This window comes from Lontra canadensis, unplaced genomic scaffold (genome assembly GCF_010015895.1).
Source record: "Lontra canadensis isolate GAN:19392208 unplaced genomic scaffold, GSC_riverotter_1.0 scaffold63, whole genome shotgun sequence".
NCBI lineage: Eukaryota > Metazoa > Chordata > Mammalia > Carnivora > Mustelidae > Lontra > Lontra canadensis.
Window position 1 is genome coordinate 8,629,004 of NW_022631057.1, and position 69,407 is coordinate 8,698,410.

At 47.0% G+C, this 69,407-nt stretch overlaps 3 protein-coding genes and 1 long non-coding RNA gene across 5 annotated transcripts; 3 read left to right on the top strand and 1 right to left on the bottom strand.

Moving 5' to 3' along the window:
- The first annotated feature begins 637 nt into the window (after positions 1-637).
- On the top strand, positions 638-13,587 carry TIMM17A (translocase of inner mitochondrial membrane 17A). 2 transcript variants are annotated; one of them, XM_032878251.1, is made up of 6 exons: positions 638-722; positions 4,709-4,808; positions 4,935-4,998; positions 9,251-9,379; positions 10,190-10,300; positions 12,835-13,587. In XM_032878251.1, the coding sequence occupies exons 1-6, from the start codon at positions 697-699 to the stop codon at positions 12,918-12,920; spliced, it is 516 nt and encodes a 171-aa protein (XP_032734142.1). In that variant the 5' UTR covers positions 638-696; the 3' UTR covers positions 12,921-13,587. The 2 variants fall into 2 exon arrangements, with proteins under 2 accessions (XP_032734142.1, XP_032734143.1); XM_032878252.1 differs by lacking the exons at positions 9,251-9,379; positions 10,190-10,300.
- A 4,525-nt stretch (positions 13,588-18,112) lies between these two features.
- LOC116879792 lies at positions 18,113-31,279 on the bottom strand. Its single transcript, XR_004385105.1, has 3 exons — positions 31,167-31,279; positions 30,898-31,053; positions 18,113-18,267 (listed from the first exon to the last, which is right to left on the bottom strand). It is a non-coding gene; the product is annotated as an uncharacterized LOC116879792 (long non-coding RNA).
- Positions 31,280-31,410: 131 nt separating this feature from the next.
- Positions 31,411-49,174, top strand: RNPEP (arginyl aminopeptidase). Its single transcript, XM_032878253.1, has 11 exons — positions 31,411-31,912; positions 35,831-35,971; positions 36,285-36,433; positions 40,560-40,676; positions 41,324-41,559; positions 44,014-44,127; positions 45,009-45,121; positions 45,242-45,350; positions 46,560-46,784; positions 47,569-47,711; positions 48,668-49,174. Exons 1-11 carry the CDS (start codon positions 31,466-31,468, stop codon positions 48,824-48,826), a joined length of 1,953 nt encoding a protein of 650 aa, XP_032734144.1. The 5' UTR covers positions 31,411-31,465; the 3' UTR covers positions 48,827-49,174.
- A 3,547-nt stretch (positions 49,175-52,721) lies between these two features.
- ELF3 (E74 like ETS transcription factor 3) lies at positions 52,722-57,877 on the top strand. Its single transcript, XM_032878254.1, has 9 exons — positions 52,722-52,914; positions 53,363-53,533; positions 53,889-54,110; positions 54,343-54,429; positions 54,625-54,744; positions 54,939-55,028; positions 55,206-55,322; positions 56,222-56,417; positions 57,063-57,877. Exons 2-9 carry the CDS (start codon positions 53,371-53,373, stop codon positions 57,175-57,177), a joined length of 1,110 nt encoding a protein of 369 aa, XP_032734145.1. The 5' UTR covers positions 52,722-52,914; positions 53,363-53,370; the 3' UTR covers positions 57,178-57,877.
- The last annotated feature ends 11,530 nt before the right edge of the window (positions 57,878-69,407 follow it).

Genomic DNA, 69,407 nt, shown 5'->3' on the forward strand with positions numbered 1-69,407 from the left:
TTTGTTGACTGTAAGCTAAAAGAGGTCAATAGGTTCCCATCCTTTTGGTCTCCTCTTTTTTGAGCTAAACACCCCTCACATCTGGTGATCTTTTGGAGGGTGGTTCTGTTGTCCCTTCATTTGAGGGCCCCAAATTGGTCACAACACTCAAGATGGCCCAGGTAAGTTCACTTCAAAAGCATTTATGGAACATCTATCACATTCCAAGCGCTGTAATTATAAGGACTATGACACTGTCGGTCCTAACCCTGCTCCTGCTCCTTACAGTTGGTTGAGTTTCACAAACCATCGCGATTTAGCTAACATTGATTCCCAAGTAGCAGCCAAGGTACTTAAAAACAAACAAACAAAGAAATGTATTTAGGAAATTTGGTGAACCCTAGCGGAATAAGACCAGGTTTATCTCGTCCACGGAACCTTCAGTAACGGTGTAACTTGAACTCCTCGCGATTGAGAAGCTACCAGTCCACGCAGCCCAGACTTGCAGCCTTCGAGGACCTGGGCGGGGCCACGGCTGCTACGCAGCGCCTCTGCCCCGCCCCCACGCTGCCCTGAAGTCCAGGCTCCCATTGGTTGTGGGAGGAAAAGGTGAACCAATCCACATAGACCTTAACGCCCTCCTCTCGAGATCACTTCCGCCTCTAGGGTCAGGCTCCACCCAAGTTGCCCGGCATCACTCGCGCAGGTGGAGTCAAGATGGAGGAGTACGCGCGAGAACCTTGGTGAGCTTTACCGCTGTTACTGCTTTCCTCCTGCCCCTCTGCCCACGGTCCTCGTCCCTCTCTTGTCCAGTGCCCGGAGGTGCAAATTGAACTCAGTCGCGGGCTTGTTGACCTGGGTTTGATCAACGTAGGCAGCGCCGTCTAGAGCAGCCAGCCGGCTTCTCAGCCCTGTACTCCCCCGGCCGCGTGTGGCAGCCTCGCCTGCAACAACCCGGCACCCGGATGACCTTGCATTGGATGAGGAGGCCCACGCTTAGGCTTGACGGAGCCTCGGAACCAGCTCCCAACCCGGGGTGTAGTCGATCTTGGGCGGGGTCCGTAATAAATCCCCTCTGTCTGCTGAGGTGACCTTGGACGCGTCCCCATGTCTCGCTTTGCTCAGTTCCTGTGTTGAGGAATGGGCAGGAGGCCGCTGAAAGGGATGCCATTCTTAAGGCATTATTTGTATCGTGACCTGTGTCCGCAGGGCGAAGCATTTTCAAGTGTATGGAACAGAGATTTTTACCTAAAGGGCCTGGGTAAGCTCCTGTAGACAGGAGCCTCGTTTTCACCCTTTGAATTTTGCCTTAAGGGACAAGGGAGACAGGGATTATCTGGAAAATAGAGATAGTAGCATGTGTTCTTTGAGAAACCATGAACAGAAATTCATGTATTCAGTATTTGAGTGAGGTCTCTGTGCGCACCACTACAGGTTCAGAGAGTAAAGCATGAATAAATCAGGCACATACATAGTTATAAAACAGGTTAATTGCTGTCAGGTCTCAGATTGCCTAAATTTAAGGCTTCTGGGGGTGTTAAGAGGGAAATCAGATCTCGTTACTGCGTTAATCACCTGTTTATTGGGTTAGAACAAAAGCCAGTGTCCTCCTCAACTTGTGAAAATGCCTACGATTTTATATTTTTACCTTGCCAGCAGTAGCCATGTTACCTGCTTTGTGCCCTTTTTTTTTTTTTTTTTTTTTTAAGGTCACTCAAATGGGATACGGGGCATGTTTCAGGACCTCCCAGCTCTTTAAAATTATCAAATGTAATTATCCCCCTTTCTAAAGTGTGCAGAATTCAGCACATTGTAGACTGTTAATCAGCTGCTGTTGGGTGTAGTATAATGACACAGGCTGGCAGGAGGGTAATTTTTTTTAACTTTGTTGAATTAAAGATATAAGAATAATGAGTTTTTATCTACTACTTGATGAGGTGGTCCCTTTGTTTTCTCTTAGTGCATATGTCCTGAAGCAATACAATCAGTTGTCTAGTTGGTTTTGTAGTCAGACCTGCTTTTGATCTTCAGTATTACCCTGTTTGGTAAGAGCATTTTCTCAAATCCTCCAACCTCAAACTATAAGAATCTTCTTCCTCCCTCCACACCACCCCACCTCCAAACATATACACCATATGCTGTCTGAATTCTTTCATAACTCTGCCTTTCCATGCCTATTATCATAATCTTATGTGGCATCCTTAACGCCTTTTGCAACAGCTTCTTAATTGCCCTCATTAATACATCCCATTAATACAATCCCATTAATACAGCCCACTTTAACACATCATATGAACTTAATTATCCTAAATCCTTCATTTTACCATATGTTTCTTTTCGAAAACCTATAGTCCCTGTGATATAATGGAAAGGATTCGGAGCTTTGGAGTCCTAGCTTTTGTATTTGAATTGTACTGGTTACAACCTATATGTTCTTGGGCAGATTACTTAATCTCTGTCTGAGCCCCCATTCACCATAAAATGGAGAGGAGACAGGAATACTCTTCTTCACGAAGTTAAAAGCTTAGAAATTCTATTGGAGAATAACCTTTCTTGAAAATCATAGGTCTTATTTGCATCGAAGACATCTAAAACATAGTTGATACTTAGCAAATGATAACTTAATCATGTTATGTTACTTTTTCTCTGTCCCCTGCATTTGTCTAGTATTTCCATTATTTTAGAGTCTGGCTTCAACTTTCCTTCTGTGTAGCCCATCACTTCTCTGTAGGAATATTTTGATTTAGCCAGAGTTCAGAAACTATTTCCATCTTGCCTTTGTTTTATATATCTCTCCTGGAATACTCTGGCTGCTCTCTGATCTGAACCCTGCTGTTCTTTACTGATTTTTTTAATCCTCAACTAATATGATCATTTGGACTAGTTCTTTTTAAAGTTACTGGCGTACCACTCTGAGGGAGCCACTAATTCATTCTCCTTTGTCTTTTCTCTATACTTCCTATTAGTCTTTCTACCATTTTAACACAATCTCCTAATCCTTTTTAGTTTGAAGCACTGCTTTCTTAAACTATTAAAGTGAAACCAGGTCAACTGGGATCATGTTGAACTGTAGACTCTGATTCAGTAGGTCCTGAGTAAAGTTTTGAGAGTCTGCACATCTGACAAACTCCCAGGTGTTGCTGATTTTGCTTTTTTTTTTTTTTTAAAGATTTTATTTATTTATTTGACAGACAGAGATCACAAGTAGGCAGAGAGGCAGGCAGAGAGAGAGAGAGGGAGAAGCAGGCTTCCTGCTGAGCAGAGAGCCCGATGCAGGGCTCGATCCCAGGACCCTGGGATCATGACCTGAGCCGAAGGCAGAGGCTTTAACCCACTGAGCCACCCAGGCGCCCCGCTGATTTTGCTTTTAGGATCACAAAAGCAAGCCTTGGTTAGCAAGGCCGGAAGCATCCTGCTGACAGTTGGAGTATGTCCTGCATGAGAGTCATTCTGTACAAGGTCCTGATTTGTATTATACTTGAAAAAGAATATGATGTTTTGACTGCAAGGTTTTGTATTCCACCAAAGGCATAAATTACTCATTCAAATTCTCCGGGAGCAACTACTCTCAATTCACAAGTTTACTTGAGCAAAGGCGATTGCCCATAGGTTCATTATGTAGCATTTGACCCTTAAGACTAGATCAAAGAAATTGCTTTTATTTACAGTGAGTCTAAAATGAAATTTTTTTTTAAAGTTTTATTTATTTGACAGATCACAAGTAGGCAGAGAGGCAGGCAGAGAGAGAGGAGGAAGCAGGCTCCCCGCTGAGCAGAGAGCCTGATGTGGGGCTCGACCCCAGGACCGTGGGATCACGACCTGAGCCAAAGGCAGAGGCTTTAACCCTCTGAGCCACCCAGGTGCCCCTAAAATGAATTTAACCAGGGACATCTGAGTGGCTCAGTTGGTTAAGCATCTGCCTTTGGCTCAGATCACCTCAGGTCAAGTTCCACAGCGGGCTCCTTGCTCAGCTGGGAGCCTGCTTCTCCCTCTGTCTGCTGCTCTTCCTGCTTGTTCTTTCCTTCCCTCTGACAAATAAATAAAATTTTTTTTTTAAAACTGAATTTAACCATTCACAGACATTTTTATAAGCCAGATCCCTAGAATAGTAGTTCTGATTACATTATTCAGGTTTCATCGTGTTGCATAAGTTAGGTCACTGCATTTGGAAACTGGGTTTACAAATATAACCTCTAAATACTGGAGATGAGAGTATTCTGGTTTGTTAAGTGGACGTAATACAGGCCAAAGTTCCAAGTGCTAATGCGACTCAGTGAACCCAGAAAGAATTTCAAACTTTAAAAACTGTTTAAATTGGTTTCCCTCTGCCCCTGTTGAATATTCATTTTGGGGGGTCTCAACTCTAACTTCTACTGCAGCTGGAGAGCTTACTTCGATCCCTCAGAGATTGGATCAGCATTGAATATGATGTAATTTCTACATAGTTGTTGAGTCACTGTTGCTCAGTGCCCAGCTGTTCATAGATGTGCTGATTATTAAACGAGAATGAAGCACTGCTAACAGGGGGTTAAAGCCGGTACCATTCCCTATGGCTTGGAGCTGAATAGATGCAGATATGTTCAGCATTCTTTTGTCTAAATGTTTATTTTACTGGTTGTGGTGGGCCCTGCATTGGAATCTGTTGCATCCCTTACTGTGTTAGGAAAGAAAGCTTTTACGGTTTATGAAGGAGAAATACAATCATCTTTTTTTTTCCCCCTGTTCTTAGCCCTTGGCGAATTGTCGATGATTGCGGTGGGGCCTTTACGATGGGTACCATAGGCGGTGGTGTCTTTCAGGCAATAAAAGGTTTTCGAAATTCTCCAGTGGTAAGTAGGTGATTGGTCTTATTTTATCATCACTTAAAATCTGGATTTGCTAATATCACTGGTGGCCCTGTCGGTGGGCTCGAAATGTATTGTACTTCTGCTGTATTTTTGGTTGCTTCTTTATAGGGCGTAAACCACAGACTACGAGGGAGTTTGACGGCTATTAAAACCAGGGCTCCGCAGTTGGGAGGTAAGCAGAATTTTCCATTTGTACTTCACAGTATCTTTTCTTGTTCGGTTGAAGATGAAGCTTAGTTCAGCCTTACAGCTTATTAGGAATTACTGTCTCTGTAAGTTCTTCTGGATTTACGGTTTATTCAGAAAATTAACTGGAATTGCTGCATCCATTCATTGGAAAATTTTGTCTCTGTCCTTCGAATGATCAGTGGTATTTTAGTTTTGGTATTTTTGGTTTTTTTCCTCTTATCCAAAAGGAAGACTATGTGTGTAAAGCTTAGGTTTGTGAGTCAGGAGTGATAGCTTCTGGAGTAATAGAAAGCAGAAGAGAATGTGATCGGAATGATTGGGTGTCATGAGAGAGAGAGGGATGATGCTGCTCCGGCTCCTCTCCAAGGTTAGGTTTTGGATGTCATGCAGAGGTCAATGCAGAATGTGAAAATAATTCATTACCCTTTTTAAACTTGGTTATTCAGAAGTTGGGAGAAGAGAGATGATAAAAAAGCTGGAGCGGGGCACTTGGGTGGCTCAGTCAGTGAAGCATCTGCCTTCATCTCAGGTCATGATCCTGGAGTCCCAGGAATGAGCCCCACATCCCGCTCCCTGCTGAGGGGGAAGTCTCCTTCTCCCTCAGAGCCTTCCCCATCTCATGCTCTCTCTCTCTCTCTCTCTCTCTCTCTCTAATAAATAAATAAATAAAAGCTTGGAGGCTGTATTCATTTACAAAGATAGAGTCAGGTTGAGGAGACCATGTGGAACACGTGAAAAAGACTTAAATACTTTTAGTCATTCCTAAGTAATTTTGTGTGACAGAAGAAATAGTCCTGTCTTTGTTTTTAGCATATTTTTCTTTGGAAAGACTGGCTAAGAGCTGCCATTTATCGGGTGCTTGCTGTGTGCTAAGCACTCTCCTACGGGTTTTATAGCATTATTTTAATCCTCACAACACCACAAGAGGTAAGTATAATTATCCCCATTTTCCAGATGAGGAAATTGAGGCTGAAGTGATGATATATCTTTTTCCTTTTCTTTTCTCTGTAAAATGATACCCTCTGGAAAGTAAATAGTGACTGATTTTCCTTTGCTTTAATGGTTACTTATGTTGTCAAGAAGGGTAAGTAGTATTAAAGCACACACCAACCCTGAACTCCCAATATATGCAGAAGTCATACAGGTTTTGTTTTAAGAGGCTGCTTTTATCATATTATGCTTTTTCAATGGATAAAAAAACAATCAGGTAAGGTTACAGCCAAGAGGGAACTTAAGGAGGCATGACCACTAAATGTAATGTGGGATCCTGGAACAGAAGGACATAAAAAATAAAGAAATCTGAGTTAAATGTGGACTTAACATTGTGTTGATATTGGGTCATTAATTGTGCAGATGCACCATGGAAATGTAAGATGTTAGAAATTGGGGAAACTGAATGTGGGATATATGGGAGTTCTGTGCTGTTTTCACAACTTTTCTGTGACTCTAAAACTTTTTAAAATTTAACAGTGAAATAGAAAAAGACTAAGTTGTGGTATGAGTGAATTGGGATTGTTTATTTCAGATCCCCGAGATTGGCTTTTTTTTTTTTTTTTTTAAGGAAACTATTGAGAAATCTTTATGGTGTTTTGCTTTTTAAAAATGCTGGGATGACATGGGCGCTTGGGTGGCTCAGTGGGTTAAGCCTCTGCCTTCAGCTCAAGTCATGATCTCAGGGGATCGAGCCTCGCATAGGCTCTCTGTTTAGTAGGGAGCCTGCTCCCTGCCCCTGCCCTGCCTCCCTGCCTCTCTGCCTACTTGTGATCACTCTCTGTAAAATAAATAAAATCTTAAAAAAAAAAAAAATGCTGGGGTGACATTTTCAATTTAATTCAGTGAGCATTTACTGAGTTTTTCTTTTCTTTTTTTTTTTTTTCCAAGATTTTATTTATTTATTTGACAGAGAGAGCTCACAAGTAGGCAGAGAGGCAGGCAGAGAGAGAAGAGTAGCAGGTTCCCCGCCGAGCAGAGAGACCAACTTGGGGCTCGATCCCAGGACCCCGAGATCATGACCTGAGCCAAAGGCAGAGGCTCAACCCACTGAGCCACCCAGGTGCTCTACTGAATTTTTCTAGTCAAAATCCAGGGGACAAGCAACATGGAAAAATCACAGTTGTGTCCTGAAGAGACTTATATTTTCTTTTTCTTTTTTTTAAATATTTTATTTATGTATTTGACACAAGTAGGCAGAGAGGCAGGCAGAGAGAGGAGGAAGTAGGCTCTACTGAGCAGAGAGCCCGATGCGGGGCTCGATCCCAGGACTCTGGGATCATGACCTGAGCTGAAAGCAGAGGCTTTAACCCACTGAGCCACCCAGGCGCCCCAAGACTTATATTTTCATAGAGGAAATTTCATGGGGGCTTTTGACACATCCTGTTACTCGTCAAGAATCTTTTACATTTTGGAACAAGATACCCCAGGCTTGTCTTGTATTTTCCCTCCCCTAGCCATAGAGTCAGCCATTCCGCCACAAAGCTCGGGTTCCTTTTAGTTGAGGATGGTGTTTAGAAGCCAAAATCTGGGTACGAAGTGTATCATTGCTTATTGGGGGGTTGCTGTTCCCAGGCTTCTTTGTAATAGAACTTGGGAGTGTATATGTATATATGTAAACACACACAGCACAAATATATATACCCAATATATATCTGCATTTGTACATACATGTTGAAAGTCATGACTTGACACCAGGACCTCAGTTCCAATCCAGCCGCATAAGGTTTATTCTACTTTCTCCCTTTTTATATGAATACCTCCATCTTTGTCCTGCCGGGGCGGTGGCACCCCACACCAGGCCGCCCTTCCACATGGATACATGCAACTCCATGCCAGGCTGAGGACCCTACCTTTTTCTGCTTTGGCTCTGGCTCCTCACACTGGGCCAGCCTTCTGGTAGACAGCCTTTTCACCCTGCTTGCACTCAGTCTTATTCTCATCAGTTAACCATAGCTTATTCTAGCAATTATTTTTGGAGGATGGGCAGGTTTCAGACTCTTGTGAGGGATTGGGAGAGCCTTGTTTGAGGAATTTAGTGAGGTAATTCTAATATACCGAGGCATCAGATCTCTCCCAGGACGTAGAATTACTGAGTAAGAGGAAAGAACTAGTTTATTAGTTTATTTTTATGTAGTATGTGGTATCTAGTATTGGACCAGAAATGAGGGCTTATGTAAACTGAAACTGGTTATCTACTAGATTTAATGGATAATGTGAAAACCGAAAAAGGATTTTGGTGACGATATGGTTCTGACATTTGGAGGAACCCAGTGTGTTGCCCTTACTAACATATCCCTACTATTTTGAGATTTCAGAGGGTGAAAAATAAATTGACTAGGTCCCTTTTGGGCAGTTTTTCTTCTTTAATCATAATAAATATAACCACTCTTTATACAGTGCAAGTCATGTGCACTCATGATAGAGAATTAGGATGTTGGGCAGGCATGAAGAAATGAAGTCATGTGTCACGTCACCCAGAGATGCTGACAGTTAAAATCTTTGTGTTGTCTAAAGTTTTTTGTGTACTTGTATATGTGTATGTGTGGGTATTTGTTTTTTATTTGACAAAATTGTTAACTGCGTTTAGGAAGAGTTTAAGTGCCAAGTAATTTGATTTGGTGTGGTTTTTAGTTTCATGCTCGAGGAATAAAGGATAGAAAGGAGAGAGGATAGGTAATTTCTCTCCCCTTGATGTTCCATAATTCTAACTATTTGTATCATCCATTAGCCACTTTAGCATGTATTGGCCTACACCTCTAATACATTCCAGGATAGCTGGAGTTCTTTTGTATCTCTGTTGGTGATTTTTTTTTATAGAGTATTATATATGCTCAGTGATACTTACTGAAGAAAAGAAAAAATAGAGGTAAGATAGAGCTATAAAAGGAGAAAGAAGGAAGAAGCAGGGTGGCTTTGTTGTGTTTATTGCTTTTTAAACAGAGATACTTGGTTCTGAAAGGAAAATTTGAATGTGTTTAGCCTGACTCTTCTAGGCTTGGCTTATTTCTTTTAGGCTTTGGGCCACTGCTAATTTTCAAGCTGATACCATACAACCCACGCTTTGTTGAAAAGATAAGTACTGGGACTGTTGGTTCAGTGCTTAGCCAAGCTTGTGTTTGCATATTTGTTTGGAGTGTGAGAATTTTTAAGAATATAGTGTTGTTATTTAAAGTTATTTTCGACTGTAATATTTTAAATATAAGATTAAAAAATGAAATTTCTTTTGTTTTTAAATAAAACAGGTAGCTTTGCAGTTTGGGGAGGTTTATTTTCCATGATTGACTGCAGTATGGTTCAAGTCAGGGGGAAAGAAGATCCCTGGAACTCCATCACAAGCGGTGCCTTAACAGGAGCCATACTGGCAGCAAGAAGTAAGCAATCATTATCTAAAAAAGAAGGAAAAGTAAGCCGTCATTACAGACACACTCGTAAAAGCCAGACTTTTTGGAAAACCTTATCTGTCTTAATTTAGTGATCTCTAATAAATCAAAAAGCATTGCTTAACTTAGCATAGCATGAATGTATATGGCAATTTGGGGGAAGAAAATTAAGAGTATTTATTTGGAACATTTAAGAATAAGAGCATGGGGTTCTAACCTATGCAGTGGTTAAGAGCAGTTCAAGTTCCAGTTCTGCCATTTAGTAACGTGTGACTGGGCATTTTGCCAAACTTTTTGTGACAACCATAGTTTCCTCATTGGTATTCTGGAGTTAATAATCATACCTGCCACATAGTATTGTTATGAATGAGGAGCTTAGAACCATCTTCTGGATCTTTGGGTCAGAAAGCAAATACAGAATTTGGGGGTGGGGGTGTAGTGGTTTAGGCAAGGATCAGTAAACTTTTTCTGTAAAGAGCCAGATGGTAAATATTTTAGACTTTGTAGGGCTGTGAGGTCTTTGCCAACAGATGCTTAGCTCTATGATAATAACATGAAAACAGCCATGGATGATATATAAATCAATGAGCATGACTGTGCCAATAAAACTTTATGTAAACAGGCAATGAACTGGATTTGACCTATGGGACCTTAGTTTGTTGACACCTGGTTTTTAGCCAGTGAGAAAGGAGGGTTGGGAATGAGGGTAGCATGAACTCTACGGACAGCTCTTTCCTTTACTGAGTCTTATATTAAACTAGTTTTCTATTAAAGTAATCTCTTTGTTATTAATGTATCCAGATGGACCAGTGGCCATGGTTGGGTCAGCAGCAATGGGTGGCATTCTCCTAGCTTTAATTGAAGGAGCTGGTATCTTGTTGACAAGATTTGCCTCTGCCCAGTTTCCCAATGGTGAGTCTTCTTCCTGCTTACTACCATAGCTCAGATGCTGGAATGGCCTCTTGATACTTAGAGCGAACCTGTCTTCTAAAATATGGTAGTTTGTGATTTCTACATTTGCCATTGTTCATGAGGATTATGATAATAGGCCTTGGTTCTATTTGAAATGGTAGATGTGGCTGTGGTTATTGTGTTTAACCACAGTAACCAAAATGCTTTGGTTAGATGGTTTGCTGTTGATCCTTCTTATAGTTCTCAGGTTTTGTCAGTGCTTGTGTACATATTTCTAAGAAATTGCCAGTCATTTTAGAGGTGTTTGAAGAAAGGTCCTTGCAGATGTGTGACAGTAATGGTAGTCCATCTACAACCTCTTACTGTACATGTATGTATGTGCCAGGCACTGTTCTAGATGCTGGGATGTAGTGGGAACCAAGCACTTACATTCAGGTGGGAGGAGACCAGCCAACATGTTAACAGATAAATGAGACTTGATTGTTCTGCTTGCTTTGAAGAGGATGAAATAGAGCGGTAGAAATTAGCTGTGTTTGGGAGGGTCACTTAACGGTTGGCAGGGGAAATTTTTTTGAGAGATTGGGAAAATAATTTGATGCTGATTGTTCATTTTATCTGATATATAGGGAAAAGTTAAATCATGGGCTGAGTGATCATTACATGGTCACTTGGTATTTGCTCAGCTGTTAAATTGTGTACCTTCTGATAACCGCAGAAAACTTCAGTTGTCTGTAAAGGGCCAATGTTCCTTGACACTGGAAGGAAGAATAAAGATAATCATGAGGGTTTTAGTAGGAAAAATTTGACCTGGCATTTGGGGAAGGAAATATACAGAATAGTGACACATGTTGAAAATTATTTTTGGAGCCTGGAAAAGATTCAGCATAGAGTTAGGAATAGATCATAGTTCCCAGTTTGATTTGATTTCCCTGAGGTGCCTAGCAAGGGATTCAGTGTCTCTTCGGCACCGTTGGTAAACACTGCTCAGTAGATGCCAGGGATGTTCTAGGGACCTCCTAGATCCTCTTACCTCCTGTTCCTGCTTTTTAATCATTACTTCTGAGTTAATCTGTTATGATGGACACATTCAAATTTTGCTTCTTAGTTTGTTTTTTATCACTCTGGTGTGAAAGGCTTCACATAAAACATCAGAAAAGTTTACTTTTTTTCAGAAATTCAGAAACATGTAACAAAAACGTCAGTTATGTTGTCTTTCTTTTTTGTTTTTTAAGTAGGTTCTTCACCCTGGGGGCTCAAACTCATGACTCAGATCAAGAGTCTCATGCTCTACTGACTGAGCCAGCCAGGCGTCCCAAGTTACATTGTGTTATAAAAATTAGTCTAGGTTACTTTGCTTTAGCCTTTTTTCCTCAGAGGAAATCCTTAAAAGAGCTGTATTTTATTTGAGATAGGAGATGCGTTTCTGAAAAGCTGTGTTGGGAAATCTTTGAAGAGTTAATCATATTTTTCGAATTAACTGATATGAAAAAGTTTTAAAAACAGTGGGAAAAAATGAAGTAAAACTATAAGTAATAATGGTTATCTTTGGTTTATCTGTTTCTCTAGTTTTCTGAAATGAACAGATAATGCTTTTATAGTGGGGAAAAAATGTATCATTGGATTGAAGCATTGGAAAGCTTCAGGGAATTTTACCACTGCCCTCTTTCTCTCTTCTGTACAGTTATGTTTTAGTCTGCTTTAGTTTCCCTGAGGAAAATAATTGTGATTATGCCCGTAAAAGTCTTTTTTTTTTTAGAACCGCGTTTTTTGGGGGGTGTATTGGGTGGCTCATCCTGTTAAGCATCTGACTTTGGTTTTGGCTCTGGTCTTGATCTCAGGGTTGTAATATTGAGCCTTGTCCATCTGCGTGCCCAGCTCAGGCTTACATTTCTCTCTCCCTCTCCCTTTGCCTCTTCCGCCCCCCACCTCCCCAACTCACACCCTTCACGCTTGCTCTTTCTTTCTCAAATAAATCTTAAAGAAAACAAAACAGTTTTTGCCCTCAGTTCACAGGCCCTCCCATCCTTTGAAAACTAAATATTGCAAGACTTTGTTCTACAGAAGACTAGGGGATGTCTTCCCATTTCGGAACTCATTCTCTAACTGGTTGTATAAACCGCGTTACTGATTGCGCTTAAAACATGACTAAGGTACTTAAACTTTGTGAAAATAATTTTAAATAGCTACTGAAAAATATGTCAAGACGTGTGAGATTTTTGCCATCTTTATAGCAGTCTGTCACAGCAATTGCTTTAAAAACTTGAATTCACTTCTTGCTATAATTAACCCATCGGACTTTCCTGGCGTACCCGTTGAGAGCTGTTCATTCTGGAGCATAAGGGAAGCCAGGCTGTTGTGTTTTACCACATTTGGAGGCACTCTCATGAAAATTAGGCAGTAGAAATTCAGAGGACAGCTCTAAGGTAGCATGTTATTTTTACTGAGTTGATTGATTTGCTCTCTACAGAGACTTGTTCTTTTTAATTGTGTAATAGTCAGGTGGTTTTTCAGATTCTTTTCTTTCTTAACTGCAGGTCCTCAGTTTGCTGAAGACCCTTCTCAGCTGCCTTCAGCCCAGTTACCATCCTCACCTTTTGGAGACTATCGGCAATATCAGTAGGACTTCTTTCCCAGGATTTCTTTAACAGAATGAGCTGTAGTTCAAGAAGGAATTTCAGAAGATAAGTTAGAGTCTGTTTTTAAAACCACAGGTGGGACAGCTACGGCCAAATAGGCTTTGAAGAGACATTCAGCTCTTTTTTCTATTTAAGGGAACATTGCAGGGGTGGGGCGCAGACATTAAAAGATAATCCATTTATTTATTCACAGTTGGATTGCATTTGTGATCAAAATAAATGTCTAATATCTTTAAAAGAAAATATAATAAATGCTTAGAAGATGAAGGACCACGGAGCAAACAACAGTGAGACGTGACCATCATTTCTTTGGGGGTTTCTCTGCCTGGTTTTGTGTGTTCTGTCAGTCAAACGATAAAAAACTCCTGGAATTCGCTCTTTCTTTTAAGACAAGTTGTAGAGTTCTACTTTTCAACCTCGAATACTTCAGATAATGCAAATTGTGTTGAAAATTGCATGTTTTATAGTTAGGCTCTCATCTCACTTGAAGTAAATTATGTATGAGAAGAATTATGCAGAATTAACACGGATCGTCTCACAGTAGATACTGTGTGGATTGAAGGCTGAGATAAAATATCCTTTACTTTGAAAGTAAAATATGCGATTTTTTGGTTTTGAAGATGTCAGATGTAAAACTTTCTTTACCTTTGAGGCTCCTGTGTCTTGATTGTTGTTTTTTTTTATATAAAGATTTTTATTTATTTAGAGCGGGGTTGGGGGGATGGGGTGAGGAGCAGAAGGAGAGAGAGAATCCCAAGTCGAATCCACGCTGAACATGAAGCCCGACTTGGAGCTCGATCCCAGGACCCTGAGATCATGGCCCAAGCTGATATCAAGAGACGCTCAACTGACTGAGTCACCCAGGTGCCCCTCCTGTGTCTTGATTCTTGATAATCAGCAGCCTCACCAAAAAACAACTTCCTTCCAATTCTACCTAATTCTATACAAGAAGAATTCATGTAGGGTATAGTAGCCCTGGAAAAGTTCGGTGTTTACTGTGTGCTTGAAAATAAAATGTATGCTGGTTTTAATGTGTTCCAAGTCCCCTGAAGCTAATCTTCATAAAGGGTGTATTTTGGGGTCTGATTGAGCCTGGAAAATGGATTAGCATTTCAGAATAGGCCATTTTACTGTTAATATTGGAAATGACATGTGGCCTTACAGAAGGCATGATGCTGTTACTCATTTTCCTACATCTGTGCGAGATGGAGAACAAAGCCGTGTGGCTATGGCGAACACATAGTTTTCTTTTGGCCCAATGCCATACACATAGTAAGCATTTAATTACGAATTGTGGTTTCATCTTTTTTCTGCTTGGTAGGATATATATAAAATAACTGTTTATCATTTTAACCATTTTTTTTAAATTAATTTATTTATTTGACAGACAGAGATCACAAGTAGGCAGAGAGGCAGGCAGAGAGAGAGGAGGAAGCAGGCTTCCGGCTGAGCAGAAAGTCCGATGCGGGGCTTGATCCCAGGACCCTGGGATCTTGACCTGAGCTGAAGGCAGAGGCTTTAACCCACTGAGCCACCCAGGCGCCCCCATTTTAACCATTTGTAAGTGTAGAGTTCACTGGCATTTAAATATAGTCCAGTATTGCATAATCATCACAATTATGTATATCCAAAACTTCTCATTATCACCAACATCAGTTCTGTACCCATTGAACAATAACTTCCCATCCCTGTGCCTCCCCCTGTCCCCGTAACCACAGTGCTACTTCCTGTCTCTGAACAAGCCTATGAGGTACCTCTATAAGTGGAATCATACAGTGTTTGTCCTTTGTCTTATTTCATTTAGCATAGTGTTTGAAGGTCCATCTGGTTTTTCTTTTTGAAGATTTTATTTATTTATTTGAGAGAACGAGTGGGAGGAGGGGCAGAAGGAGAAGAAGCAGACTCCCCGCAGAGCTGGGAGCCCAGCACAGGACTTCATCCCAGGACCCTGGGAGTGTGACCCGAGCGGAAGGCAGATCCTTAACTGACTGAGCCACCCAGGCGTCCCGAGGCTCCATCTATTTTGTCACATATACCAAAATTTCATTTCTTTTAATAGCTGATTAAATATTCCACTGTATGTATATACCACATTTTATTTATACATTCATCCACTGACGGATACTTGGGTCACTTTCACCTTTTGACTATTGTGAAGAATGCTGCTGTGAGCGTGGGTTAGTCCCTGCTTGCATCCCTGCTTACTCTTCTTTAGGATACGTACCTGGGAGCAGATACTGGGGCTTGTGGTAGTTCTATGTTTAACTTCATGAGGAACCGCCAAATTTCTCCACAGCAGCTGCACCATTTTATGCTCCCCCAGCAGTGCACAAGGGCTCCAATTTCTCCACATCCTCCCTTACCCCAATTATTTTCCTTTTCAAAAAAAATTATAGTCATTCTAGTAAGTGTAAGGTGTTATCTCATGGGTTTGATTTACATTCTAGTGACGGGGGCATCTGGGTGGCTCAGTGGGTTAAAGCCTCTGCCTTCGGCTCAGGTCATGATCCCAGAGTCCTGGGATCAAGCCCCATATTGGGCTCTGCTCAATGGGGAGCCTGCTTCCTCCTCTCTGCCAGCCTCTCTGCCTACTTGTGACCTCTGTCTGTCAAATAAAAAAAAAATAAAAATAATTCTCCTAATGACAAATGATACTGTGCTTATTGGCCATTTGTGTGTCATCTTTGGAGATTTGTTCTTAAGTCTAGAACTCTAACTTTCAGCCACAAACACAAGGCTGCTCTTCTATTGGAAGAGCAGTTCAAAGCTGAGAAAATGTTTAATTGCATACAGTTCTCAAGATCTGAATTTCTTCTCTTAAATGGTATATCAGTTTGGAAAGTAAGTTCCTTTCTTATGAGTTCTGATTCTTTAAAGATTGGGTATTATGATGTTGGCATGTTTTTGCCATTTTACTTTTTTTATTTTTAAAAAATATTTTTTTTAATTCTATTTATTTATGAGAGAGAGAGAGAGAGAGCACAAGCACAGGCAGACAGAATGGCAGAGGGAGAAGCAGGCTCCCTGCAGAGCAAGGAGCCCGATGTGGGACTTGATCCCAGGACGCTGGGATCATGACCTGAGCCGAAGGCAGCTGCTTAACCAACTGAGCCACCCAGGCGTCCCTAAAAAATATTTTTTTTATTTATCTGACAGAGATCACAAGTAGGCAGGCAGAGAGGGAGAGGAGGAAGCGGGCTCCCCGCTGAGCAGAGAGCCTGATACAGGGCTTGATCCCAGGACCCTGGGATCATGACCTGAGCCGAAGGCAGAGGTTTTAGCCCACTGAGCCACTCAGGCCCCCGGTGTTTTTGCCATTTTATTGGTTAACTCTGGTATCTTAAACTCAGCATATCTGAAGCAATCCTTGGTTACAGATGAGATTTCTGGAATTAGGAGTAGAGTAGAAGAGAAAAAGCTTGAAAAAGATGGAAAACCAGTTCTTTTTTAATGGTATTTGAATTACTATTTTTAGAATGGGGAGGGGCAGAGGGAGAATCTTAAGCTGGTTCCACACCCAACACAGAGCTCAATGCAGGGCCTGATCTCACGACCTGGAGATCGTGACCTGAGCAGAAATCAGGGGTTGGACACTTAACTGACTGAGCTATCCAGGCGCCCCAAAGAGAATTTTAAATTTCCACCATATGCAGGACACTTGATAGAATGAAACCTTGCGGGGTGCCTGGGTGGCTCAGTGGGTTAAGCCTCTGCCTTCGGCTCAGGTTATGATCTCAGCATCCTGGGATGGAGCCCGGAGTCGGGCTCTCTGCTCAGTGGGGAGCCTGCGTCCCTCTCTCTCTCTGCCTGCCTCTCTGCCTGCTTGTGATCTCCCTGTCAAATAAATAAAATCTTTAAAAAAAAAAAAAAAAAACCACCTTGCCAGCATGTTTCCCAGGCTTCCTGCCTCTCCTACTCGGTTGATGTTCTCCGTACGGTTTACATCCTGCAGTTAGGAGAGGCTTCGCTCTTTTTTTTTTTTTTTTTCCCTTCAAGATTTTATGTATTTGACAGAGAGAGATAGATCACAAGTAGGAAGAGAGGCAGGCGGAGAGAGGGGGAAGCAGACTCCCTACTGAGCAGAGAGCTTGATGCCAGGACCCTGAGATCATGACCTGAGCTGAAGGCAGAGGCTAACACTGAGCCGCCCAGGTGAGGCTTTGCTCTTACGGAAGGGCTTTCTACCTTTAATGCTAGAGCCAGCTTGCAGGCGGTGGTTCAGACTTACCTAGAGATGGGAGCTAGAGGAAGAAGGTGGAAAAGGGGGAAAACCAACTATTCCTTTATGTTTCTTCTGGAAACCCTGTGGAGCATGTGTGCTGTCCTGGCACAGATGTTTTCACAGGTGGTTTTTTCTTCTTTTTTTTTTTTTAAACGATTTTATTTGACAGAGACACAGTGAGAGAGGGAAACAAGCAGGGGGAGTGGGAGAGGGAGAAGCAGACTTTCCACTGAGCAGGGAGCCCCATGTGGGGCCAGTCCCAGGACCCTGAGATCATGACCTGAGCTGAAGGCAGACACTTAACGACTGAGCCACCCAGGCGCCCCTTCACAGGTGTTTCATAACAACCAGGAGCTTCTGTGCTGTTTCCTCTGCCTGCCCTCATCTTTGCTGGGTCATTCCTGGTAGTCTTCGAAGACCCAGCTCAGATGGCTTCTCTGTAGCCGACCGGGAGTGCTTGGACTGAGCCAGGTCTTCTTTGCCCATCTGTCATCACACCAGCACAGCAGGAGGTGATTGTCACCGGAGTTTTACAGGGAACACCCATACACCTGCCGCCTAGTTTCTGTTATTTTTTTTCCAAGTTTAGCAAATAAGAGAAAAGGTGGTTTAGATTTTAATAAATGTCTTCTTAAAAACTGACTTGAAGTTTGTAATAAGTATTTTTTTTTTTAAAGATTTTATTCATTTATTTGACAGACAGAGATCACAAGCAGGCAGAGAGGCAGGCAGAGAGAGAGGAGGAAGCAGGCTCCCCGCAGAGCAGAGAGTCCGATGCGGGGCTCGATCCCAGGACCCTGAGATCACGACCTGAACCGAAGGCAGAGGCTTTAACCCACTGAGCCACCCAGGCGCCCCTGTAATAAGTATTTTTAAAACTAATTTTTGGTATACTAAAATAGAGCCCAGAATATGAAAGCTAAAATAAGCAAATTGTTTTAACAAATAATTGGAGGAACAAGCAGACAGGAGGTTTTTCCTAGGTCTTTCCTGGAATAGTGGAGTGAGTTGCTCAGTTTCAAGGTTGAAATGCCCATCTGAAAGATCCCATCTGCTTCTGTTTTTGATGAGCGTCTGACACTTGGTGTGAAATTGGCACGTAATCATTTCTGAGTCAGGAGATTGGAAGACGTGTCTGCATCTACCATTGAAAGTGCATCTGTTTTCGTATATGAAATGTCTGCAAACTCTGAAAGCATGGGCATAGCTCCACCCTGTGGTATGTTCGTTTGGGTTAAAGCTGTCTAAATTCTGTCTGTTATGGGTCAGCAAGCTACATGTAGCTTATGTGTGTAAATAGCTCGTTGGAACACAGACACATCCTTTCATGTATGTGCTGTCTGTGGCTGCTTTCTTCTTTTAAGCATTTTTCTTTTTTTAAATTTATTTATTTGACAGAGATCACAAGAGAGGCAGGCAGAGATAGAGGGGGAAGCAGGCTCCCTGCTGAGCAGAGAGCCCGATTTGGGGCTCGATCCCAGACCTGAGCCGAAGGCAGAGGCTTTAACCCACTGAGCCACCCAGGCGCCCCTTTGGCTGCTTTCTTGCTACAATAGCAGACTAGGGTAGTTGTAAGAAAGACTGGCCTACAACCAGCACAGGAGAAGCAGGATTGAGTCTCAGTAGATGTTGAAATTGGATTTGAGGACAGGAATACATTTTATAATAGGTACGTGTTAAATATTGAGTGAATGAATTAATTATAAGCAGATGTGTCTGTACCCAATTTAAAAGTCTGAAACGTTTTAAAGAAGTTATAAGCTATTTCAGGCATACAAACTTAATTTTAAAAATATCCATGTACCACATAGCCGAAGAAAGAAACCTGCCTCAAACAGTTAAAGCCTCTTGAGCATAGCTCCTGGATTTCATTCACCTGCCTCTGCACAAGAATTAGCTGTGATCCTGAATTTGATTCTTTGCATTGCCAAGTATCTATGTTTGTATGTATGTATTTAAGATTTTATTTATTAGAGCACAAGCTGGGGGTAGGAAGGTGGCAAAGGGAGAAGGAGAAGCAGGCTCCCCACTGAGCAGGAAGCCCTTTGTGGGCCTCGATCCCAAGACAGTGGGATCATGACCTGAGCTGAAGATAGATGCTTAACTGACTGAGCCACCCAGGCGCCCCACCATGTATGTATGTATGAATGTATGTATTTATTTATAAAACGATTTTATTTCAGAGAGAAAAGGATCACGAGTGCAAGCATGAGCGGGTAGAGGGGGAGGTGCAGAGGGAGAAGCAGACACCCTGCTGAGCAGGGAGCCCAATGCGGGGCTCAATCCTAGGACCCTGGGAATATGGCCTGAGCCAAAGGCAGACACTTAACCAACTGAGCCACCCAGGCATCTCTTATTTTTTTTTTTTTAAGATTTTATTTATTTATTTGACAGTGAGAGATCACAAGTAGAGAGGCAGGCAGAGAGAGAGGGGGGAAGCAGGCTCCCCGCTGAGCAGAGAGAACCTGATGTGGGGCTCGATCCCAGGACCCTGAGACCATGACCTGAGCCGAAGGCAGAGGCTTTAACCCACTGAGCCACCCAGGTGCCCCGCACCTCTTATTTTTAATTGGCCATTTTAATTTGAGATAATTTTAGATTTACAGAAAAATTGCAAAAATAGTTTCAGTATACCTTTTAGGCAGCTTTGCTTTATGTTAGCATCTTGCATAACCATAAAATAATGATCAAAACTAAGACATTCATGTTGCTTATATTAACTAAATTACAGACTTAATTTGAATCTCTGAGTTTTTCCTGTAATACCCTTTTCCTGTTTCACGATCAAATACACAATCCCAAATTCTATTAGTTGTCAAGTCTCCTTAATCTCTTGCAATTTGTGACAATATCTCAGTCTTTCCTTGTTTGTGACCTTTGATACTTTTGAGGAGTAATAGTCTGTTATTTTGAAGGAACCCCAGTTTGGGTTTGTCCAGTGCTTTCTCAAAGTTCTGCATTATTGGGGCACCTGGGTGGCTCAGTGGGTTAAAGCCTCTGCCTTCGGCTCAGGTCATGATCCCAGGGTCCTGGGATCGAGCCCCACATCGGGCTCTCTGCTCAGTGGGAAGCCTGCTTCCTCCTCTCTCTCTCTCTGCCTGCCTCTCTGCCTACTTGTGATCTGTCAAATAAATAAATAAAAATCTTAAAAAAAAAAAAAAGTTCTGCATTATTGGAAAGGACAACACACAGATCTGCCCTTCTCAGTATATCATATCGGGGGTAGGTGATGTCTATACTTATTACTGGTGATGTTGACCTTGATCACTTGATTAAGGTGGTATCTGCTGGCTTCCTTCACTGTAAAATTACCATTTTTCCCTTTGCAATAAATATCTGGGGGGGGGATACTTTGTATATGTCATGTTTTGCAAATGTCATTTTTTTTTAAGCATTTGCCCACTAACTTTGCCATGTAGTAGTGATTTTCTGCTTTTCTCTTACCTTCCACATATCTTAATTGGAAGTCTGCTGTAAGAGCTGCCTCTTTTCTCTCATTTATTTGTCTATTTATTTAGTTATTTATGTTAGTATAGATTCATGGGTCTTATTTGGGGGCTATAATGCAGTATTATTATTTTTTTGCTGAGGTTGTTCTAACTTTGGCCCTTGGGAGCTCTTTCATGTTGGCTCCTAGGCCCTTTGAACATTGATTTTTGTTTTTTGTTTGTTTGTTTGTTAGTCCTTAATTACTTCCTAGCACTACAAGATGCTCCAGGTTCATCTTCTGTTTCCTTGCCCAAGCCCTGGAATTAACCTTTTTTTCCCAGGAGAAAAAAAGTTCCTTTCACTGGATAATGGTATTTAGAAACCAAACTTCTGGTTGGTAGGTGTGCTCATTGCTACTTGGATGTTACTGCTGTTAGTTTCTTTCAGAGCAAAAAAGCTAGGAAATGTATGAAGTATACTAACCAATGCACATTGCACATCTTTATTTCACATCCATAAAACAAAAACCGTGAGTCTTTCCAACTACAGTCCAGCATCATAGGATTCATTCTAGCCTTCTCTCTGTATTTCTAACAGCAAGAAACCTGACTCTTATTATCCACAATAACTTGCTTATTCAATCCTAGCTACATAGAAAGTGATTTCAGAATGGCTTAACCAATACCTCTGTGAGAAACAAATTTGCCAACTAGAGTGCAGCATTTGTTCAGAGTTCTTTTTAGTGTTCAGTATTTATTCAAGACATTTTCCAAAGCTATTTAGGTCCACTTCTTTCTTACCCACCTTCTTCAGTGTGGCCATGTGATTCATTGGTAATATAGTCATATTTGCTGTAGTATGCGTTCCATCTTTCACATCCTGGTGGATTTTTTGTTTGTTTTAAATTTACATTCAGTAGAATTCACTCTTTGTGGTGTGCAGTTCTGTGGTTTTGACAAATGTTGACAGGTATCGACTGCCACAGTTTGACATACGACAGTTACATCATCCCCAAATTTTCTCATGCTGTCCTTTTGTTGTTAAGCATTCCCTCTAACCCATGGCAACTGCTCATATGTTTTCTGTCTCTGAGTTTTTCTTTTCAAGAGTTTCGTATAAATGGAATTCTACAATATGTAGTTCTTTGGGTCTGGTTTCTTTCATTTACTGAAGGGCACTGAAGATTTGTCCATGATGGGTGAATCAAGTTTGCTCCTTTTTATCGCTGAGTAGTATTCCATTGTGCAGGTGTACCATTGTTCATTTATTTACTAGCTGAAGGACATTGGGTGGTTTCCTTGTTTTTAGTGATTATGAATAAAAGTGCTGTAAACATTTGCTTACTGATTTTTATGTGAACATGTTTTCATTCTTTTGGTAAACACCTAGGATTACTTGGTCATAAGGTAGGTATATATTTAAATTTACAAGAAATTCCCAAAATGTTTTCCAAACTGACTACCATTTTGTTTTGTTTTCTTTTGTTTAAAGATTTTATTTATTTATTTGACAGAGATCACAAGTAGGCAGAGAGAGAGAAGGAGAGAGAGAGAGGGGGAAGCAGGCTCCCTGCTGAGCAGAGAGCCCAATGTGGGGCTCCATCCCAGGACCCTGAGATCATGACTTGAGCCGAAGGCAGTGGGCATAACCCACTGAGCCACCCAGGCGCCCCCTGACTACCATTTTGTACATGCACCAGGAACATAGGAGAGTTCTGGTCGTTCTGCATCCTCACCAGCCCTTGGCAGTACCAATTTTTGTTCTTGTTTTTTCAGTTTAGCAGTTCTATGTACATCTTGTTTTAATTTGCATTTCTCTCATGACAAAGGTGTCGGGCAGCTTTTTGTATGTTTATTTGCCATCTTTGTATCTTTTTAGAAAAGTGGTTCAAATCTCCACCTATTATTTTTCCTATTATTTGGTTTTGAGTGTTCTTTCTATATTGTGGATACAAGCCCTTTGTCAGACATTGTATTTGTAAGTGTTTTTTGCACCTTTGTCAAAAATTAGTTGTGTGGATCTGTTTCTGGTTTCTCTGTTCTGTTCCATTCTTCTACGTCTCTACCTTCCACTGGTATTACACAGCAGCTTTATATTAAGTTTAGAAATTGGATAGTGTGAGTCCCCCAGCTTTGTTCATCTTTCTCAAAATTGCTTTGGCTATTCTAGTTCTTTTACTTATCCCTATACATTTTACAGTGAGCTTGTTGATATCTACAAAAACCCCTGCTGGAATGTTTATTGGGATTGAGTTTCATTAGTGTTCTATAATTTTAAGCGTACAGATCCTGCATAGATTTTGTTAGATTTAAACCTAACCATTTGGGGGGAGGGGGTTAGGGAGAAGTTGGGGGGCTTATGGACATTGGAGAAGGTGTGTGCTGTGAAGTGTGTAAACCTGGCAATTCACAGACCTGTACCCTTGGGGCTAATAATACATTATATGTTAGTAAAAACATTTTTTTTAAAAACCTAACCATTTCATTTTGGGAATGTTATTTAAATGGTATTGTTTTTAAAATTTCAAATTCCATCATTCATTACTAGCAGTAGAAATACAGTTGATTTTTATGTACTGACCTTGTATCCTATAAACATGATGAACTGTTAGTAGTTCTAGATCCTTTTTGTAGATTCTTTGAGATTTTTTCTGTAAACAGTCATGTTGTCTGGAATAGAAGCAGTTGTGTATTTTCCATCTGTGTGGCTTTTTTATCTCTCTCTCGCTCTTTTTTTTTTTTTTTTTTACTTACTGCACAGTGTAATATTGGATAGTAGTAGTAAGAGAGCACATCTTGCCTTATTCCCCATCTTGGAGGAGAAGCATTCAGTAGAATTTTTGTGATTCTCTTTGTAAGGTTAAGGAAGTTCCTTTCTATTCCTAGTTTGCTGAGTTTTTGTTTGCTTCTCTGTTTTGGTCATGAATGGATTTTGTCAAATGTTTTTTCTGCATCCACTGAGATGATCACATGGCTTCTCTTTAGTTTCTTATTATAGTGGATTACATTGATTAATTTTCAAATGTGAACCAGGTTTACACTGCCAAGATAAACCCTACTAAGCTATGGTGTATTATCCTTTTTTATGTATTTCTGGATTGATTTGCTAATGTTTAGGTGATGAGTTTTACATTGATATTCATGAGGAATATTGGTCTATTATTTTTTCCATGATGCCTTTGTCTGGATTTGGCATTAGAGTAATGGGGATCTGAAAATGAGCTTGGAATTATTTCTACCTTTTCTGTTTTCTGAAAGACATTGTGTAGAATTGGTATATTTTCCCTTAAATGTTTGATAGAATACAGACATTTGATAGAAACCATCTGGTCCTGGAGTTTTCTTTGTTGGAAGGTTTTATTTGTTTTAGTGATTTTATTTATCTATTTAGAGAGAGAGAAAGAGACCCTGTGTGAGTGGGGAAAGGGACAGAGCTAGGAGAGAAAGCATCCCCAGATGTCTCTGTGCTGAGTGCAGAACCCAATGCCAGGCTCTGTCCCAGGTTCAAGCCTATGACCCTGAGATCATGATGTGCTGAGCAGAAATCAAGAGTCGGAAGCTTAACCTACGGAGCCACTCAGGAGCCCCTGGTGGAAGGTTTTTAAACTACAAATTCAATTTCTTTCTTTCTTTCTTTCTTTCTTTTTTTTAAGATTTTATTTATTTATTTGACAGAGAGAGAGATCACAAGTAGGCAGAGCAGCAGGCAGAGACAGAGGGGAAAGCAGGCTCCCCGCTGAGCGGAGAGCCCAACACAGGGCTCAATCCCAGGATCCTGAGATCATGACCTGAGCCGAAGGCAGAGGCTTAACCCACTGAGCCACCCACGTGCCCCCAAATTCAATTTCTTTACTAGATACAGGACTTTTAGGTTATAAATTCCTTTTTGGGTGACTTGGTAGTTTGTGTCATTTGAAGACTTGATCTATTCATCTGTGTTGTCAAAAATTTTCTTTTAGATTTTATTTATGTATTTGATAGACAGAGATCACAAGTAGGCAGAGAGGCAGGCAGAGAGAGAGAGAGGAGGAAGCAGGCTCCCTGCTGAGCAGAGAGCCGGATGCAGGGCTTGATCCCAGGACCCTGAGATCATGACCTGAGCGGAAGGCAGAGGCTTTAACCCACTGAGCCAGCCAGGCACCCCTGTGTTGTCAAATTTATGAACATAGTGTTGTCTGTAGTATTTCTTTTTGTCGTCCTTTTTAATGTTCAGGAGATCCATACGGATACCTTCTTTTGTTCTTGATACAGTTTGTGTCTTTTCTCTTTTTCGTTGGTCAGTTTAGATAGATGTTTATCAATTGCATTGATTTTCTCCAAAGAACAACTTTTGGTTTCAATTATTTTCTCTGTTGTTTTTGTTTTCAGTTTCATTGATTTATGCCTTCATTATTCTTCTTGCTTTGAGTTGAATCTACTCCTATCTAGTTTCTTAAGAATGAAGCTTGGGGGCGTCTGGGTGGCTCGGTGGGTTGGGCCTCTGCCTTCGGCTCCGGTAATAGTCCCAGGGTCCTGGGATTGAGCCCCGCATTAGGCCCTCTGCTCAGCAGGGAGCCTACTTCCCTTCCTCCTCTCTCTCTGCCTGTCTCTCTGCCTACCTGTGATCTCTGTCTGTCAAATAAATAAATAAAATCTTAAAAAAAAATACATAAAAATAAAAAATTTAAAAAAGAATGAAGCTTAGATGATTGATTTGAAAACCTTCTTTTCTAATATAATCATTTAATATAAATTTCAAATATTTTTATTTTATTATTTATTTATTTATAGTCTCCACATCCAGCATGGAGTCCAATACAGGGCTTGAACTCATGACCCTGAGATCAAAACCTGAGCTCAAAAGTCGGATACTTAACTGAATGAGGCACCCAGGTGCCCCTGGTTCAGAATAATTTTAAATTTCCATTGACCCATCCTCTTTGAACCATGGATTATCTAAAAGTGTGTTTTTCAATTTTCAAATCAATGGGTATTTTTCAGATATCTTTCTGTTAACTGATTTCTAATTTAATACTGTTTAAAAACACTTTGTATGATTTCTGTTCTTTTTAATATGTGAAGGTTTGCTTTATGGCCCAGACTAGGGTCTATTTGGTGAATATTCCATGTGTTCTTGAAAAGGATGTATACTCTGATACTGTTCTATGAATGCCAGTTGGTGGATTGATAGTGTTGTTCAGACTTTACATATCCTTAATGACTATCTGTTCACGTGTTCTATAAATTACTGAGATGAGTAGTGAAATCTCCAGTTTTGGTTGTGGATTCATCTATTTCCCCTCTCAAGTCTATCAGTTTTTGCCTCATGTGTTTTGAAGCTCTGTTGTAAGCTCAATACACCTTTAGGATTGCATGTTTTGGGGAACTGACCCCTTTATCATTATGTAGAATTCTTCTTTATTCCTGATAATATTCCTTATTCTGAAGTTTACTTTGACATTAATATAGCTACTCTAACTTTTGCTTTGTGTTTGCTTAGTTTTGTATCTTTTTTCATCCTTTTACTTTTAACTCATTTGTCTTTATATTTTTTAATCTTTTTTTTTTAAATATTTATTTATTTGAGACAGAGTGAGAGAGAGCGTGAGCGGGGAGAAGGTCAGAGGTAGAAGCAGACTGCCCACAGAGCTGGGAGCCTGATGCGGGACTTGATCCCGGGACTCCGGGATTATGACCTGAGCTGAAGGCAGTGGCTTAACCAACTGAGCCCCCCAGGTGCCCCTATCTCTTTATATTTAAAGTGAGATTCTTATAGACAATATAGTTGGTTTCTTGCTCTGTCAGTCAATCTAACAACTTCTTCTAAAGTTTATTCACACTGAATGTGATTATTGCTGTGTTGGATTAAAATATACTATCTTGTACACCGTTTTCTATTTGTTTCATTTTTTGCTTACTTTTTTCTTCTTTTTCCATCTCATGTATGTTACCCAAACATTTTAACAATCCCAGTTTATCTTTTCTGTGAACTTATTATTTATATGTATTTAAAATTTTTTCAAAAAGAATAGTAATAGTAGACCTAGGGTTTACAATATACATCTGTAATTAGAGTCTACCTTAAAATAATAAGGTATCACTTCACATGTAGGATAAGGACCTTAGAAAAGTATAGTCTCAATTCCTTCTTCCCATCCTATTGCTATTGTCCTACAGTTGCTTTTTTTTTTTTTTTTTTTTAGGATTTTATTTATTTGTTTGACAGAGAGAGAGATCACAAGTAGGCAGAGAGGCAAGCAGAGAGAGGGGGGAAGCAGGCTCCCTGCTGAGGATGCGGAACTTGAACCCAGGACCCTGGGACCATGACCTGAGCCGAAGGCAGAAGCTTAACCCACTGAGCCACCCAGGTGCCCTACAGTTGCTTTTATACATGCCGGAGACCCACAGCACATTGCAGCTGCTTTCGCTTTGTACAGCAGACTTTCAGAGCAGAAGTCAGCAAACCAAGGCCCATTGGCCACTCACCCTGCCACCTCTTTTTGTATGGCCTGTAAATGAGGAATAGTTTTTAAAATTTTTTAATGGTTGGAAAAAATCAAAAGAAAAAAATGACATGTGAGAATTACATGAAACTGAAATTTCAGTGCCCCCAAATAAAGTTTTATTGGAATATAGCTACAATCATTTCTTTATGTTTTGCCAATGTCTGCTTTCATACTTAAAGTCAGTTAAGTGGTTGCAGCAGAGACCATAAGGCCTGCAAAGCCTAAAATATTTGCCTTTTACAGAAAAAAATTTTTTGCCACCCTCTGCTTTAGAGCAATTAAAAATAAGAAAAAGGTTAATTTTATTTTACCTACAGTTATTCCATTTCTAGCACTGCTCTTTGAGCGAACCCAGGTTTCTGTCTGATACCATATTCCTTCTGTCTGAAGAACTTCCTCCAGCTTTTTTTTTAATAGACTAAATCGGCTAGCCCTTAATTCCCTCAATTTTTGTCTGAGAAAGTCTTTATTTCCTCTTCATTTAAAAAAAATATTTTCTGTAGGTTAATAGGTTTGTTTGTTTTTTTCTTTTAGTGCTTTAGGTACTTCATTGGTGTCTGGCTTATATCATTTCTTTCTTCGTATCTTTTTTTTTTAAGATTTTTATTTATTTATTTTACAGAGAGAGAGAGATCACAAGTAGGCAGAGAGGAAGGCAGAGAGAGAGGGGGAAGCAGGCTCCCCGCTGAGCAGAGAGTCCGATGCAGGACTCGATCCCAAGACCCTGAGACCACGACCCAAGCTGAAGGCAGTGGGCTTAATCCACTGAGCCACTCAGGCACCCCTGGCTTATATCATTTCTGACTAGAAGTTAACTAATTATCTTTGTTCCCCTGCATGCCTTTTATTCTTTGTCTTTAAGATTTTCTCTTCATGTTTTTAAAAATATGATATGCCGAGGTGTTCTTTATTTGTCTGGCATTTATCCTTCTTGGTGGTCTTTGAGATTCTTTGTGGTTACATGTCTGTCCTTACTTTTGGAAGATCCCTGGCCTTTGCCCACTGCATGCCAGTAGTTCCTCTCCTCTCAGCTGTGTCCACTAAGTTTGTCTCTGGACATTGTCAAATATCTTCTGGTGGGCAAACCCGCCCCGACTTGAGAACTATTATGGTAAGCAAACTTACCCTTGGCTCCAGAGGGAGTCGCTATCTTGCAAAGTTCCCTATACAATCTTTAAAAGATAGTCTAAAACAAGAGCAATCAGTGCCTCCTTTTGCAAGATGTGCGGAAATGCATGTGATCCATGGATAACGTTGTCTCCCAACATTGGTTTTAACTTAATGGCACTGTGGTTAGAGGAACACTCCATATGCCATGGATTATTTGATTTGTTGAGACTTGTTCATGGCCCATCTACGGTTAGTTTTTGTAATTGTCTTATATGTGCTTGAAGACTGTGTTTTTTCTAATTGTTAGGTGCAAAGTTTGGTGTATGTTGATCAGGTCAAGATCATGATAATTCCATATAGATCTTTTGTGCCTGTACAACTTCTCTGTTTGAGCTGCTAATTACTAAGAGAAGTATGTAAGCCCTTTCTGTTGGCAAATTTGTCCATTTCCCCTTGTAATTCTGTTGATTTTATATTATATATTTTGAGGCTATATTAATAGGTACATCCCCCAATTCGAGAGCTAGAACACTAGGTAATTTACTTCAGGTGTTTGTGAGCTCTTCCCCATCCTGGCTTCTGCCTCCTCCAACTGGGATAGCTACTGTCCTGTCCTGCTCTTTTTACTTTTTCCCTAATTTTTTTTTTAATATTATTTCCCCCATTTATTGCTTCATGAGTTATATTTGAATTTTATTCTTTAGGTGGTTTCCTTTCAATTCTTAATACATGTACTTAAGAAAATCCCATATTTATCCTTAAACCTACTCTCCTTCTGGGGCACCTGGGTGGCTCAGTCAGTTAAGCATCTGCTTTCAGCTCAGGTCATGATCCCAGCGCCCTGCTCAGCAGGGAGCCTGTTTCTCCCTCTTGCCTGGCTTGGGCACTCTCTCTCTCTCTCTCTCTCTCTTTCTCGTGTGTCAAATAAATAAATAAAATATTTTTAAAAAATCTACTCTTGGGGTGCCTGGGTGGCTCAGTTGGTTAAGCTTACCCCACTGAGCCACCCAGGCGCCCAAGATCTTAACAGATCTTAAGATCTCATTTATGTCTTGGACTTACTCAGCCCTACTAAAAATACATCTATATGTAGATTTTTTTTATTTGTTTGGGGCTTGTTGTGACCTTTAAACCTATAAAATCACATTTTTCATTAATTTTAGAACATTTTAAGCTATTATTTTGAAATATGCAAGCTATGTTGCATTCTAAACATTAAAAAATAAATAAATAAACAATGGAAGCAGTTTGGGAGAGAGGTGGGTTGTGTCTGCAGAGTCCTTCTACAGAGTAGAAGGCTTACCTGTATCTGCTATGAGTTGTTACAAATACCATCTAGAGGTAAACCAGACACTGGCAGGCATGCAGGGAAGCAGAAATGGGAACGATGGGAATATTCCCAGGAAGCAGTTAAAGCTAAAAGGAGAAACCCAACTTCATGAATGTTTTCTCCCACAGTCAATAGATCTTCTCAATCCAGCAATATTTAACTGGAAATATCAGGTGGTGTGTGTCTCCCTTGTGTTCCCATAGCATACTGTTCTTCCCAGAGAGTAGCACAGCACATGGAATTGTCCTGACCTGTTTTGTTTTGCTGTAAGTTAAAATATAAACTAGACTGTGAATACCACCAGGACAAGTACTATGCCAGATTTGTTAAAATCGTATCCCTAGCACCCAGCCTAATGGCTGGTGTATAGTAGATGCCCAATAAAAATGCATTGCTTCAGAGAATGAATAATTTGGAGGCAGATGTATTGAATGTCTAACAGTTAACCTTTTCTGTGTTGAATGCCACAGAAAAGTGCTTTTCCAGTTTTTGGATTTCACTAACAAGTTAAAACATTGATCCTTTATGGAATTTTTAATTTTTATTTTTTTTTAAAGATTTATTTATTTATTTATTTGACAGACAGATCACAAGTAGGCAGAGAGGCAGGCAGAGAGAGAGAGGAGGAAGCAGGCTCCCCACTGAGCAGCAGAGAGCCCGATGCGGGGCTCGATCCCAGGACCCTGGGATCATGACCTGAGCCGAAGGCAGAGGCTTTAATCCACCGAGCCATCCAGGTGCCCCTCTTTATGGAATTTTTTAAAACTACCATATCCGGGTGCTTGGTTGGCTCAGATGGTTAAGCGACTGCCTTCTGCTGGGGTCATGATCTTCGGTCCTGGGATTCAGCCTCCAGCGAGGATAGGGTGTCTGCTTCTGCCTTTCCCCCTGCTCATGCTCTCTCTTTGTATCTATCTCAAATGAATAAATAAAATCTTAAGAAAAACTACCATAAGCAATTTCATAAAATTTTAACACTGTAAAAGTAGGTGACACATGATAGAATACTATTCTCTTTTGTGAAAGACTCCCTACGTTATCTTTTTAAAAATCTCATTTCTCACCTGATCAGTGAAAGTATCATTGACTGGCTCCTTATTCACGGAAGGGCTATTGCAAACCTATTCATACAGAAAAAAAGTATAAGGTAGAGGTGCCCCTAGCTCGATAGGCTTTGTGGTAAACAAAACACAGGCAACGGACAGCCTAGAGTTACTCTTCACCGTGCTGACTATTCCTTGGCAGAAGAACGGAAAGATAAGTGTGTTTGGAGCCCCTGGGAATGGATGAACCTTGGTCTGGTGTGGAACTCTGTGTTTACCAAGTGTGTTTAGACAAATTACCCGATTGAGTTATCACAATTAACTCGTGAGATATTACTCCTACCTTACAGGTGCAGAAAGGGGTTTGGAGAGATGCATCTTTGTTGGAGGTGATATGCCCAAGGACACACACAGTCCTACTGATTGGTTCAGCGCAGAATGTGAGATCCGGAACTCAGACACTTCCAATTCAGGGCTCAATCTACATCCTGCTACCTTCCTGCAAGATTAGGGAACGCAACGTCAGCAGAGAAAGGTGCACCACTCGGAGTACTGAAGCATCGCAGTAGGATGAGTAGGGACAAATGTGGACCAAAGTATCCCACAAAATACCTTTTTGTCCAAGGTCCTGAGGTACTTCGTATAAAGCTGGAAATTGGGTGACCTGGAGAGCAATGGAGAGGTGTGGTCAGGTCTCAGGTTTTTGGAGAGGGGCGCGACCCAGCTCGGGCCTCTCTGGGGGGCGTGACCGGCGGGGCGGGGCGGGGCCGGCGGGGGCGGGGCGGGGCCGGCGGGGGCGGGGCGGGGCCTGGCCTGCGACTGCCAGGCGCGCTCGGGGCGGGGCTTCCCCGCGGCAGTCCGCGAGCTGGTGGGCTTCCAGCACAGTAGTTCAACGGCGGCGCTGCCGGATAATGGGGAGCGACGGGCCTCCGAGCGACGGCTGCGCGCCCCCGCGGCCGCTGCACTCGGCGCAGGCGGTGGACGTGGCTTCGGCCTCCAATTTCCGGGCTTTCCAGATACTGCACTTGCACCTGGATCTGCGGGCCGAGTTCGGGCCTCCGGGGCCGGGCCCCGGGAGCCGGGGCTTGAGCGGCACCGCGGTCCTGGAGCTGCGCTGCCTGGTGTCCGAGGGCGCCACCGAGCTGCGGCTCGACTCGCACCCGTGCCTCGAGGTGACGGCGGCGGCGCTGCGGCGACAGCGGCCCGGCTCGGAGGAGCCGCCCGCGGAGCCCGTGCCCTTCCACACGCAGCCCTTCTCGCACTACGGCCAGGCCCTGTGCGTGACCCTCCCGCAGCCCTGCCCGGCCGGCGAGCGCTTCCAGGTTCTGCTCACCTACCGCGTCGGGGAGGGACCCGGGGTGAGTTCGACCCCGGGTCCCTGCCCCGCCGCGGCCTCACTCGGCCCCTTCCTGCCCGCCCTCCCCCCTCGTTGCTGGTCCCAGGACCCGCACTCACGCCCACCCTCAAAGAGAGAGAAGATGCTTCCGCGGTTACCGGGAGGGGTCCCGAAGCTCTTCGGTGGACGCCCCTCGCCCTCCCACCTTCCGCGCCCTCTCTTCCTCCCGGGCTGCCCCGCTCTCCGTCTTCTGGCTTCGGGCCAGCCTCCGAGCTGTGCACCCTCCGTCTTTTCCGCCCTTCCTGCCTCCCCAACGGTTCTGCTTCCTTCTCACACACCGCCCTGTCTGGTTGCCGGTTCTGCCTGCCGAGGAAACCCTATCCTGTGCGGCTTTCGGGATCACCGGCTCTTTATAAATCGAATTTAACGTGTCACAGGGCTTTGGGGCCTAGGTCCCTGATAATGAGCTACTTCGTTTTTCCTTTCTAGCAGCAGGGACAAAGCCGGTTAATTAGCCCTGGGTGCTGACTCAGCCCTTTGTCCGCGTGCTCTTGCGGCGCCACAGGCTGAAGTAACTCTGAACCCCGGAGAGTTACTTTGTTTTCTTCTGCGAAGTCCTAGGTCGGTCTAATGGAAGAATTTGAGTAAAAATGAGAACTGGAATTAGGGTGTTCTAGGCTTTGTAGTAAGTTGGTCCTGTTCTTATTCTTGGTTGATTCTTAAATATTGATCGACTCTTAAATATTAATTTTTTGGGGGGCGGGGGTGGGACAAATACTGGAACTAAAAGGATGGGTGTTTATGTGGCCTACAGTTGTAAGAGTTTGGAACTCCCTCATAAAGAGTCCTGAGGCCGTGGTTGCAAGTCATGTCTCAGGCAGAGTGAGTTACAAGTTCCAGGGGTAGGCCGCTTGCCTGCAATCAAAGTTTACTTATCTATCTAGCAGTTCCTTTCACTCTTAGAGCTGGCCAAAAGGACAGTTCTGTTTCCGTCCTTATTCAGGGAATAAAGGAACCCATGATAGAACTTGTTTCAAAAATGAAAAGTTCAAAGCAATGTAAATTGACCTCTAAGGCAAAGGAAAAACCCGGTGCCCCCTGGGGATAACATAGCATCGGTAAATGGGTTTGGTTGCCCTGTTATGTGCTAGCTTCTGGTTTGGGGCAGGAACTAGGAATTGAACAGGGGAAATGGAAATGTCAAGCCGTCTCTGAAATCGCCTACTGAAAATGGCACCTCAAATAGACTAGCTTTCATTAGAGACGTAAGAGCAGACACCCGCACTTTGCACTGTGAAGATCTACATTAAAGAAACCCGCATTTATTCCTTCTTCTCATTGCCACCATCCTGAGGGAGGGCACTCAACTTAATCACTGTACATTACAGCCCCACCCTGAGTTGAGACTCTTTCTTATATAGTGGAAATACTTGTATTACCAGGCTCCTTCATTCTCTCCTCTATGTCATTGTAAACAAAACCCCCAAAAAACCTCAAAGATGAAGAATAAGGAATTATGGTACGCTAGAGGGGATGACCAGTACTTATGAACTTGACAAAAGTTAAATGAATTTTCTTTATAGAAGTGCCTAATATAGTGCCTAGTGAATACTGTGTTAGTCTTACTGTTAACACGTTAAATTTCTTTCAATAATAGGATTAAAGGCAGTTTAGGGGTGCTGGGTGGTTTAGTCGGCTAAGTGGCTGATTCTTGATTTCAGCTTAGGTCATGATCTCAGAGTTGTGAGATTGAGCCCTGCCCCCGCACTGGGCTCTGTGCTGGATGTGGAGCCTGCTTGAGATTCTTTCTCATCCTCTCCCTCTGCCCCTCCCCCTGCAAATTTAATCTAAATTAAAAATAATTTAGATTAACAAGAAAAGTGAGCAGATAGTAATGGAGGTTTCCTATACCCTTCCATACACAGATTGCTCTATTGGCATTTTGTAAGTATGATATAATCTGTTACAATTAATGAACCAATACTGATACAGTATTATTAACTAAAGTTCATAGTTGGGTTTTTTGTTTGTTTGTTTGTTTTAAGGATTTTTTGTATTTGACAGAGAGGGAAAGAGAGTAGCTTCAGAGGGAGAAGCAGGCTCTCCACTGAGCAGGAAGCCTGATCTGGGACTTGATCCCAGGACCTCGGGATCGTGACCCGAGCCAACTGAGCTACCCAGGTGCCCCTGAAGTTCATAGTTTTTTGTTTGCTTGTTTGTTTTCAGTTTCTTCCTAGGCTTTACTTAGTATCATTTTCTGTTCCAGGATCCCATCCAGAATACTATAGTGTATTTAGCTTTCATATATCCTAAGGCTCCCCTTGGCTATGACAATTTCTCAGACTTTCCTTCTTTTTGGTGACCTTGGCAAAAAGGAGTATTGGCAGTTTTGAGGAGTATTGTATAGGATTCCTCTCTATTGGAATTTGTCTTTTTTTCCCATGATCAGACTCGAGTTATTAAAAATTTTTTTAAAAGTTTGTTTTTTACAGCAGCTTTAGGTTCACCGCAAAATTTAGTGGAATGTCACAAAGGTAAAGTGCTATCTTTGCATTGCATTCCGAGTACATGGTATCAACATGATTTGTGACTGTTTCATGATGACCTCACTCATCTGGCCGAAGTAGTGCTGCTTTTCCCACTGTGGTATTCCGTTCTCCTCCTTTCCATCTGTACTGTACCCTTTGGAAGGAGGCTCATTAAATTTTCACACACACACAAAAGAAACTCAAGCAAAGAAAAACCCAACATCTCCACGTGGCGTCCTTATGCCTCTTAAAAGTAGGTCTCCAATACCCACGTTCAAAGCCTTTCAGTCCACCTGCCAAGGCATGCCTCCCACCTCTGTATCCGAAATACCTCCAGTTCCCAGGGATCGCCCATCCATTCCCTTCTTCATGTTGCTGTCTACCTCCTTGAGAATGTCTTCTCCTTTCCTTTTTGACCATCTCGATCCTACTCACCTTTAAACCAGAAAGTTTTGCTTCCCCTCTAAAACCTTGCCAGAATTATCGAATCCTTTTCTGAATTCTAAGTGGCCATTTGGTGCTGACATAGCCTCTGCTCCCTCAAGATAGAGTGATGTAGGAAGTATGTATAGTTTGGGGGACTCAGCTGGCGCAGTCGGTAGAGCATGCAACTCTTGATCTTGGGGTTGTAAGTTTGAGCCCCATGTTGGGAGTAGAGATTGCTGAAGAATAAAATCTTCAAAAGAAATTTAAATAACATATAGCCAATGCCTATGATGGAAAAATACATTAATTCTGAAAGGGTAAGTTTCAGGAATGGAGAATGTTGTTCAGAATGGAGACTCCTCCCACTTTCCTTCTGCTTTTCTGTGGCTCTTATCTCAAGTTCAAATACAGCTGCTGCTCAGTTGGTTCTTGTTTGATTTTTATTTAAAAAAAATTTTTTTAAGATTTTATTTATTTGACAGACAGAGATTACAAGTAGGCAGAGAGGCAGGCAGAGAGAGAGGAGGAAGTAGGCTCCCTGCTGAGCAGAGAGCCCGATGTGGGGCTCGATCCCAGGACTCTGAGATCATGACCTGAGCCGAAGGCAGAGCCTTTAACCCACTGAGCCACCCAGGCGCCCCTTGTTTGATTTTTAATGAGAAACTACTATACCGTGAAGGACTCAGGGGAGGAAGAGAGGATGCCAGGGTCAGAGGCTGTGTCTGGAATTCTTAAGATACCCAGTGGGATACAGTGAGAAATAGAGCCTTTGTGGTGTTTCTACTATGGGAGGTGGATGTCAATACCTTGGCATGGGTTCCAGGGTGGATTAAATACACAGTAGGCGAGAACTTCCTAGTCAGTTCCAAACTGCTGGCAGGATCGTAAAGATTACCTAACATTCTCCCCTGCCAGCCAACTCCTTTTCTCTGGCTGGACTGAGCTCACGTAGGGGGTGTCAGTTTTGAAATGTTCTGTTCTCTTAGGTTTGCTGGTTGGCTCCCGAGCAGACCGCAGGAAAGAAGAAGCCTTTTGTCTACACCCAGGGTCAGGCTGTGCTGAACCGGGCCTTCTTCCCTTGCTTCGACACTCCTGCCGTGAAATGCACATATTCAGCTCTTGTTGAGGTAAGAGGATTAAGATTAAGTGAACCTGCCCTTGGGATTGAAAATTTTAGATCTCTCTCTTCACATTTCACCTGCTCAGTTGTTAACATCCATCCAGTGGTACGTCTGCAAAATTCCTCCATCTACAAATATTTTATCTTTGCTAAATCCCATCAGCCTAGCACAAGTTCAGTCTCTTGAAACCTTTGTGTTCTCCAAGACAGGCTCCCGGTGGTGGCTGTCACCATGCAGGTTGCCAGCCATGCTGTTCTTCCAGCGAATCAAAAGGACACTCTCTCCAGGTAAAAATCTCCTAAGCTTCCTCTGTTGTCAGGTTCCAGATGGCTTCACAGCTGTGATGAGTGCTAACACCTGGGAGAAGAAAGGTCCAAATAAGTTCTTCTTTGAGATGTGTCATCCCATCCCCTCCTATCTGATAGCTTTGGCCATTGGAGATCTGGTGTCGGCGGAAGTTGGACCCAGGTAGGAGACAAAGACCCCTACAGGCAAGGTCAGACTGACCTCAAGGCAAGGAGGCCTCTGACCACTGGCCCAGCTGGGATGGTTCTTGGGATACTCTCGTAACTTCTCTGAATGGACAGCCTGTTCGCAGCCCAGAAGCATGTGGCATGAGTACAGAGGGAGGATGGGCTCTCCCACCTCTGCCCCACTCCAGTTCTCATCCTGCTGTCTGGAATGAGGTCATCAGTCCTACTAGTGGCAGGAGCTCCTGTCCTGGGCCACCTTGTAGCCTATGGTTGGCACTGAGGCAGCAGTTCTAGAAGACTCATCTTTGTTAGGATCTTTTAGTTCTGAATTCCCCTCTAGCAATTATATTTGCTTTTTAATCTTTGTACCAAATCGCCCCATTTGCTCTAGCACGTAGTTCCTGGAAATGTACACTTTGATCTCGTTGTTGGCCTCTAGAGAGGAAAGTGGGAGTTCCTTCTCCTCTGCAGATATGTACACCTGAACCCATGGTGGCAGAGTTACCTCCGTGAAGTTAGATGAGTTTAATGGAGATGAATAAGGATTTTGTAAGGTTTCCTGCAAACAGAAACTTGACCGGGAGTATCGGTTTCTCCCGGCTCTCTTACCATCTGCCGGTACAGTGTAATCCTGTGGTAAAATGCCCAAAGTCTGGGCAGTAAAGCTGTGGCACTTTGCCTGGCTCTGTTGCTGCCACCCTGCTCTCCAGTCCTGGAGGCGGTGCTGACCTTGACCGCATTGGTTACGAGTGTCAGACCTCATAGCTGGGCTCAGTAGCCCTGCTCAGATCATGAATCTTCTTTCCTGGGCTTCATCGAGAATGAGAGATGGGATGCCACTGGCATCTGCCTCCAGCACACACACTCAGAATGCTACCTGTCCTGAAAGACCTCTCCTGTCATGAAGGTCAGTCTTTCTGATAGGGTAGTAGGTAAGCAGAGGAGCATCATTGTTGCGGTTGACCGGAAAATAGGTAAGTAAAGAAAGGTTATTTTAGAGTATTTACTCTTACTAAGGTTCTGTTAATAAGAGTATGAACTATTTATTTTATTTATTTTTTATTTATTTGAGAGAGAAAAAGAGTGATAGCAAGCAGGGGGAGGGGCAGAGGGAGAAGCAGGGAGTCTGATGCGGGACTCAATCCCAGGACCCCGGGATCATGACCTGAGCCGAAGGCAGATGCTTAACCAACTGAGCCACCCAGATGCCCAAGAGTGTGACCTATTAATGAGAAATGAAAGAAAAAAATATTCTAAATGCACCAGAGAATACTGATTTTTTTCTGAGCCTTCTGTAATAAAAAGACAATACAGTATACTAGTCCAGGCGATAGAATTATTTAACTGGTGATGATGTCTTCCTTCCCCTCCCAGGTAGATAGTCCTTGCCTCACAGGGAACATCTTAGGGTCTTGTGAAGCTGTATTAGATGAGAGGCTCTTCTGGCAAACTTGGCCACCAATCCCAATCCCTGTTAACACAGGAGGAAAATCCTAGGCACAAGAGCTAGTGGGCATGTTCTAGTCCTGATTTATGTATAATCTCTTCTAACCCTCACATAACCTCACTGAGGGGGTTACTGTTGTCTCCGTGTCGCAGATAAGCAAACTGAGGCTTCTGGTGGCATTGCTTGTACAAAGTCACGTCGGGGGCAGAGCTGGAACGCCAACCCGGGCATTTCCATTGCACATCCAGTCCTTATCATGCTAGACTGCTGGTGATAAAATTCCAGCTTGCCTGAGAATATCCCAGTTTCTTTTGACAGAAATCTCTGTGCTAGAGGAAGTATCTTGGATGCCATCTGTCTAGCCTAGGCTTTGCCTTCTAGTTGTAGCAAGCTAAAGTAGCTTGGGGTGCCTGGGTGGCTCAGTGGGTTAAGCCTCTGCCTTCGGCTCAGGTCATGATCCCAGGGTCCTGGGATAGAGCCCTGCTTTGGGCTCCCTGCTTATCAGGGAGCCTGCTTCTCCCACTGCCCTTCACCCCTCTCATGCTCTCTCTCTCTCAAATAAAATCTTTAAAAAAAAGTTGAAATAGACATTCATGTGGTTTTCAAGAAAAATAGAATAAATGTCGTCTTCAACTACAGATATGCCTTCAGTATTGGTCGCCTTCAGTGTTGGTCACCAGTCGTTTCATTGATCTTCCTGGCTCCCTCTCCTTAAAGGAAGACTTTTGCCTTCAAATTTCCTATTCAGACACCAGACCCTCCCTCCAAGCAGATGATCTTGTCTCCTACTTTATTGAGAATGCTTAGTTTGACAGATACACTTATGTCAGCTTCCTGTTTTCCATGTAAAAAGTCATCTTCATCGGCTGTCATCCTTCCCTTTCTCCCTCTGAACTCCAAAGAGAGATGTCCATGCTTCTGTTGGAACCACATCTCTGCCTTTGAGCCATCATTGGTTCGGTCCCTCCCCAAATCTGGTGGGGCTTTGTCTCGTTGTTTACCCCTCACTCTTCAAATGTGCAGCCTTCTCCCCCCAACCCTAACCATGTTCCAGTCTCTTGTAGCTCAGAAACAAAGCAGAAAACATGCTCGTTGACTCCACGCTCCCTCCTAGCACATGACCTTCTGCTTCCCTACTTAGCCGAGTTTCTTACAAGAGTAGCATTTCTCCTGCCCACCCTCCATGTACTGCTTGGACCTGTGGGAACCCAGCACCTCTCCCCGTCGTGCCACAGAAACTCCTGCAGTGAGAGAGGCCACTGGCCTCAACTTGTGTAGCGCGTTGCCTTCTCCTCCAACCTTGTTTTGGCATTCTGCACTTTCCTTCTGCCTCTCGACCCTCCTCTGGCTTCCATGACACAATTCTGTCCTGGTTCCAGGACCCCCGGCTCGTCCTCTCTGGTCTCCTTTGTGGGCTTTCTCTGCCCAGCAGCCCCCGTGTGCTGGTGCTGTCCAGGACTCTGTTTTGGGCCCATTCTCCTCTCCTCCATACTTTCCTTGGGGAGATGCACTCGCTTTTGTAATTTAAAGGTACCTTCTGGTCCGACAGCTAGAGTGATCTCTCAGGACTCACTCTGATAATTCTGCTTAGTGGTTTACTTATTTATTTATTAGAGAAAGAGAGAGCACGAGCAGTGGGGAGGGGCAGAGGGAGAGGGAGAAGCAGACTCCCTGCTGAGCAAGGAGCCCAATGTGAGACTCCATCCCAGGAGACTGGAATCATGACCTGAGCTGAAGGCAGATGCTTAACCCACTGAGCCACCCAGACGCCCACCACTTATTGGTTTAAAATGCTGTCGTGGGGCGCCTGGGTGGCTCAGTCATTAGGCGCCTGCCTTCGACTTGGGTTGTGGTCCCAGGGTCCTGGGATCGAGCCCCGCATCAGGCTCCCTGTGGGCAGGAAGCCTGCTTCTCCCTCTCCCACTCCCCTTGCTCGTGTTCCCTCTCTTGCTGTGTCTCTCTCTGTCAAATAAATAAAAATCTTAAATAAAATACTGTCATGGCTCTGAAGGGCCAGCTGTGTCATGTGGAATATCGGGCCCTTTGTGACTGGAGTGTCGAGGGCTCTGTACCCGCCCTTGCCTCCCCGCCCCCAGCCCCGACCTGACGGTGAGCGCGCCAGTAGTGCACAGACTCTTGGTGGTTCCACCCCTGCGTGTACAGTTTCCACTCCGAGGCCCCTGCTTCTGCTCCTTGGGGAGCACCTGCTCCTTCTCCTGCTAGAACATTTCCTGAGCTTCCACAGGGGCAGAGAGGAAGCCTTCCCTCCTCCTCACCCGGAACCCATCCCCTTTGCTGTCTTACATGCTGTCTTCTTTCATCTTCCCCACCCGCTTTACAGATGGGCACACTGAGGCTCAGGTCAGTGACTTTTGCAAGGTCACATTCATTGCTGGAGACCGAACAGGACAGTGCTGTGAGTTAGACCCTGCTGTGCACGGGAGCCAGCTCCGCCACAACACGGCGCTGAGATCTCATTCATCAGGTGTGGCGAGCAGCCTCGGACCCGCGCAGGCGACCTGACCTTGCACCTCCTGTCTCTGTGGCTGGCCACGCTGTCACGTTCATGTGGCTCAAATATGAGACCGCCACATTTCTCCAGGTGCTTTTGGGATCGGGTCTCCACAATAGGTCTCCAAAGACCAGTCTGCTTTTTCTGTGCTCTTGCCTTTAGGAGCCGGGTGTGGGCTGAGCCCTGCCTGATTGAGGCTGCCAAGAAGGAGTACAACGGGGTGATAGAAGAATTTCTGGCCACAGGAGAGAAACTTTTCGGACCCTACGTTTGGGGAAGGTGTGGTATCACATTGACTCCAATGTCTTTTGCTAAACTGAGTCCCTGGTTTCCTCCTCTTCTTCCTTCTGGTGTTGCTTCTCCTCCTCTGTCTCCAGAGCCAAGTTCCCCAATCCCAGAAGTAGAGGAGAGGAGGAAGGGGAAGAGGAAGGGCGAAGCCAGGCCTCCTTCATTGTTGCTGAGGAGGGGACCCTGAGAGAAGGTTCTTGAAGTGTTAAAAATGGGCCTTCTAGCTGCTGAGTGTGGAGATGGGAAAATGCTGTCAGGGGACCTTTGTGACTTACCTTTTCTGATTGCTGGAGGCAGCCACACACTCCCATGTTAGCCTCCTCGGATCAAAGGCTCTGTTAGATCTTTGTGACCCCAAGCGAGCCATCAGTGAGCTAACCGTGACAGAGCTGATGATACGGCCATACCCTGCTTGGAAGGAGAACAGGGAGCAGCTTTCCGAGAGCCACCTCCAAGAGAGCAAGACCTGGCTGGAGGATGGAGAAGGCTGGGTGTCATTTCAGCGCTGGGCCCAGGGTTGGGTGCCACCTCTTCGGTGGCTGTGTCTCTCAGGGCTGAGGGCCCTGCCTGAGGAAGTGAGGCAGAGTCTCTGCCCTGGGGAGCCAAGACTTGTCTGTGACCTCCTGCTCTCTTGGCAGGTATGACCTGCTCTTCATGCCACCATCCTTTCCATTTGGAGGAATGGAGAACCCTTGTCTGACCTTTGTCACCCCCTGCCTGCTGGCAGGGGACCGCTCCTTGGCCGACGTCATCATCCACGAGATCTCCCATAGTTGGTTCGGGAACCTGGTCACTAATGCCAACTGGGGTGAATTCTGGCTCAATGAAGGTTTCACCATGTATGCCCAGAGGAGGATCTCCACTGTCCTCTTTGGTAAGCCAGCTCTCCGGTGCCGGCCTTCTCCTAGGGACCCCGCGTCTCATTCTTTCATCTGTGAGGCTGTGTGGTCTCCTTCGGGGTTTCGGGACACAAGCGAGCATGAAGGGAGGGACAGTGGTGCAGAAAGCTCTGGTGAAAGGCCAGCGAGGACCAACTCTAGACAAGAGTCCCTTCTGAGTGGATGAGCCCCACGGCGTGACATGGCACTGAGTCATTGGTGGTGAGTGGCGGGGGGGGGAGTGTCCCAGAAACTGCGTGTTGGTGACATGAACTGATAGGGGGCCTGACAGTGAAAGGACCCCTCAGCTAAGCTGAAACCTCACTCGGTGCTCAGCCAGGCAACCCCTTGGGGAGAGCTGCCCAGGGTCATTCACCCACACGGCTAGTTAATTTTACAAATGAATCATAAGATCATTATAATCATTACCTTCTCTTGAACACCTACCTACCAGCTTTGTACAGGCACCTTATTAAAAATACCTCATTTAACAATTTCTCAGTAGCCCTATGAAACAGATAGGATTTCCATTTTACGTATGAGTTCACCGTGACTCAAAAAGCATAAGAAATTTGCCCAAGCCACTTAGCAGGTGGGGACAGAACCCCACATGGAGCCCAGGTGTGCTTTTAAAATATTTTCTCAACATTGTGTCATTGAAAACCTGCTATATATCAGGTCTTTAAAAATATAACATGTAGGGACGCCTGGATGGCTCAGTTGGTTAAGCAGCTGCCTTCGGTTCAGGTCATGATCCCAGAGTCCTGGGATCGAGTCCCACATCGGGCTCCTTGCTCGGCAGGGAGCCTGCTTCTCCCTCTGACTCTGCCTGCCTCTCTGTCTGCCTGTGCTCACTCGCTCTCTCTCTCTCTCTGACAAATAAAAAAAAAATTCCTTGAAAAAAAAATATATATAACATGTATTATTTTTATTATTTCTCACATGAAAATCTATTTTGATCTCTGAGAAAGAACACACAGTAGGTTTTTCCACAATCTCATTGTTCAGAGATCATCGACGTCTGTCCTTTCAGACATTTTCCTATGTGTGTGTGAATCATCAAACCTTCCAGCTGCCTTTTTTTTTTTTTAAACTTAATGAAGTTAATGAACATTTTCCCAAGTCATTAAATTTTCTTCTATAGCTGCATAATATGGATGTTTCTTAACATATTCAGTTTCTAGTTGTTAGGTTATCTTCAGTTTTTCTTTTCTTTCTTTTTTTTTTAGAGAGAGAATGTGTGAGCAGGGGAAGGGGCTAAGGGAGAGGGAGAGAGAATCTCAAGCAGACTCCCTGCTCGATGCTCAGCGTCGAGCCCAACAGGGGGCTCCATCTCATGACCCTGAGATCATGACCTGATCCGGAATCAGGAGTCGGATGCTTAACCCACTGAGCCACTCAGGCGCCCCCGTTATTTTCAGTTTTCTAATCAAAGAATGTTTTGACAAATATTTTTACATATAAATGTTCATGCATATCTAAGACAATCTTAGGGAAGATAAATTCCTAGAAATGTAATTTCTGGATCTGAACATTTTAAAGGTTTTTTAGCACACATTGTCCATTGCCTCCCAGAAAGTTGGTACAAATGTACGCTTTCATCTAGAGTATATGGAACAAGAGATTGTTTGTGAATATCTTACCCAGCCACTAAGAATCCTCCAAGCAGATGTTGTCAGCCCACTGTGCAGATGAAGAAGTTGAGGCTGAGAGAGATTGAGTACCTCACCCAGAGGCAAAACACCCTGTGAGCAGCAGAGGTGGCTGGTTCAAAACCTGGCGCCCTTCCCTCCACCATTCCCTCGGTCATTTTTAGAGCCAGAATGAGATGTAGAGACCACTAGAAGAATTGGGGGTGACAGTTTCTCTTGTCTGACTGGAATGATCAAATGAAAAATAGTTTGCTTTTATAGATCAAATTACTATCTCTAAAAATAAAAATATACAGATAGGGAAAGAATAACGGTCATGGGACAGCCCCTCATGTCTGGGCGAGACCCGACAGCCAGAGCAAAGTGAGTCATTTGTAGTCCGGAGCAACCAGAAGCTAGGGGCTGAGTCGGGTTCTCTGTGGCCAGGTTGCCCTGGCGTCCCCAGTGGGGTGAGGAGTTGAATCTTCAGCTATCTGTCATGGTTCTTGTGGCCACAAGGGGGCAGCACACCCTCTTTTGTCCGGAAATTATTCTTGGGGGTGGTGGTCTTTTTTTTTTTTTTTTTTTAAGATTTTATTTATTTATTTGACAGACAGAGATCACAAGTAGGCAGAGAGGCAGGCAGAGAGAGAGAGGGGAGAACAGGCTCCCTGCTGAGCAGAGAGCCTGACGTGGGGCTCGATCCCAGGATGCTGGGATCATGACCTGAGCCGAAGGCAGAGGCTTTAACCCACTGAGCCACCCAGGTGCCCCGGGGGTAGGGCTTGAGTTGAGGCCTAAGGATTCTTTTTGCCCCAGGCTCTGCTTATACGTGCTTGGAAGCTGCGACTGGGCGGGCTCTGCTTCGGCAACACATGGACATCACTGGCGAGGAGAACCCACTCAACAAGCTCCGCGTGAAGATCGAACCAGGTCCGGGAAACTCCTCTGTCCTACTGCCCACTTCCCAGCACTGAGCTTGGAGCCCCAAGTTATTTGAGCTTCATGTTAATCAGTGTACTCCCTGAGTACTCTCCTTGGGAAGGAGCAGCCCTCCAGAGCCCTTTTCAGCCATTCCCTGACCTCTAGGGAGACTCAACGAAGCCATTCCAGTCTGTTAGGAGTTCCTCCCAGTTTTATGTACGGGCCCCTGTCGTTTTCCAGGGCTCTTTGCCGTGATTTTTCTATCAAGTGAGAACTGTAGTCGTTTAGCTCGAGCGTGAGCCTTATTTTACAGAAGACGTGAGTGAGCGCCCAACAAGTCAAATGACTTGTCCAAGGTCATGTGTTTTTATTTTCTGACATTTTTCTTTAGTTCCACGTATGACTAATCTAAAACCTGTCTGTGTGATTTAAGCTTACGTTCCTTGATGCCAATGACCATGAAAATGAACTTCTTGTATCCTGCTCATTAGTTTATTTTGGTCTAGACCATTGTAGAAACAACCAGTTGTTCTGGGAGGGGCAGTTGAGTGTAGGTGGTGACCTACTGGCCTGGAAGAGGCACCAAGCCCTGTGCTCAGTCCTAAGAGTCCATGGAACCCAATGGAGCAAAGCAACCCCAGGAATAAGGAAACTTGCCAGTTCCCCTGGAAGGCTGGTTCTTTGTCCTCTTATTAGGGCCATAGTTAATGACCCTTTAAGATCAACTTTGAAGTCGCTTGAGAGAGGCCATGGTCGATCTGGAGACTTTCCTGGCCTTTGCCAAACCCAAGGAAGCTGAAGTCTGATCTCTTCCATAATTACTTGTAGAATCTGGAGCTGGAGAGGAACAATGACAGTGACAAGTTACAAGTGTCTGCTTTCTCTGCTAGGTGTCGACCCAGATGATACCTATAACGAGACCCCCTACGAGAAAGGCTTCTGCTTTGTCTCATACCTGGCCCACTTGGTGGGTGATCAGGATCAGTTTGACAATTTTCTCAAGGTATAGTCAACTCAGAGATGAGGGTGGAAGGGACAGGGGGTTGGAGGAGAACCCAAGGCACAGAGGGACTGTTCTCCCCAGAGGATCCAGAATGACTGAAAAGTACCTCCCTCCCTGCAGGCCTATGTTAATGAATTCAAATTCCAAAGTATCGTAGCTGAGGACTTTCTAGAATTCTACTTGGAATACTTCCCTGAGCTGAAGAAAAGGAGAGTGGAGTCCATTCCAGGTGAGCAGAGGAGCTGGCCTACAGGCTACTAGGAGATAGTAGAGAATTATGTCTAATTTCCATCCAGGAAGACGAAGATCAGGGCCGGAAACGTGAAATCTGAGTCCTCCAGTAAGTGGCACCTAGGGGCGCAGACCCACCCAGGGTCCCAGGCCTTGTTCCACAAGAATGATTTCTCTCAGCTCCTCCTAGCCTCCTTTTCTCCACTGTTCTCCCCTCAGTGTCTCCTCTCTGTCTCCATTTTCCTCAAACCTACACACACATGACCAAACCCACACCTCTGCCCCGGGAGCTGCAGCCGCCCCAGCTATGACCCAGGGCTGCAGGACCAGCAGCCGCCCCAGCTTGCAAGCGTGGAGTTGCCTCTGTGGCCTTCGGAGTGCAGGAGAAGCCCAGTGGCTGCCCTGGTTTCAGCTTGGGAGGCCCCGCTCCCTAAGAGTAGACAGTGGCCTGTTGTGGACGAGGCTGCCTGCTGGAGATACCCCACCTGTGCTGGGCACTCTGAGTCAGGCCACGGTTGGTCTGATAAAGTCACTTCCCCTGACAGCCGGGGCTGGTCAGGCCCGGACGGAGCACCTACTCTCTGCTTGGAGGCTCCCACTTCAAGGTCATGAGACTCCATGGCTGATGAAAGTTAATAATTACTGAGTGCTCCCTTCGCACCAGGCAGCCTGCAAAACTCACACTGTGTATTTGCTTATTTAATCCTCACCACTGCCAACAAATGCAGGGCCTCTCACCCTGCCTTTTATCATTTTACAGATAAAAGGAAGGCGCAGAGAGGCGAAGTAATGTGCCAGTGGTCTTCCAGCTAGTTAATGGCAGGGCTGGGATAGGAGCCCGGGTAGCCCAGTCCCAGGGCCCAGGAGCCCTGACGCCACGCTGTTCTCATCTGAAGGAGAACATGAACTTGACTGAAGCTAGGAAAGCCTTTATCTGCTTGGTTCTGGCAGCACAGTGTTAATTGACTGAGAACTAGTGTCACAGTAGGAAAAGGGGCCAGGCCCTTGTTAACAGTCTGTGGGCCTCCATGGAAGTGGGACCTGGCTGGAGCAGGTAGTCGTGTGGGAAAGTGATGTTAAAATCAGAGAAGCAGTTTGGGATCGAGAGAGGCAGACAGGAGCTTGAGCTATGGGTGTTGCTATAGCCAAGTTGACCTTGACGTTGCCAGAGAATTCCGATGGCCCCCTCTCTCCTTCCACCAAACAGGTTTTGAGTTTGATCGGTGGTTGAATGTCCCGGGCTGGCCCCCCTACCTCCCTGACCTTTCCCCTGGCGACTCACTTATGAAGCCCGCTGAAGAGCTGGCCCAGCTGTGGGAGACCGAGGAGCTGGACATGAAGGCCATTGAAGCTGTGGCCATTTCCACCTGGAAGACATACCAGCTGGTCTATTTCCTCGATAAGATCCTCCAGAAATCCCCTCTCCCCCCTGGTAAGAAAAAGTGGGGCAAATGAACGCAGCATATCAAGGTTCCGTGTGTACAGAGCTTGATATCAGGGGCAAGAGGGAGACCCAGAGGAAGGCCATTGCAATGCTCACCCCCAGGCGACTGCCGGGTGTTGGCAGGTGGTCACAAGCACGTCACAGGGAGCACCTCGAAGGCTGCTGGGAGTCCCACACACGGGTGGGGGGAAGGGACTCCTGCAGCCCAGTGCTCACTGCGCCCTCTGGCTCTGCACGTGATTCTGAAGTCTTGAGTCCTCCTAACCGCTCATGCCTGGGGGCTGTGACTGTGACCCTGCAGGTAACAGGAGATGAAATAGGTCCCAGAGCCAGTGGATGGCGGGCTTGGGATCTGGACGGTCTCAACCACTACTGCCGTGTGGCTGCTCAGCCAGGAATAACCTTCCTCCAGGGGTGCTGGAAAGAGAAAAAGTGAGAGCCCAGATAGTTCTCAGCAGCTGGGCGGTGATGGGAGAAAAAGGGGTCACAACGTGTTTTAGGGAGATTACCTGGAAGGTAAGTGGGATGACGACAGAAGGTCTGTAATCACATTAAGGGAAGTTTTGTGGAAGAGCCTTAGACGTGAAGGTGAACTTGAGGGTCAGGCAGTAGTTCCCTTCCGGAGCATAAGATGAGCAGGAGGAGTTTAAAGTGGGGGGTCGGGAACCTCCCTGACGTTATCGCAGGGGCTTTCGGGAGGGCCTGTAGGCCTGTAGCCACGCGCTCGTGGCTCTGATGACACAGCCTTTAAAAACCCATTTTCTTTTTTCAGGGAATGTGAAAAAACTTGGGGAGACGTACCCAAAGATCTCAAACTCCCAGAATGCAGAGCTCCGGCTACGATGGGGCCACATAGTCCTTAAGAATGACTACCAGGAGGATTTCTGGAAGGTGAAGGAATTCCTGCAGAGCCAGGTAGGGAACCCCCAACTCCTCGACCCCTTCAGGCCCACACAGTGGGCCGCCTCACCGGTAAGGCATAGTCCTGTGGGCGGAGGGGAAGGGAGAGGACCCCACTCAGCGGTCTTATTCCTGAGTGTGGCCAGGGGAGGCATTGCCATGGCGGGGAGAAGCCTCCAGGGTTGGAAGCGTTTTGCAGATGACCTGGTGAGGCCTGAAGGCCCCAAGCCGGTCAGAGCTAACCCCACACTGGGAAGAAGGGTAAAGCGGGACTTGAGGGCTGGTCTTGGGGAGAGGGGCCCAAGAACAAGAGAGGTGAGTGGAGGGTAAGGCCATAGGTGCCTGCTTCCTGGGGAAGCCCACCACCCGGGAGGGCTCCGAGGCCAGCAGTGGTCCTGCTGGGGAAGGGCTGGAGTGCCTCCGAGCCTGGGGCAGGACGGGGCTGGGTCCAAAGCAGCACTCAGATGCCCCCTCTATTGGCGCTGGGAGCTGCGTTCCTGTCTGGAGGAGTTCTGAGCCCTCCTTAGGCTTCTCCAAGTCTCGACTTGAGGAGCTTTGTGACATGGCATTCTCACATTGGTGCAAATTTGACAATTGTGGGTTTTCTGGTGCTTGCCTGCAGTTGGGCCTTACACGGCCCTCCGTTTTAATGTGCTATCAGCTCAGTCTTGAGTTCAGGCCCTGTGCTGGGCTCCACGCTAAGGAGCCTACTTAAAAAAAAAAGAGTGTAGACACCCCTGTGCTAGCATGGATTGGAGTGGATACCAAGACCTACCTACAGGGATATTTGGCCCCCAAGAAGATACCAGAGTAAGAGCATGCCTGCCTGGGACCCTCCTCGTTCCAGCCCTGATATAGCCACATCCCCTTTGGCTCCTGAGCAGGCCGGCTGTTAGGGTGACCCTGGGGTTGGGGCTGTGCCGACTCACTGAGCAGGCTGCTCAGGCTGTGGGTATATGTGTCTCTTGCAGGGGAAGCAGAAGTACACTCTTCCGCTGTACCACGCGATGATGGCTGGCAGCAAGGTAGCCCAGACCCTTGCCAAGGAGACCTTCGTGGCCACTGCCCCCCAGCTCCACAGCAATGTTGTCAACTATGTCCAGCAGATCGTGGCGCCCAAGGGCAGTTAGAGGCTCCTGGGCATGGCTTCTGCCTCTTCTGACTTTTCAGGCTTTCAGAATACTGTTCCCAAATTCCAGTTCTCCAATCAAATTCCTGAAGTTTCCACATCCTTCAGAAAATCTGTTCTCAGGGCTTGGTGTCTGTGACTCTTGGGCCTCTGCTCTGGTGGAAACTTCTCTGGATCAGTAAGTCCTATGACCAGAGAACCTTCCACAGCTCTCTCAGTGTAGGCTGCCGGCTTTGGTGAAGGCCAACAGTCTTCTCCCTCCTCCCAGTTCTCTGGGAAGAGCAGAGAGGATTTTCTTATCTCTTCCCTCCCCTTCCCTCTCCTTCCCTCTCCTACTCTTCCTTCCCCTCTCCTCCCCTCTCCTCCCCTCTCCTCCCCTTCTCTGATTCTTGAAGTACTATGCAAAGGGCTGTATTCTGGTAACTCATGTTTTTCAGGTTTGATCTTTATTTTAATAAATATTTTTAAGTGAAAAGTATTTAAGCTGGAGTTACGACCTGAGTGGCCATGAAATTTCCACTTGCACACGTGTCCTCTGTGCGGACAGATGTTCTAAGAAGGTTACAAGGCGGGGATCACCCCAGAGGCTGACAGTGCTTCTCTGTCTGCAGGGTACTCCCAGACATAGGAGATGGGGGTCCCACACCTGCAGATGGGAAAATACAGGGCAGTGTTGTCGAAGCCCACTTATAGCAAATGAACCTCATTCCAGTTTTCTGTGAAGGCAGCTATGTTCCCTGCCTGTAGTGCCATTCCTCTTCATGTGTTCCATTGCTTAAAAAATGGTATTTTAATGTTTTTTTCTCTGCCCTTCTCACCATCCTTCACTGGGCCCCACCTACTTTTGATCCTGGATAAGGAATAGAGTGGGTTTAGAACTTGGCACTGCGTTCTGATTTCCTGGTTTCAGCATGGGAATCTCAGCAGTTAGCAGCTTGGATTTGAGGGAAGGGTCACCAAGAAATATTTAAATATATTTAAGTTGCCTTTCTTCAGTACAAGGCACTCCCGACCAAGTCTCCATGTGTGGCCATGTTCTTGGCTTTGAGGTTATGCATTCAGGCCTCCTGCCTTCCACGCACCGGGGCTTGGAGAGATCTGTTCTCGCTCTTACTTCTCAAGAGTTAGGGAACGGCCGTTGCGCAGGTGGCAGGCTGGTGAGGACCTCCGTCCCCTGCTACGCCAGGAGCTTCACTAGCAGCAAGGGAACTTGGGGTCTGAGGAGAGGGATTCGGAGGCCCAGGGTTGTAGGATCTCCTCTTGCAATTCGATGGCAGACTGTCTCCATAGATCTTTCAGGGATGTTTTTGTCAATATGCTGTAGGCAAGGCTGATTTTAGGGCTACCCAGATGCCTCGCCTACTCCCCAACTCGGTGTCTGGCTTATCAGCTCTGACACCAGGGGCTGTCTTGCCTTGTTTGCACGAAAACCTATGGCATAATCGTCACAGTGATGGCACAGGGTCACCATGGAAGCTCTTTCTCTGGCCGCCGCTCTCGGAGCCCACTAACTTCAGGACCTCTCACTGTGCACAGCCTGGGTATCTGCAGTTGTGGTGCCTGCCCTGCTCACCACCTTTGCCACCCAACAGTCCTGCTGGGTGTGCCTGTCCCTTTATAGGGTTGGGAGACAGTGCTCTTGCCATCCCATATCCCAGGGATGAGGCTGTGCCATTGTCTGAGCAAGCTTCATGGGGAGGGCCAATGGGCTTTTCCTGCCATTGGCAGGGTATTGGGAAGGCTTACTCCACAGCTCCTCTACCACTATCCTAGAACCTTCTCCCCACTCCACCTCCAAGGCACTGACCTCAGACTGTCATCTTTCCCACTTACCCTCCATAAAATCACCCATTATTGGGCTATTGAAGACCTTAATATTTGGAGATAAGGTGCTAGCATATAGGGATTACTTTTTTTTTTTAAGATTTTATTTATTTATTTGACAGAGAGAGAGATCACAAGTAGGCAGAGAGGCAGGCAGAGAGAGGGGGAAGCAGGCTCACTGCCGAGCTGAGAGCCCGATGCGGGGCTCGATTCCAGGACCCTGAGACCATGACCTGAGCCGAAGGCAGAGGCTTAACCCACTGAGCCACCCAGGCGCCCCCATATAGGGATTCCTTATCTCAGCCTCATTTCTTTGGTGAAGCCCCGTGAAGGCAAACATCCTTCTCATCCCACCCTCTGGAGCCTGAGCCAGGTGTCCCCCAGGGCAGGGGAGCATGTGAGCCGTCCTGGGGCTAGAAGCCGGTTCTCCCACATTCCAGGGTGAGTGACTGGGTGGAGGGTGTGCCCGCCTCAGGCTCCTTTGGGGAGGCCCCCTGAAGGGCTGGGGAAAATCCTACCACCAGAGCCCCAGGCTCTTCTTCGGTGACCCCTGGCCCAGTGGAGGGGGCCCTGACCCTGAGCCCCTCTCTTAGGTGCCCAGCACTTTCAGGGGCAAAGAGAAGGTTCCGGGAGACGGTCTTCTTAGTCATCTGGCTCTAGAGGATAAAGAAGGGCAGCTCTGGAGGGGGAGTCATTTTGTTTTGTTTGATTTGGAGCCGTTTCATCCACCGAGGCTAAGCTTGGCCACGAACCACCCAGGGTTGTGGCATTAACAAAGGAGGTGTGGAAGGAGACACTCAGATCCTACATCTTAGATGCATAAAAAACTAGATCTGGAAGAGACCTTAGGGATATTAGGTCCAAACAACCTTGTTTTTACCCATGGGGAAAAAAGAATCACGTAGCTGGGGAGTCCCCTGAACACTGGTCTCCCGCCTCCTCTTCCCCGTCCTCGGCTGCCTGTCTCCAGTGGGGTCTGTGTTCACACACAGAGGACTCACTGTGCCTAAGGGGAGGGCAAGGGGCTGGCGGAGCGGCTGAGCGGGAGGACCCTGAAGCCAGGACAGGCCCGCTATCAGGAAAGAGCACCAGGCCCGCCACTTAACCAACTTAACCAGCTCCGGTGGCCTGGGCAAGTCATGTAACCCCCCACCCCACCCCAACCTGAGCTAGGATGTTCTCAGTTTTAAAATGGGGACAATCACACATTCCTTACAGTGTTTTGTTTTGGAGACTATGTTACATGTGCCTGGTGAACACTGAGCGTTCCATTTTCTACGTGGAATGCCAGGACCCAGGGAGTCGGGCTTCTGGCCACTAGAGGGTAGCAGACAGGTACAGGTCAACTAGGCCGAGGGCAGGGAGACTAGGGAAGACAAACACCGCCATGTGGATCCCAGCACCTGCAGCCGCCCCCAGGGCCCGAGGGCTCCGGCTGGGGCAGAGGAAGAGCCAGGTCTCTCCAGAAGCGGCTGCAGGTTGCATGGGGTCCGGGCAGGCAAAGCGTGTCAAGACTACCACTGAAGTAGATGCCAGCAAGCAGGCTACAGAGGACACTGGGGACAATGGGGACACCGGGCCCCCGAGGCTAGACCATATAAGCCCATGAATATTGCCTAGTGTCCGGAGAGCCTTCCAGCAGGAATCCTGGGCATGTAGGAAAATTCCCTCAACCCCACTATCTGTTCTCCCTGCTAGGCCCCCTTGTCCTCAGACCTTTTTGGGGACTAGCAGTCCTCCTCCCCGCTTCTACCCCATTCCCTTCCCCCTTCCCCCTTCCAGCCCATCCCCAGCCTGGCCCCCCAGAGGAATTTCCTGCACCAGAGGGTGGCCGAAAGTACAGATGCCTACCCCCGCGACTCCTGCCACCCGCCCAGGCCAGTGCCCTGTGCCCAACCCCAGAGGGTGCGGGATGACAGACTCTGACAATCATTAAACCAGCCGGGCCTGATTTCCCAGCACCGCCTGCCAGGATCCGGGCCAAGTGGCACAAAATATGCAAATCACCTGGGGCCAGAAGCCCAGTCTAAAGGCCAGGAAATCCCCTCTGTCCAATGAGCCACCAGCTCCGGTTACCGCCAGGCGCGCTATAAAGGCCTGGGCTCGGGGAGGAGCTCCCACAGGCCTCTATTTAGGGCGGGAGGGGAGCGCGGGCTAGACTCCTCAGAGCTGGCTACCTGGCGCAGCTCTTTGCCTCCTGGATTTCTTGCCTGCCTGCTGTCCCTTAGTCCTGCCTGCCTGCCACACCCACACTCCGCCCCTCAGGTAGGACCACCACCTGTCTGTCGTACTGCCCAGCCTGGGCCCTGGGAAGCCGGAGAGGGGTCGAGTGGACGCATAGCTCTCAACCCACCTGCAGCGGCTCTGCCTGTAGGGCCCCTGAGCAGGAGTGTCGGGCAGTGGGAGTGCCCTGAAGGTCGAAGAGGCATGGTGTCAGGGAGGGACAGAGTGGCCCTGACTCTGCCAATCTGACTCAAAGGGCCAGGGATGGGGTTACTGAGGAGGGGGCCCAGCAGGAGGCCTGGTGCCCACAGCAGGCTCTGCGGTCTTGGAGCCCTTCATGAAGAGGGGGTATCCAAAGAGATATTGACCTTCACCATGCGCCCCGCCCCCACCCCTTGAGGCTCCTCCTGGCCCAGGTTTGGCTGGAACAGAAGAGCTGGAGGGTGAGGGGAGGACCCTGGCCCTCACCAGCCTTGGCCTCCGTCCTCAGGTAGCCTCATGGCTGCAGCCTGTGAGATCAGCAACGTCTTCAGCAACTACTTCAGTACTATGTACAGTGCAGAGGACCCCGCTCTGGCTTCTGTCCCCCCTGCTGCCACCTTTGGGGCTGATGACCTGGTGCTGACCCTGGGCAACCCTCAGATGCCGCTGGAGGGCACAGGTGGGTCTCAGCAGGTGGGGTGGGGTGTTTGGGGAAGGGAAAGACAGCCCTCTAGGAGCCTGTTAGATAAATGGGGAAGTGAGGCAGGGACGGGTGTCCCCTTCCCCCCCGCAGCAAATTCCAGCCCTAGGGGCTGGGGCGACTTGTAAGAGGCTGAGGTACTGAGGCTGAGGGGCAGCGAGCGACTGTGAGGTGCTGGGCGAGGGCGCTGTGACTGCCACCCCTGCTCCCCCTGCTGGGCAGGGTCTCAGAGACTTGGGCTGGTGGGGGCAGGGGGGATGCACACAGAAGCCCAGATGGGCAGCGAGGGTCCAGGTGGCTCCGGCTGAACTGACACTTGCACGGTCCCTTGCAGAGAAGGCCAGCTGGTCGGGGAAGCAACCCCAGTTCTGGTCAAAGGCCCAGGTTCTGGACTGGATCAGCTACCAAGTGGAGAAGAACAAATACGACGCAAGCTCCATCGACTTCTCACGGTGTGACATGGACGGGGCCACGCTCTGCAACTGTGCCCCCGAGGACCTTCGGCTGGTCTTCGGGCCTTTGGGGGACCAACTCTATTCCCAGCTGTGGGACCTCAGTGAGTCCAGCACCCCTGGGAGCCCAGGACTTGGAGGGGGAGGCCTGCCTGTCTCCCGCTCAGTTAGGGTGGCTGGCCTAGGGACCGGCCCACACCCCTGGCCGAGGCCAGCACAGCTGTGGGAAGGACCTGGAGCCCCAGGCCAATGAGCACAGACAGAGAAAGAAGCCCTGAGGGGAGGGGGCAGTGGGATGCCTGCCAGGGCTCTGACCCCTCCTCGCTTCCTAATCAGCTTCCAGCTTTCCTGATGAACTCAGCTGGATCATTGAGCTGCTGGAGAAGGACAGTACGGCCTTCCAGGAGCCCCTCGGCCCCTTTGGTGAGAATTCATTTTCTCCATCATTTCCTAGCTTGTCCTATCCCATCTCTGCCTCTCCCCAGAGCACTAGAGCTGACTCTCTGTCTCCAGACTTTCCCCCAACTGGAAAAACAGCAGGTCACTGGCCCTCTGGGGAGCCTAGTGTCCCTGCCTGTTCCTCTGAGCCCTCTCTGAACCCTTACCTCCTCTCCCCAGACCAGGGAAGCCCCTTCAGCCAGGAGATGCTGGAGGAGTGCCGGCAGGCCAGCCCCTACTTCCCGGGCAGCTACGGCCCAGGAGCCCCCTCCCCCGGCAGCTCTGATGTCTCCACGGCAGGTGAGATCCCTCTTCTGGACCACAGCCTCCCTTCCCCCCCAAATACCCCGCAGCTCTTGGTTCCCTGCACAAGAGCCCAGGCTTTCTGGGAGGAACAGGAGCAGGCTGGGCAGTGTGTCCTGAGACCCCCAGCAGCCGATCCCCCAGAACGTGTGGGTTGGCAGGGGGACTCACTCGGACCCCATCTCCCCTAGGGACCGGTACTTCCCAGAGCCCCCACTCCTCAGACTCCGGTGGAAGTGACGTGGACCTGGATTCCAGTGACAGCAAACTCTTCTCTAGGGGTGAGTGCAGGGAGCCTCCTGGTCCCGTGGGGTGTCCCAGTGGGCAGTGTCCATGACGCTGGTCCTTCCCCTCATCCCTGCTCCCCTGCAGGGTTTTCCTCCTGGGTAGGAGCTGCCCCCTTGAGTCCCCCCCGCCCCATTCCTTCCCCTCCTGACCTTACCCCTCCCCTGTCTTAGATGGCTTTCCCGACTATAAGAAGGGGGATCCTAAGCATGGGAAGCGGAAACGGGGTCGGCCTCGAAAGCTGAGCAAAGAGTCTCGGGAGTGTCTGGAGGGCAAGAAGAGCAAACATGGTGAGCTCCTGGGGTCACCCCCTTTACTCTGAGGCCTGGCGGGTTCCTGGAGGTGCCGCTGATGCTTTCTCCTCCTGTGTTCGCTGGCTGTCCACACTCCCGCCATCATGGCTGCGCACGGGGCCTGAGGCTGTGTGGTACTGGTCACCACCTCCTTGCAGAGCCTGGGTCGGTGGTCCTGGAGATGAGGGGAAACTGAGGACCCTGGAAGAAGGCCCGAGGGACTAGAGCCCAGGTGCCCAGCCCACCCACTCTAGTTCTCTCTGCACTTGCTCTGTCTTGCCTGCTGGGACACCCTCAGTGGTGTGAGGGGGCAGCTGGTGGGTGCTGGGAGGGCCTGCGGGGCCGCAGGGGCTTGGGCAGAGGACCGTGCCCCCGTGGCAGGCCTCAGGCCCCAGTGCGAGCCAGCCAGACGCTGGGAACCGCCAGGTGATGACCCCGAGCGGCTCTTTGCCTCCGTTTTGTGCTGGCAGCCTCCCTTCTCCCCAACACTGGGCCTGGCTGCTTCTTATCTTCAGGGGACTCTTTTTTCCAGAAAGCTGTCCCCTCGTCCCCCAGGCCAGGGCCAGCTCTCTGGTCCCGTACTTGCCAAGCTCTCACCACCTATGGGTGTGTCTGCTTTCTCACGGTGGCACCCACCAAGCCGTGGGCTCCTTCAGGCAGTCATGTGTCTCAGTCACTGTCCAGTCCAGCCAGACACAGGATCAATATTTGAGCATAAAATAGCTGTGCTGTGTGAGGGGCAGTCCCCGTCTGGTGGGGGAGGCGGGAGGGGAGCAGCCCTGGTGCGGCGCGGCCACCCATGCGTGGGCTGCGTGCTGGGCCCAGCGGGGGCCCCCGCCACCTTCGGAGGAGAGAGCAGCCACCCTGGCCTCTGACCGACGTCTCCGGCCTTGCAGCCCCCAGAGGCACCCACCTGTGGGAGTTTATCCGGGACATCCTCATCCACCCGGAGCTCAATGAAGGCCTCATGAAGTGGGAGAACCGGCAAGAGGGCGTCTTCAAGTTCCTGCGGTCGGAGGCGGTGGCCCAGCTTTGGGGCCAAAAGAAGAAGAACAGCAGCATGACCTACGAGAAGCTGAGCAGGGCCATGAGGTGAGTGGGCGCCCGGCCCCCGCGGGAGCTGCCGGGATGGCTCGTCCGCTCTCCCCCGGCCCCCTCTGACCGCCGCCCTCCTGACGGGTTTGAGTCCTGTCTGCTGAGAACAGTGGCTGCCTACTTCGTGGGTTAAAGGATGACACGGAGAGAGCAGTAGGCTGGCAGGGCAAACACAGGGGACCCTCTGACAACATTCCTTTGCATTATCCGTAAGGCTTGTCCTGAGAAAAGTTCTCCGTGGTGAAAAGAGCGTAAGCCAAGGCCTCCACTGAACCTGGCTCTCCCCCTCTTGAGTCGATTCGATTGCATGTCTGACCTCAGTGTCTCCCTGAATGATCACTAAGGTCCCTTCCAGCCCTAAAACCACTTGGTTTCATGATCAAGCCCCAGGGCAGAGCCATAAGAGCCACAGAACCACGGGTGGCATCAGGGACCGGGGACACCTTCTAGGCCAGGGTGCCATGACGGGCGGAAGGAGGGTGGGAGGAAAGAAGAGGAAAGCTGCCGGAAGTGGGTCAGGCTCAGGCTGGACCCCAGTGGGCCAGGCCCTATGACGATAACGGGCCTGGGGTGGGGCGAGGGCATCAGCAGTCCGGGATGCCCCGTACCTGGGCACGTCTGACCACCCCTGTCCGCACGCAGGTACTACTACAAACGGGAGATCCTGGAGCGGGTGGATGGCCGGCGGCTGGTCTACAAGTTTGGCAAAAACTCCAGCGGCTGGAAGGAGGAGGAGGTTGCTGGGAGTCGGAACTGAGGGTCCTAATGGGACCCAGGACTGAACCCATGGACTTGAGGCCTGCAGCCCCTCCTGGGACGACCACTAGGCCCTCACTGTTCGGGCATGCTGGGGCCGGGCCACAGAGAGAAGCTGAGGTTCTGGTACCTTGTTCAGCCATCATCCTGGGATCTGGGGCTTGTGGCCTCTCCTCTCCGCCCTGCTCTTGGAATAACGAGCCCTGGGGTTTGACGTGACTTGTCGGCTGACCACAGGGGCCAGCGTCACTCCCCTTACCTGGTACCTCCTCAGCCCCCACCCAGACAGCAGCTGCAGACGGTGCCCTCCGCCTCCAGAGGCCTGCACTGAGCCACGGAGGCCCAGGGAAGCAACAGGGGCGCCGTGAGAGAGGAGGCCGGGCAGGGTCCTCCTGCCTCCTCCGGCTTTTGGACTGGCTTCCACCTCAGTGCTTGGACTCCGCAGGCAGGGGTCGGAGCACTCCCTAATTTATGTGCTATAAATATGTCAGATGTACATAGAGATCTATTTTTTTCTAAGACATTCCGCTCCCTGCTCCTCTCCCACCACGTGTTCGTGGTCAAACAGACTGTTCTAGGCCCTCGGCAGGGCCGGTGAGGGGCAGGGAGATGCCGGGACCCTCAGGATGGGGCTCCTGGCTCCTCTCTCCTGTGAATGGAGGCAGAGACCTCCAATAAAGTGTCTTTGGGGCTTTTTCTAACCTTCGTCTTTGCTCCCTGTGTACTGAGATTTGGATCTCCAGATTGGATGAGGCCGCGGGGTTGGAGGAAGGGGCCAGAGCAGGCGGGTTACCCGGCTGGAGGGGAAGGCAGAGGCCGGCTTGCAGGGTAGGGACAGGTGTCCTAGAGCAGGAGAGCTGGCTCTACAGACAAGCCGCCCTGGGGGCTGGAGGGCAAGCAAAGGAAACAAGGTGAGACTGAGAAAGTGTCCCAGGCTCTGTTCAAGCAAGGGCATGAGCCGGACACCGGGCCGGCCCTGCTGCTCCCACCAGACATTGGCTCTGTGACCTTGGCCAGGTCAGCCCTCCCAGCCTGCTTCCGTGCTGTAAGGCTGGGGTTTGGATCCGATGCTCTCTAAGAAGTCTAGAATTAGCTACCCAACCTTGCGGAATAGACACCTTGGATTCCAGCCGTGTTGGCCATAAACGGAGAAAACAAAACGGAGATGAGTACTTGGTGAGAAAGAAGGGGGGGATGGGATAGACGTTTGCCAGCCTAGTGTACACCAGGCACTGTGCTAGACGGCCGCTCAGCCCACCTCCTCTTCTCCCAAAAAGGGAGAGGGAGGTTTATCCCTCCCATTCTACAGATGCAGAAGGTGAGGTTCAACTGGGCCAGTGACTCAGCCAAGGCTGCCAGGACAGCACCTTGGTGCTCAGTAGCTTTTTCCCTGAGGGTGTCCCCAGGGTTAGGGCTCTTCCGACTTAATCCTCAGTTCATTCCGGAACTGTGTTACTCTGTCTCCCCAGTGACCCTGCAGACAGGTTCTTGGAGAGGACATTTTGCTAACAGGGGGTGTATGGTTCCTCATGAAGGGTACCTTCCATTGGAAAGCTCCTTAAGTTTAAGGCTTCAGATTCCAGAGAGCACATTAAAAAGGCATGTTGTAAGTTTGGAATGCTCTTTAGTTGTCTTAGAAATACCAGATTATTCACTGAAGACCGCGGGTAAGGAAGGGAGCTTAGAAAACCAGACGTGTGGAAGATGGGCTTGCTCTGGAGAAACACTGGCAAAAAGGAAAGTGGGGAAGTTGGAGAGGATGGTGGGGTCACCATCCAGATGCTGGAATCTTCTGGAGCCATTTTGGGCAAAGTGTTCCTATAGCTGTACTGGCAAGTTAGTTGAGGAGAGTAAGGGGAGGGGTTAGCCTCAAACAGCCCTGGCGTCCAGGCCCGTCAGGCCACCTCTCAGCTGGGGAGCCTTCGGCGACTTAGCCTCAGAATGACCTCATTTCTTGGAAATGAAGACATGCTAGGCACTGTGCTAATTTCTCAGCCCATGTTATTTTGGGGGGTCTTACACCCTAAAGAGAGGTGACCCTGGTCGCCTGAAGTTGCCTAGCCAGGAGTGCCGGCCGAACCTTAGGGACTCAGAGAACAAGGCCCCGATTGTCAGTGTCTTCAGTTCTAAAATGGAGTCGCCAGCCCTGGGTGTGCACCAGAGGGTCTGAGGGGGAGGGGAGCTGGGACCCTGGGGCCGGGGCCCCTTCATCCTCTGCCGAAGGGCTGGGAGATGGCTCTGGGCCCAGCACTACACTCCCGACCTTTGTCCTGCCATTTTCTGTTTATGAGGTGCTTTCCTCATCCCATTATCTCATTTTATCCACACCATAGCCCTTTGAGGAGATTGGGCGTCCCCGTGTCCCTGTTGAGGCTAGTGGCTGGTCCAAGGTCACCCTCCCCGCCAGGTGAGCGGGAAGCCAGATCTGAGGGCTCCTCCCTCTGTGGGGGCCCGGATGGCAGTAGCCCCATGCTGCGGCTCTGGGAGGGGAAACTGGGAGGCCGCCTGGGCAGCCCTGGCGTTGGGGAGACACAGAGGGCTCCGCTGCTCCCTGTAAGGGACTTCCTTTTTTTTTTTTTTTTGAGGTACATGTTTCTTATTCAAGATATCTTTTGCCCCATCACCGCTCTCCACACTCTTCCCTCTCAGGACACTGCAGAGCCCAGACACAGACCCCAGGCCTGGACTTTCTCATTCCCCCTCCTTGCTGTCCTCTCCATCAGGTGTCAGCTCCCCCATACCCCCAACTCTCACCAGCTCAGGAGCCACTTGGAACCAGAGTTGACCGACCCACCCCAGAGATGGGCCCCGTCTCTGCCCAGGGGTGTGCGGCTCCTTGGGTGGGGCTGGGCTGTTCAGGTCCTGCCCCGGGGCTGCTGGTCACCTCTTATCTGCTTCTGCAACCGGGTGTGCTGCGGGGCAGGTCGGAGGGAGGTCACCCCTCCCATGTTTGGGTGTGTCTGCTGGGGGCATGTGGTGGGGGCAGGCTTTGGCCCTGGGCCTCCCTGAGAGAGTTCCCGGATTCTCCCCACAGCCTACCCCTCCCCCAGTTCTGGGGAAGTCTCATTTTCCCTGCCCTCCTGGGTGAATTGGGTAAACTTGTTGTAGTTTTGTGAAGGATTTATTTCAGTCTGTTCTTTTACTCCACTTACCTGTTTCCAAGTTTCTCTCCCCTGTGGGGCTGACAGGGCCTCCAGGCAGGGGCCAGGCTTACTCATCTCAGCACCTTGCACAGCACCTGGCACACAGAAAGTGCTCAATAAATATTTGTTAAACTGCCCGGTGACTCTACCTGCCTCTCCCTGCCCGGCCACCACCTCCCCTTGGCACACACTGTCACATACTCACACATACATACACACTCACACCCACACACTCACAGACGTCACACACGTTCTCACACACGCTCATGCACAGTTGCACACCCCACGCCCCACACACATTCTCACACACACCGCGGTCTCACACAGCCACACCACTCCCATACCCCACATACGTGCACACTCACGTATCCCAGGAACACCCACACCCACTGTTGAAAATCAGTCACACTCTCTCACACATCACATACACTCACACATCACAGTCACACACACACATTAGTCACACTGACATATGTCAACTGCACACACACTCTCCCACACATCACAGCACATCACAGTCACACACACACATTAGTCACACTCATACTGACACATGTCCACTACACACACACTCCCACACACGTCATAGTCACACTCACACTGTCATATGTCAGTGACACTCATACACACAGCCTCAACATCCCCCCCAGTGGATTAAACCCCCAGGCTCACCCTGCCTGAGCCCTGCTGTCACACTGCTCATCTCTTCCCTCTGGAACAACTAACCCCCTCCCCCACTTTCCTTTTTTTTTTTTTTAATATTTTATTTATTTATTTGACAGAGAGAGAGATCACAAGTAGGCAGAGAGACAGGCAGAGAGAGGGGGGGAAGCAGGCTCTCCGCTGAGCAGAGAGCCTGATGCAGGGCTTGATCCCAGGACCATGGGATCACGACCTGAGCTGAAGGCAGAGGCTTTAACCTACTGAGCCACCCAGGCGCCCCTCCCCCTTTTTCCTTAAGAGAGGGAGAGAGGGAGCTCACAGGGGAGGGGAGATCTTAAGCAGGCCTCAACGCCCAGCACCGGGCATAACTTGGGGCTTGATCTCATGACTTCAGCTGAAATCAAGAGTCAGATGCTTGACTGACTGAGCCACCCAGGCTCCCCAGGTGACCCCCTTTCTGAAGCATTTCCTGCCCTCTGCTCTGCCCTTTCTCCTCACCAGATGGGCTCAGACTTTCCCTGCACTCAGGGCCAGTTGCATAATTTGCAGGGCCCGTGCAAAATGAAAACTTGGGCCCTTGCTGGGGTGTCTGGGTGGCTCAGTCAGTGAAGTGTCTGCCTTCAACTCAGGTCACGGTCTCAGGTCCTGGGATCAAGCCCTGCGTCAGGCTCCCTGCTCAGCGGGGATGCTCTCTCTTTCTCTCAAATAAATAAATACATAAAATCTTTGAAAAAAAGAAACAGAAATCAGAAGATCTGGCAGAACTGAGTCAGCTCTCCCACTGGACCGCAGTCTGCCGAAGCAAGATCCGGCTGTCCCCTGTATATTCCCCAGTCCACCATACAGCCGCCACAAAAAATCTGGGTAGCCTCAGAGGCAAGAAGTCTTCAACCCCTTCAACTGCTGGTTGAAAATATCTACACCTAACCCCCTACCTGCTGCTCCCAGACTGGGAGCTCATTGTGTACCCCTCCACCCAGCAGAATGATGGTTGTTGAGGATGTCAGTAAGTAAATGCATGACGGCAGTGTGGTGTGGGGGGAAGGGGTGAGCACAAGCAAGAGTCGTGCTCACAGGTGTGGAAACCCAGGACACCTGGGTGGCTCAGTTGGTTGGGCATCCAACTCTTGATTTCAGCTCAGGTCATGATCTCAGGGTCGTGAGATAGAGCCCCTGCGTTGGGCTCTGCACTCAGCAAGGAGTCTGCTTGAGGATTCTTGCTCTCCCTCTGCCTCTGCCCCTTCCCCCCACCAACACTCACTCTCTCTCTCTCTCTCCCAAAATAAATAAATAAAATCTTTAAAAACAAAAACAATATAGAAACCCAGCCAGCTCCTTCTACTATAAGGGTCTGGGATGGGGACCAGAGTCCTCTGATACTCACTAGAAGTCTCACATTTTCTTATCTCCAAGAACACTTTTGTGTGTGTGTGTGTGTGTGTGTGTGTCAGAGAGAGAGAGCGAGAGCGTGAGCACAGGCAGACAGAGTGGCAGGCAGAGTCAGAGGGAGAAGCAGGCTCCCTGCCGAGCAAGGAGCCCGATGTGGGTGGGACTCGATCCCAGGACGCTGGGATCATGACCTGAACCGAAGGCAGCTGCTTAACCAACTGAGCCATCCAGGCATCCCAAGAACATTTTTTTTAAGTCCAGTTTAGCCGCATGGATATGATGGGCACTCGTGCACACTGGAGCGTCAGCGATGGCCTTCTGTGCTGGGTACGGCTGCTTAACCCAGAGTGCCTAAAGATACCAGGTCTGCTCAGCAACCTTGGCCCATCTAGGTAGCTCTCTCCCTGCTGAGTGGGAAGGAGAGTTGGCATGACCTCATTCATCTATGCAATAGCTCTATTATTATACCTATCTATTACTATGCAATAGCTCTTCCTCTAGTATTTCTTCCCTTACCCACCTCTTTTCAGGAAGAACAGTGCCCTTAGTCCCTACACCATAACCATCTCCCAGTGATTTGTAAAATAGAGCAAAAGATCCAGACGAACAAGCCCATTTTATAGGTGAAGAAGCGGAAGCTCAGAGAAGGAAGGTGACTTGCTCAAAGTCACACAGCATGACAGTACAGAACCTGAGATTAATGTCGACAAGGGCCCCAAGCCATATGCCAAGTGAGTGCTTAATGTACCACATTCATTTACGCTCTCAGTGAGTGTTCAAGGAGCGTCTGCTGAGTGCCTGGCTCCATGAAGGGTGCAGGGGACCTGGCTGGGAAGAGGTCACCCAGGGATTGTAGAGAGCCCGGTCTGGAGCCCGAGAAATTCCAAAGTCATGGACATGAGCCTCCCAGCAAGTCTGCAAGGTAGGATGAGCCCCTCGTTTCATAGATGAGAAACTGAGGCTTTAGAGAGATTCAGAAACAGCTCAAGTTTCCAGAGCCAGTAAGTTGAAGAAATCAGAATTTGAACCCTGGCTTCCTAACTTTCTCTCAACCCTGCAACCGACTCTGTTTTGAGAGGCACCAAGCAACGCCGATGTCGCTGACCAGTGCCTGAAATCCCACCATTAGATGCATGCTTTGAAAGGGCTCTACAATCTACAAACCCGCCTGGGATGAGGGGGTGCGTGGATTTACCTAGAAACGCTTTTCAGGGACTTCCTGATCCTACGGGAAGGATGGAGAGTGAGTTTTTAGTTTTTGAGATCCTCATGGGGCCATCCCTTGGGAGTGCTGTGCCCCTCCTCCCTCTCCTCCTCCTCCTCCCTTGGGCCCCTCCTCCCTCTCCTCCTACATGAAGGGCTGGGCTGGGTTGGCAGCAGCAGCAATTAGCCCAGCTCAGCTGCCCGTTACTGGAACCTTTGTGTCAACTCTGGAACTGATCCAGGAAACCATGCCCAGTATCCCGCATGACTCAGCCCCACCTGCCCACCTCTACACCTGCGCCAACCTCAGTGACCCAGGCCTCAACACTGAGGGGAAAGTCCCAGCATCCTTTGGTCCATCCCTCACCTATCCCAGGGGTTTGCAAAGCATGCTGGGGTTTAGAGTCCTTATAGCACAAGCTTGGGTTCTTGCCTGATGTCTAGCCAGACAAAATGCTCCAGGCAGGGCCAATACTGAGGTTCAGAAAACTGAAATCTCTATGGAGAATGCAAACAGAAGCATCTATACTTCTCTACCATGGTTTGATATGAGAGAAACTTACAACCATGGGAGATGCTACCTTTCACATAGCAAACTGGAAAAAGAATAATAACATTCCTGATGTCTAGAGCTGTGGACAATGTAAAGATAAACTCAAACATGCCATGAACTGTGGGTCTAGGTGTGAATTAGGAGACACTTTCTGAAGAGCAATTTGACAAATTGTCTAAAAGCCTTAAAAAAACATGCATACCCACTTCACACAGCAATTTCATGTCTGAGAATTTTTCCAAAGAAAATAGCTGGATAGGTTCACAAAGATATATATGTACAAGGACTCTCATGGTGTCATAATTGCAGACAGACAGCAGTGACCCAAGTGTCACTCGAAAGAGGACCGGCAAAATTAACAGCAGGAGAGATATTTATTCAAATACTAGACAGCCATTAAAGTGATATTTCAGAGCTATAATTGTAGACATATAGACTTGTCCAGGATATATTATGAAGTGGAGAGGGGAGAGGCAGGTTTACATTCATCGCGTACAGAGTGATCTCACCTTTGTAAAATGTTATAGCTCTCTCTGGGTGGCATGATGAGAAATCAATTCATGTTTTCTGAAAAAAGTTAGATTATGTATATATTGCTATGAAGGAAATTAAACCATTTCTCCTTTTGAAAAAGAAATTTAGGTATCAATGGGATTGGAAAAAGAATTCAGGGGCTGTTATTTACATCTCTCTAGACATTAAAAAAAAAAATGTCTCAGGGTGGGGGAGGGTGGTGGGCGCCTGCGGGTGGCTCAGTTGGTTAAGCGTCTGCCTTTGGCTCAGGTCATGATCCCAGGGTCCTGGGATTGAGCCCCACAGTTCATTGGTCAGGCCCCCTTCTCAGCGGGATTCTGCTTCTCTCTCACCCTCTGCCCCTCCCACCCACCTATGCTCTCTCTTTCTCAAATAAATAGAATCTTAAAAAAAAAGTCTCCAGGGTGTTTCTTCCTTTCAGTCACTCAGAGGCAAGAATGATTCCACACGATATGTTGAGAAAATTTTGGCTCTGAGAGAGTAAGACTGTCCAGAGATTCGCAGCACATTATGGTGCTCTTTTATTGATTCTTTCTTTCCTCAGCTGTATTGTCTTCTGATGAGCCCGTTGAAGCCATTCTTCATCTCTGTGTCCATTTTTCAATTCCAGCATTCCTCTTTGATTCTTACAATTCTCCTGCCTCTGCTAAAATTCCCTGTGTGTTCCTGCATGTCGTCTACCTTTTCTGCTAGAGCCTTTAACATTTGGGTCATTATGACTCTCGTTCTACTGGTTACATTGTTTCTTGGCAGTGGGGCTTTTTTTCCCCTTTGATTATTTTTGTATGTCTCATAATTTTCACTTAATTATTTTTTAAAGACTATTTATTTATTTATTTGAAAAGAGAGAGAGAGAGAGAGAGAAAGAGAGAGCACAAGCAGGGGGAGGCAAAAAGACAAGCAGACTCCATGCTGAGCACAGAGCCTGACTCGGGGCCCGATCCAAGGACCCTGAGATCACGACCTGAACCAAAATCAAGAGTTGGACACCCAACCGACTGAGCCACCCAGGCACCCTGTCTCTTAATTTTTTATTAAATGCTGGACATCTGTGTAGAAGAGTAATGATTGAGATAAATAGTACATATGGCTGGAAATGGGTATACCTTCTCTGCTAGGTCATTAGGGTGTGTGTGTCTTTCTGTCTGTCTGTCTAGGGGCGTGGAGCCAGTCTGGTGAGGAGCCTGCTTTAGCTTTTGGGCTCGGTGCTGGGTTTTCTCACCGCTCCTGCTCCGCCCTCCCCTGTGTGCCTGTGCCCAGGAGGGTTCTCTCCATGCTCTCCTATCACCCCTACGGGAGGACGGCTATTGCTGGTTATGTCAGGCTTGTTAGCCTGGTGGCACAGGGCCTCGGGTCAGGAGGGTTCTGTTATTCTGGTCCAGACTCCATTTTAGGCAGGCCCTGTGTGTTTGGGTCTCGAAGGTGGGGATTTTTCAATGATTGTTGACTCTCCTTCCTGTGGCAGCCAAACTGCCTTGTGTCTATGGCAGATCCTGTATGGGGAAGAGTTTCCTGCCGCTCTTTCAGCTGTGGGAGACCTGTAACCCCCACCAGTAACCCCACTTCAAGTTGACACCATTGACATTGTAAGCTGGATAATTCTTTTTTTTTTTTTTTTTTTAAAGATTTTATTTATTTATTTGACAGACAGATCACAAGTAGGCAGAGAGGCAGGCAGAGAGAGAGGAGGAAGCAGGCTCCCTGCTGAGCAGAGAGCCCGATGCGGGGCTCGATCCCAGGACCCTGGGATCATGACCCGAGCTGAAGGCAGAGGCTTTAACCCACTGAGCCACCCAGGTGCCCCATAAGCTGGATAATTCTTTGCTGATGGAGCTGGTCTTGGGCGTTGTAAGATGTTCAGCAGCATCTCGGACCTCTACCTACCAAATATCCATAGCACATCCTTTCCCCCCAGCGGTGACAACCAAAACTGTCTCTAGACTTAGCAAATGTCCCCTGGGAGGCAAAATTCCCCATCCCCAGAATGGCTGCTTTAACAGGCTTCCTCCCACCACCAAGGGAGGCTCTCTGCCGTCTCCTGCCTGCCCCCACTCTTGCCTCTGAGCCCCTAGGGAGGTCTGAGAAGAGTCCGCCTGTGAATGTGCAGTTCTGTCACTCTGTCACTCTGTCACTCCAGCCCTCACTCAGCCTTCAGCAATTTGTTAAAAACATCAACAAAGCTCTTCCCTACCGGTATGACCTACTGAGTGCTCCCCGCTTGCCTTGCCTTGGGCCAGCCTGTTCCTGCGTCCCACCTCTCCTTGGACGGGCCTGTCTGTCCTCCAGTTCTGTGTTACTTGGTTGCCCCATGCCCCCAGCTCTCTGATAAGCTCAAGGAAAGCTCTGATCTTACAGATTATCTGACTGTTACTAGGGTGGGAGTGACGCCCTTTTCAGCTTGCTACATCCTGAGTGGAAACGTAACCTCCACTCACTCTTTATCCACATGGAGCTGGCCCTCTCTCATACGCTGTGCATATTGGTTCTTTGAGAGGGAGTTCTAGATTTCTTTGAGTGCTTTCAGGAAAAAAAATATCCTTCCCCTGACCCCACCCCCAAATGCACACATGTGTGCAATTTTGCCTCCCAATGAATCTTTCTCCAGGCCCAAGAGCATCTTTATCCCATTTCTAATGACTCATCCTCCAGAAAAAATGTTCATGTTGGTACAGGGGTAACCACTGCAGAATTTGGGGGAGAATAACAAAATGCTGGAAAGAAAAAAATAAGTTGCTTTCCTGAGTAGGTTATTACGTGTCAGGTGTTAGTGTTCTACACGTGCAAACTCTCCATCTTCACGACCACCTTTTGAGGTGCGTCTACATCATCCCCCAGTTTACTGATGAGAAAACTTGCAGAGCTTAAAGGCCCATTACGAGGTTTCACAGCCAGTCAGTTTGAAACTAGTGCTCAAACCCATGCAATCGATTCCGGAGCTGATGCTCTTAAGCACGTGCGAATGTCTGGTAATAGAGTACTGGTTGGATAATCACAATTAAATTAAAAAGAATGCATAAATTTATGTAGACCAATCTCCAAAACAGGTTACATGGAAAAAGCAGATAATAGCAATGTGTATAATTTGTTATCACATGTGCGGACATGTGGCGCGGGGGTGGCAAGAAAGAAAGAATGACAGAAAGAATCTCTAGAAGGACAGAAAATGAACCAGTAACTTGTGTTACTTCCAGAATAGGAATGGGACTCAGTGTGGATGAGAAGGAGACTTTTTATAAGTCTCAAATAAAACTGAGTACTATTGAATACTTTTGAGCGCTCTTGAGCAAGATTTGAATACATTATTGTACATAAGTGTTTTGTGTTTAGCACTGTTTTTGTTTATTTTGTTTTTAGTGATCTCTACACCCAACATGGAACTTGAACTCATTACCAAAGATCAAGAGTCATGTGTTGTTCTGACTGAGCTAGCAACGCACCCTTTAGCATCATTTTAAAACACAGTATCTCATTAACCTTACAGTAGTTGTACAAAGTAGGAATTATGATTTCCAATTCACAATTGAGTAAACCAAGATCTAATAAAGCTAAGTAACCAGTCTGTGATTATACAAATATTAGGTAACAGAACCAGGATTTGAACCCAGTGTGTTGGACCCAAGTCCAGAGCTTATCTTGTATGGTATTATCTCCATGCCTCTGTCTTCACTCACCCATTCCTTCATTCTAAAATACCTACTGAGCACCTCCAATGTGATTATCTGGGGGATTTCCTGGCTTCAAAGCTGATTAATATTCTCAAAGAGAATAGATACATAAACATTTCTCCCCTCATCCCAGGTTAACATAGAGAAAACTTACAGTAATCTGCACTGTTGGCCAGGGTATGGAGATTGGTGTCCCCATACATAGCAGTTGTATGTTGAAGTACAACATTGTGCAGTCCTCCTGGAGAACAGTCGGGCCAAGACATTAAAAATGTACAAACAACAATTTAACTTCAAGGAATATGTTTTAAGCAAATCATCAGATAAGTGTTCAAAGATGTTTCTACAAGGAGGTTCATGGCATCTTGATAACAACCAAAATGTCCAAAGAGAGGGAATTTGTTAAATAAATTGCCATAGGCATACAATGAAACACTATGCAGTCATCAAAAATGATATATGACTATTTAACAATGTGGAATTTTGTTCATTTTGTTCGTGTTCGACTGTTAAGAAGGTTCATTATAATGGTGCCTGGGTGGCTCAGTCAGTTAAGCATCTGCCTTTGCCTCAGGTCATGGTCCCAGGGTCCTGGGGTCGAACCCTGCATTGAGCTCCCTGCTCACTGGGGAGTCTACTTCTCCCTCATGCCCTCTCTCTGTTGCTTCCCCTTCTTGTGCTCTCTCTGTGTCAAATAAATTAATAAAATCGTTTAAAAAAAGAAACTTCATTATAAAATAGTATGGACAGTATGTCTCGAATTTGGTTTTTATTTTATTTTTTTTAAAGATTTTATTTATTTATTTGACACAGAGAGAGATCACAAGTAGGCAGAGAGGCAGGCAAAGAGAGGGGGGGAAGCAGGCTCCCGCCTAGCAGAGAGCCCAATGTGGGGCTCAATCCCATGACCCCAGGATCATGACCCAAGCTGAAGGCAGAGGCTTAATCCACTGAACCACCTAGGTGCCCCTTGAATTTGGTTTTTAAATGTAAAGATAACTGCAGGGTATGTATGCGTAGAAAACAGCTTGGAAAGATGTGCATGAGCCTGGTAACCAAGGCCATCTATGGATGTTTAGAT

Bases quoted from the DNA above. Each gene is read 5' to 3' on its own strand.
- TIMM17A (XM_032878251.1), top strand. From the start codon at position 697: ATGGAGGAGTACGCGCGAGAACCTTG. The intron at 723-4,708 runs GTGAGCTTTACC...CCCTGTTCTTAG, and splicing joins GAGTACGCGCGAGAACCTTG to CCCTTGGCGAATTGTCGATG. The intron at 4,809-4,934 runs GTAAGTAGGTGA...GCTTCTTTATAG, and splicing joins GTTTTCGAAATTCTCCAGTG to GGCGTAAACCACAGACTACG.
- RNPEP (XM_032878253.1), top strand. From the start codon at position 31,466: ATGGGGAGCGACGGGCCTCCGAGCGACGGCTGCGCGCCCCCGCGGCCG. The intron at 40,677-41,323 runs GTGTGGTATCAC...CTCTCTTGGCAG, and splicing joins GGACCCTACGTTTGGGGAAG to GTATGACCTGCTCTTCATGC. The intron at 45,351-46,559 runs GTGAGCAGAGGA...TCCACCAAACAG, and splicing joins GAGAGTGGAGTCCATTCCAG to GTTTTGAGTTTGATCGGTGG.
- ELF3 (XM_032878254.1), top strand. From the start codon at position 53,371: ATGGCTGCAGCCTGTGAGATCAGCAACGTCTTCAGCAACTACTTCAGT. The intron at 54,430-54,624 runs GTGAGAATTCAT...TCCTCTCCCCAG, and splicing joins GGAGCCCCTCGGCCCCTTTG to ACCAGGGAAGCCCCTTCAGC. The intron at 54,745-54,938 runs GTGAGATCCCTC...CATCTCCCCTAG, and splicing joins CTCTGATGTCTCCACGGCAG to GGACCGGTACTTCCCAGAGC.